The sequence below is a fragment of the Prunus persica genome, chromosome G6 (assembly GCF_000346465.2).
Source record: "Prunus persica cultivar Lovell chromosome G6, Prunus_persica_NCBIv2, whole genome shotgun sequence".
In the NCBI taxonomy this organism is placed as follows: Eukaryota; Viridiplantae; Streptophyta; class Magnoliopsida; order Rosales; family Rosaceae; genus Prunus; species Prunus persica.
The window spans coordinates 26,567,123-26,637,259 of record NC_034014.1 but is presented as its reverse complement, the minus strand read 5'-3'; the positions used below and the strand labels follow the sequence as shown (position 1 = coordinate 26,637,259).

General features: G+C 36.5%; 9 protein-coding genes across 9 annotated transcripts; 4 read left to right on the top strand and 5 right to left on the bottom strand.

The window, feature by feature from the left end:
- LOC18774912 (regulatory-associated protein of TOR 1) lies at nt 2,111–14,040 on the top strand. Its single transcript, XM_007208329.2, has 23 exons — nt 2,111–2,868; nt 4,798–4,900; nt 5,761–5,843; nt 5,931–6,089; nt 6,180–6,296; nt 6,417–6,574; nt 6,940–7,094; nt 7,209–7,353; nt 7,435–7,513; nt 7,693–7,794; nt 8,289–8,372; nt 8,489–8,599; nt 8,901–9,254; nt 9,366–9,555; nt 9,780–10,340; nt 10,563–10,889; nt 10,999–11,122; nt 11,779–11,912; nt 12,016–12,161; nt 12,285–12,386; nt 12,611–12,696; nt 12,927–13,011; nt 13,132–14,040. Exons 1-23 carry the CDS (start codon nt 2,572–2,574, stop codon nt 13,468–13,470), a joined length of 4,041 nt encoding a protein of 1,346 aa, XP_007208391.1. The 5' UTR covers nt 2,111–2,571; the 3' UTR covers nt 13,471–14,040.
- On the bottom strand, nt 14,441–19,760 carry LOC18773927 (TOM1-like protein 2). The gene is made up of 9 exons (XM_020566281.1): nt 19,238–19,760; nt 18,433–18,511; nt 18,201–18,299; nt 17,257–17,370; nt 16,780–16,943; nt 16,545–16,626; nt 16,378–16,463; nt 15,888–16,184; nt 14,441–15,603 (listed from the first exon to the last, which is right to left on the bottom strand). Exons 1-9 carry the CDS (start codon nt 19,369–19,371, stop codon nt 14,688–14,690), a joined length of 1,971 nt encoding a protein of 656 aa, XP_020421870.1. The 5' UTR covers nt 19,372–19,760; the 3' UTR covers nt 14,441–14,687.
- Nucleotides 23,904–24,777, top strand: LOC18773315 (protein LURP-one-related 15). Its single transcript, XM_020565890.1, has 3 exons — nt 23,904–24,083; nt 24,186–24,413; nt 24,535–24,777. Exons 1-3 carry the CDS (start codon nt 23,904–23,906, stop codon nt 24,667–24,669), a joined length of 543 nt encoding a protein of 180 aa, XP_020421479.1. The 3' UTR covers nt 24,670–24,777.
- Nucleotides 24,907–26,158, bottom strand: LOC18773384 (protein LURP-one-related 15). The gene is made up of 3 exons (XM_007206338.2): nt 25,659–26,158; nt 25,334–25,558; nt 24,907–25,220 (listed from the first exon to the last, which is right to left on the bottom strand). The coding sequence occupies exons 1-3, from the start codon at nt 25,926–25,928 to the stop codon at nt 25,074–25,076; spliced, it is 642 nt and encodes a 213-aa protein (XP_007206400.1). The 5' UTR covers nt 25,929–26,158; the 3' UTR covers nt 24,907–25,073.
- On the top strand, nt 39,015–40,289 carry LOC18772840 (F-box protein CPR30). The gene has a single exon (XM_007206407.1). The coding sequence runs from the start codon at nt 39,015–39,017 to the stop codon at nt 40,287–40,289; it is 1,275 nt and encodes a 424-aa protein (XP_007206469.1).
- Nucleotides 47,862–49,114, bottom strand: LOC18772797 (protein LURP-one-related 15). The gene is made up of 3 exons (XM_007205836.2): nt 48,752–49,114; nt 48,303–48,527; nt 47,862–48,215 (listed from the first exon to the last, which is right to left on the bottom strand). The coding sequence occupies exons 1-3, from the start codon at nt 49,019–49,021 to the stop codon at nt 48,069–48,071; spliced, it is 642 nt and encodes a 213-aa protein (XP_007205898.1). The 5' UTR covers nt 49,022–49,114; the 3' UTR covers nt 47,862–48,068.
- On the bottom strand, nt 50,341–51,718 carry LOC18773599 (protein LURP-one-related 10). The gene is made up of 3 exons (XM_007205793.2): nt 51,287–51,718; nt 50,796–51,023; nt 50,341–50,680 (listed from the first exon to the last, which is right to left on the bottom strand). The coding sequence occupies exons 1-3, from the start codon at nt 51,593–51,595 to the stop codon at nt 50,549–50,551; spliced, it is 669 nt and encodes a 222-aa protein (XP_007205855.1). The 5' UTR covers nt 51,596–51,718; the 3' UTR covers nt 50,341–50,548.
- LOC18772618 (protein LURP-one-related 15) lies at nt 53,306–54,564 on the bottom strand. Its single transcript, XM_020566581.1, has 3 exons — nt 54,264–54,564; nt 53,831–54,058; nt 53,306–53,710 (listed from the first exon to the last, which is right to left on the bottom strand). The coding sequence occupies exons 1-3, from the start codon at nt 54,498–54,500 to the stop codon at nt 53,558–53,560; spliced, it is 618 nt and encodes a 205-aa protein (XP_020422170.1). The 5' UTR covers nt 54,501–54,564; the 3' UTR covers nt 53,306–53,557.
- On the top strand, nt 57,575–62,497 carry LOC18774734 (pentatricopeptide repeat-containing protein At2g38420, mitochondrial). The gene has a single exon (XM_020567057.1). It carries the CDS (start codon nt 58,020–58,022, stop codon nt 59,490–59,492), a length of 1,473 nt encoding a protein of 490 aa, XP_020422646.1. The 5' UTR covers nt 57,575–58,019; the 3' UTR covers nt 59,493–62,497.

Below are 70,137 nucleotides of genomic sequence, written 5' to 3'. Positions count from 1 at the left end.
TAGGCTAGATTTTTGCTAAGTAAGCTTTGTACCCGTAATATTCTTTTAACCAGAGGATAACACTACCCTTTCACTTTCAACGCATGTTTCTAGTGCCTTTACTTGGCATTGGCAACAAGCTGATGTTTTTGACTTTACACATAATCCCTCTCTGACATTTGCAAAATTAAAATCCTCTGAATGTGATCAACAAGAAGTCTTAATCAGAACAAAACATGAGTTATTATATTAATGTCGTGTTTTGCATAAATTTGCAATCAAATCGGAAGAATTTGGCATGTCTTTTAACCCCATTTGCCAGTCCTCTCTGAACATCATCAACCACGAGAGTCCATAGGGTAGACATTGGATGAGACAGCAAGCAACACGTGGACGACCTGCTTATTGCTTAAGCATGCGTAAAAGTATATAATCTTAAATTAATTTTGAAATCAAGTGCTTAATCATTTAGCTTACCTTTGTTTGCACAATTGATTGGGACACAATGAGGTCAGTACACATGCGTCACGGGATATACTTTATATTAATCTCGAGCTTATCACTACTAGCCTTTCATTTTCATTATAATAATGGAGAATTTTCTCTTATACAAAATATGTTTTATTTTTATTTTTTTTATTGGTTTTGGGTTACAATTTATATTAGAAATATGATTAACGTAAATTTTAAACACAATCGAAATATACAAATTATAAGCCGTTGCGATATTAAAAAAGATAATATTTGTGACACTCGATATTAAATAATAAATATTCTTAACCACCCTATTCTTATCGTGTTATGATAAAAACCACCAAATATATGTGAAATAAGAATATGCTTTGAAATGGCATATGAGTTGAGTTTGTGCATGTTAAAGGCAATTATGGTAGTGATGAGATTGGAATTAAGTGCTTAAATTGAATGGAAGACAACCAAACATGTGTTTGACGATCAAATCATGAAAATGGGACAGGACACGAGGTTCCTAGGAGGGGTAACATGGTCAACTTGCGACATAGACCAACGTGGCTACAGAAACAAAAATGGACGCTCCCCACAAGTATATAATTCCTTCTTTGAATGTAAGCAAGCATATTCAATAACACCACAACATACTCGTGTACAATTTTTTTGCTGAGGTGTCTGTGGCCAAATCGATATTCATTTAGTCAATCCCTTCATTACTATTTTTATTTCAATAATTTTTTTGTTGGATTTATATAAACGAAAAATTGGTTTCTTTACTATTTATTGTTGTACAAACCCAATTTTAACCTTCTTTAAGATATGCCTTTATCAATAAGGATAATAACTTGTCACTTTGTCTCATGTTCATTATGACTAAGAATGAGGTTACCATTAAGGTCCCCAATCACAAAAACAACATTAACTATATATGTAAGGTTTTATTTCATAAAAAATAGCCGTGTGCTTATTATGTGTTTATGAATTATCAAAACAAATCATTAAACGGATTGCTAATAAGTGCAAATGATGGACAATGAGTCTATAGTTCAGTCATCTCATATTCAAACTTTAATAGCACATCTCCCCTGCCTATCAAATTTTGACAAAAAAATTAGGACAAATGTTGATAAGCATATTTTTTATACACATTTTCACAAACACAAAATATATGAATATTTAAACTCTTATGGTATATGTGTAGAAAGTTATCACGATAATAATATGAAAATTATTTAAAAGAAAATACCACTTACCACTGAATTGTATGAAGATAGTCCAATTGGATTTGTTCTCTTTTTTTATTTCCTTAAAAGGATTTAAAAGTTTGGCTCAAAGCAATCAATTACATAGACTGGTTATTGATTTGTACTATGAAAAGTTGAAGCCTCCTTCCTACAAAAACAGTACATGGTACCAACCAATACCCCCGGCAGTTAAGGAAAATACAAAGGAAGAGTGAGAGAAATATAGTCGTTTTCTTGTTGTTTGTGCAAAACCCATAAGAGGTAAAAAAGCGTAGATTTTTGCTTGGCCGGCAGGTAAAAAAACGTAGTTTAAAATAGCAAAAAAAAACGACCCGGACCCGGACCCGGAAAAAAACTCAGTGGAGGGTGGGCTGTGGGGGAGATAATCGGAAAGAAAGAAAAACAAAATTTCACGAACAAACGCACACTTGACACACATACAAACACACACACACTCTCTCTCTCTCTCTCTCTCTCTCTCCTATTGCGCTGTTGAAGAAAGAAATCCATATTTTTGTTGCTGAGTTTTTATTTTTTATTTTTCCCGTTGTGCCGCCACTGTTTTATGCGCCTCCATCATCCTCTTCGTCACCTAGGGTTTCTAGGGTTTTCAGACCCGTTTCTGGGATTTTCTGGGGCTTTCCGAGCTGGATTCTCTTTCTTTCATCAGGCGAATCTCCATGCGCCGCTGGTTCAGCGGCTTCGTTGATTAGCCCCATCACACCACACTCCCCATCTCGCTCCTCCGCTCTCCAGCTTTCTCGATCCCAATAATACCTAGGGTGTGACTGCTTCCATTGCTTTTTAGGGCATGGTTTTTCAATTAGTACGAACATTGATTGCTCTTTTGCTTGTGTTCTGAGGGTTTTCGATTTGAATGGCATTGGGGGATTTGATGGCCTCCCGGTTTTCGCAATCCTCCGTGGTCGTGGTCCCAAACCACTTGGACGACTGCGCCTCCAGTCACGAAGACGGCGATTTGAGCTCGCAGAGAAGGGAATCCGAGACTGCTAGTAGTAGTTATGGAAATGCCACGGCCACCACTGCCACAAGCATGGCCTACTTGCCCCAAACCATTGTATTGTGTGAACTTCGGCACGACGCCTTCGAGGCTTGCGTGCCACTAGGTCCATCTGATAGTGGTCTGGTCTCCAAATGGCGGCCTAAAGATCGAGTAAGCTCTTCTTTTCAGTACATGCTCTTCATTTTTCTCATTGTTCCTGTTGAGATTATTGTAGTACCAATAATTGTTAATCTTATGATCATTGACATGAGATTCCTTATCACAGTTCTATTATTAAGCTAATTTGGTAGGAAATGATGGCTCATTTTCACTTCAATATGTTAGTAGATTACTTATTGCAGAAAATGAAAGCTGTAGTTAAAGCACCATTAATTCAATATTTTTAATGTTATGAAAAGTAGTTTTTTTTCCTTCTTCTTTCTCATGGATTATCAGCATCAATTTTCTTGAGAGTTTGGAAATTAGGCATTTGGTACTGTGGCTAGGAAGTTTTAACATTCCCTTTCAAATTTTATGTCGTTGAAGTCATAATTCTAGTTTGATAGGCGAGAAACCTTGCCCTTTTCTGATATTTAGGATCAATAGCTCATTAGCAGATAAAATCCAAGTCTTCCACTCCTCCTCGATAAAGTTAACAGATTACCAGAGTGAATAAGTCATGAGATCCCAAATAAGCGCTGAACTGAACCTTTCTTGGCAACAAGGATTAATCACTCCAGAAGCCACCTTGTTCACAATTCAGTTGCCAGTGATATCCTTTCTGAAACTCCTTATTGTAAGCAAACATTTTCTTTTTCTTAAAGGCGAAGGTTGCTTTCAGTTTGTAACGAGGGTTAATTTTTGGTTTATGGCCTTGGTGATCCGTTAAAACCTCCCACCGTGATGTGATATTTCTTTTATCGATTAGTTTCAGAAGGATGTGGGTATATCCTGGGAGAATTTCAATCAACCATTACATGTATCATATGACAAGTAGAATTAGTATAATGGTTGGTGAACTTCAATCTGGGACAAAAGGTTAGTTTCAATACCACATTATTCACTTTCAATACTTGAGACCAAGAAAGGACACAACTTCTGCTTTTATTGGGGATTTTCAAAGCATCATTGCTTGAACTGTTACAAATTCTGAAGGCTTCCACTCATGGAGGGTAGATCTGAGGGAGTTAGGTGCAGTAATGGGTCTGAGTCACAGAGAATGCCTAGGTTCCCAACCTCGCAGTGTAGCCTGTAAGTGAAGTTTCATGGCAGTGCCAATGTTGGTTGGAATATGTTATCTGTTAAAACCCTGTTTTTTGTTTATATTTCTAAGTACTGACACATCTGTGCATTTTCTCAGTCGGCAAGTTGAGACTCATAAGTAAAATCGTCGTTTCTTGTAACGTGGGAAAATTGCCCAACCTCCCCATCCTATAAAGTAGGCCACAACTATAATTCATCTGGCATGGTGTTTAACATATGAGATGAAGCTGATTCAAGAAAAGTGAACTTGTAGAAGTCATGTTCATTGCTTTAATATGAAAAAAGGAAATCCTGATAATATGTAAAACTTTCTGCATTTTTTCAGTTGTCAACGGAGTTGTAAAAGTATTTTTCTATAGAAAATTTTGGAGCCATAAATTCACCCTTACTAGAGAGTTGTTAATTTCTCTGTGTCTTGGGGGTGTTTTGTGAGATTGGCAACTTGATGTTGTTTTGTTATGGTTAAACCTGTGGTCATGTAATCATGTTGTAGCGCTAAAGTTTGTCATCTTTGAAGAATTTCACAGATGCATCTTTTGCAATTTGAAATTTTACTGCAGTGTGATTTGGCTTCTTGAATTACACTCTCTCCATTCATTAACTTTCCTATATGTTGCTTAAAAGAAAATTGGGAGTGTGGCGACGGAAGTCTAGAACTGCAAATTTTTGTTTTATGTTTATGTTATGAACTTTAATCCCTATTCTTCAAATAAATCCTAATTAGAGCCTTTCCCTATGTTAAGCTTAGTTCCTTGTTTAAGTTCTGATTGAAGATTCTCACATTATTGTAGTTGTTACTATGTGATTGCTTTGGTTTAACTTTCAACTTCTTTGCAGATGAAGACGGGATGTGTAGCTCTAGTATTATGTTTAAACATTAGCGTTGATCCGCCCGATGTAATTAAGATATCTCCCTGTGCCCGAATGGAGTGCTGGATAGGTGCTTTTACACTGCTGATTCTTACTGCTGCTTTAGTTTGTTGGTTGTGTATTGGTTATTAATTTTTTTTCTTTTGCCCTTTGGGTTGGCATATTGAGTTTTTACTACTAGTTGGATCAGAGGGGGTGACTTCGAGATCCTCTGGTCCATTTCTTAATAACCAAAGCACCTTGGAATTGCTATGGCTAATAATTTACTGTGAATAAAATTAGAGACTGGTTTAATTTCTTCACCTAATATGTAAGGAAGTTTGAATTGTTTTTGTTAATATCTTATTGTACCCGTTATAATTAAATGAGTAAATGCATGTTGCAATTTGTTTGAGTTAAGTATCTTATCTCATCCACAGACTCATGCAGTTTAACTAAATCATCTCTTGAGAAACTCCGTTTTTAAAAATCTTTCTGAATTGTTTGATTGTGGTGAAAAAAGGAAATGTGGCTTCATCCTTGATGCATCCGTACTATGTTAAACCAGTCAGTCTCCCATTTAATCAGATTTGGTTGTTTGCCACCTTTCGTGTTTGGTTCCTTTGTTTCATGGTATTTGACCCTATACTTTTTATAATTATCTCTAGGACTCCCTTGGAGACTCCTAAGATACTCATTGAGGCCGTTTTCTATTTATGCATGTTGCTGTTATATATATATAAATAAATATTTTGCATATTCCTTGCTTGGTTGCCAAGAGGGGTGCTTGAATTTGGGGTCTACACAACCATTACAACTCAAACAAATTCAGATTATCCCTTTCGTTTATCATCCCCTTCGCAACCAAATATAAAAAAATGACAATTGGAATGTTTCTATTTTGTTTCTTTTTGAATTTACCATTTGATTAATCTTTTCTTGTGTCTTCAGATCCATTTTCTATGGCTCCACAAAAAGCTCTTGAAAAAATTGGTAAAACCTTGAGTGAACAGTATGAGAGGTGGCAACCAAAGGTGAGAAACCATTTTTTTGGGGCGTGCATTCTGTTATCTTTATTGTTTCAAATTGATATTTAATGTGGGCTGACAATGTTTTTTCAGGCACGCTACAAGGTTCAGCTTGATCCTACAGTTGAGGAAGTGAAGAAACTTTGTAATACATGTCGCAAATATGCCAAGTCGGAGAGAGTTCTTTTCCATTATAATGGACATGGTGTACCGAAGCCAACTGCTAATGGTGAAATTTGGCTCTTTAATAAGGTTTTTACTAATTTGAAGCCTGCTGTGCCATTCTGTTGCAATCTTTAAATAAAGTGCTCCTTGGTTCTCACTGTTTTTTTTCTTGTGCAGAGTTATACACAGTATATCCCCTTGCCAATAAGTGACCTTGATTCCTGGTTGAAGACACCTTCAATATATGTGTTTGATTGTTCTGCTGCTGGGATGATTATTAATTCATTCATTGAGGTATCCTACAATGCAGTTATGAATGTTTGTTTTAATTGATAATTTAAGTTTCCATGATTTCAGAATTGATATCATTTATTGTATAGTCTAGACTTTAATGTAATGGTTGGATTTTGTTAGCTTCATGATTGGGGGGGTTCTAGCTCATCTGGATCTACAAGGGATTGTATCCTGCTTGCGGCTTGTGAAGCACACGAGACTCTTCCACAAAGTGCTGAATTTCCTGCTGATGTGTTTACTTCTTGCCTCACAACTCCCATCAAGATGGCATTAAGATGGTGAAATATAATATCCCATGCTTTCAACATTTGTTTATATCGTAGTTATGTTCTGGTGTGCTATATCATTTTACCTTTAACTTGAATGTGCATGTGTTACATTATTTATTGACGAGAAAAGCCATAATAGGCATTATAATATTATTTTTAATCAATTATAGTTATTCAATAAGTTCGTATTACGATTATGTCCCTGAAATTTTTGTAATCCCCCACCACTTCACAACTCCCTGAATTTTTTTTCATCAGCTGGTTTCATTGCACTTCGCCTTTTGTATTGATTTTATAACTTGCCTTCTGTTATTTCACAAAATCCAGGTTTTAATAGTGCTTCCTAAGTCTTTGACTGTTATGTACTCTCTCAGGTTCTGCACAAGATCATTACTTCATGAGTCTCTTGATTATTCGCTAATAGATAAAATCCCTGGCCGCCAAAATGACCGGAGAACCCTCTTGGGGGAGTTGAATTGGATTTTTACGGCTGTCACTGATACAATTGCATGGAATGTTCTCCCTCATGGTAGGTTTTTTAATTTACTGATGTGATGTATCATAATTAGTATCTTTGATCTGGATGTTCATTTATGGCTTCTTTGGTGGTGGGACATCTATCCAATAATAAGTTGTGTTGCAGATCTTTTCCAGAGACTGTTCAGACAAGACCTGTTAGTTGCCAGCCTTTTTCGAAATTTTCTACTTGCTGAGCGAATTATGCGATCGGCAAATTGCTCTCCAATCTCTCACCCAATGTTGCCTCCAACCCATCAGCATCACATGTGGTACTAAACGAGATATTTCCCAAGTTATGCTTTATATGTTAACTAAATCAATTGCCACTCTTCTGATTATGCACTCTGCAGGGATGCATGGGACATGGCTGCTGAGATATGCCTTTCTCAGCTTCCATTATTGGTGGAGGATCCTAATGCAGGGTTCCAGGTGTGCTTGTTTTTCAAGTTCTATATCCATTGTTGCATTTTGTATGTAATACAGTTTAGATCATATAGACAATGGCTTTATGCAGAATTAAATATTGTATGAGTTTCCTGTTTTGTATTTTGCATGCTTTGCCTACGTTTTGACTTGGACTTTGATCATTCTCTTTTTCTTTGTTTCAGCAAAGTCCATTTTTCACTGAGCAGTTGACTGCTTTTGAGGTATGGCTTGACCATGGATCCGAACACAAGAAACCACCAGAGCAGTTGCCTATTGTTCTTCAGGTGTGGTGCTACACCTCTCACTTTTTGGTTTTGGGTCAACCAAAAGCTTTTCTTGGATATAGATTTGATATATGCATTTTTCAGATAATGTCTTATTGGTTTTGGTTGTTGACATGGGTTGACAACAGCCAATTCCAGTCTGGTTGATATCAAGGAGCTAGTATCCAATATGAGGCATTTGACAGAAACTTTGCTTAATTGTGTGCATTTGGTAATGGTACATGATTAGGTAAATCCAGCTTTGAAGTTAACTGGGAAAAATTGGCATGTTAGTCCAGGGTAGTATTGGGTTAAGATCATTTTCAATGAAGTTTAGCATGGTCGTTAACTTGTGCTGGTGTGTTGGCTTGAAAGGAACTACTTTTCTTCGAATATGTTGATTCGGCTTGTGATTTTGTGATGTTGTTTATGATCATGTATTAGTGTATTAAGTTCAATCTCTGCCTGGTTTTCTATTCTGTACATAACCTGACAGAATATCATCTTTATTTTAGGTCTTACTTAGTCAATGCCACCGATTTCGAGCTCTGGTTCTTCTTGGAAGATTCCTTGATATGGGACCCTGGGCTGTAGATCTGGTATGCGCTGTGGGATATTTCCATATATTCTGAAGCTGTTCTTTTTTGTTTGAATCCCTTTGTTCTTTGAGAGTAATATTTGGATTTTCTTTTTTAATCACATTTCTTTCTTATAGGCATTGTCTGTTGGGATATTTCCGTATGTTCTGAAGCTGTTGCAAACGATGACGCCTGAACTACGACAAATTCTTGTATTTATTTGGACAAAAATTCTTGCCCTTGATAAGGTATATATAGATAACTTCAACACATTCCATGTCTAGGTATCTATAATTGGTTTGGTGACTTGTACTGTAATGCCCTCACTGCTTTATACCTTCTTCCAATCTCAGGCATCAATGTCTTCATATCCAAAATCTTATTATCATTGATGTGCAAAGATGTGCTCTTTGCTTTATTGATGATCAGCCATTTTTAATTTTAATTTCAATCCCTTTTTACTAGATAAGTTCCTTCCATGTGCCGTATACCTGCCCCTTTCAGTTTCAGTTACTATATTAGTAATTGTGCTCTGTTTTGCGGAATCAGTCATGTCAGGTTGATCTTGTGAAGGATGGGGGACATACATATTTCATCAGGTTTCTTGATAGCATGGAAGCATATCCAGAACAGCGTGCAATGGCTGCTTTCGTTTTGGCAGTGATTGTTGATACACATAGACGTGGTCAGGAAGCTTGTATTGAAGCAGGTCTGATCCATGTTTGCTTGAAGCACCTTCAGGGTCCAACTCCAAATGATACACAGACTGAACCCCTTTTTCTTCAGTGGCTTTGCCTCTGTCTGGGAAAGCTGTGGGAGGATTTTACAGAGGCCCAAATATTTGGTTTGCAGGCAGATGCCCCTGCAATATGTGCTCCTCTACTTTCCGAGCCCCAACCAGAGGTTTACCCTTTTACCATATTGCTTGTTTTTACATATTATGATTTATCCAACGACAACTTTAGGATTCTGCAATAGATTCTGTAACTCAATCATGAGGTTGTTCTATTTCAGGTTAGGGCTTCTGCTGTTTTTGCACTGGGTACCCTGCTTGATGTGGGTTCGGGTTCATGTAGAGATGGCGTTGGAGGAGATGAAGAATATGACGATGATGAAAAGATTAGAGCTGAAATTAGTATTGTTAGAAGCCTATTAAGTGTTGCTTCAGATGGAAGCCCTCTGGTCAGGGCCGAAGTTGCTGTTGGTATGTGATTAATCTTCTGATACATATTCATATGGTTGGACGTTTATTGCTTATTGGTAATATATACACATTAGATTTCCAGTCACCAGTACATGGCTAAGTGTTCTCCCTTCTGATTCTGAAAATCAGCATTATTCTTTTATGGTGCCCTGAACTTTAAATAGTAATAAAGAAATTTCAAGTAGGAATTATAGTTGAGTATGGTTTCCTCTTCATCTTGTCAGCTCTGGGACGCTTTGCCTTTGGCCACAACAAGCACCTCAAGTCAATTGCTGCTGCATATTGGAAACCACAATCCAGTTCTCTTCTGAACTCCTTGCCCTCTTTGTCTCATATTAAAGGTAGTGTTGTTTCATCTCAAATTGGTCCACTTTTGAGAGTGACCAATGATAACTCATTGGTTGTTCGAGATGGAAGAGTCTCCACCAGCAGCCCCCTTGCGAGTTCTGGAATTATGCATGGATCTCCATTGTCTGACGATTCATCTCAGCATTCTGATTCTGGAATATTAAATGATGGTGTGAGCAATGGTGGTGTCAACCTTTCACCACCAAAACCCCTGGACAATGCAATGTATTCTCAGTGTGTATTGGCTATGTGTACCTTAGCGAAGGACCCATCTCCACGCATTGCAAGCCTTGGTCGACAGGTATTGGCCATTATAGGAATTGAACAAGTGGTGGCAAAACCTTTAAAGTCCAGTAATAACAGTGTTCGACCTGGTGAATCCATTACAGCATCTCCTGGATTAGCTCGATCTTCTTCGTGGTTTGATATGAATGGAGGTAACGATATTCTGATGAAAACTATGCGGGAATCACTTGCTATCATTCATTGCCCTTTTTCTATTAATTGCAGGGACCAGTTAATAAGCTGAATGCTGCTAGTTATATTTTTGCTTGACATTTAGCTCCATTTGATGTTTCAATGCATGCTATTATTTTGTCAATTTAAACTATTTTTGCACTTCCAGTTTTAGTTCTTTAGTTGAGCACTGTTATTGACAGGTCATTTGCCTTTAACATTCCGAACTCCTCCTGTCAGCCCTCCTCGGCCAAATTACTTGACTGGAATGCGGAGAGTTTATTCTTTAGAGTTCAGGCCTCATCTAATGAGTCCAGATTCTGGATTAGCCGATCCGCTTTTAGGTTCTGGGGGAACTTCTGGCGCCTCAGAACGCAGTGTTCCTCCACAATCAACAATCTACAATTGGAGTTGTGGGCACTTCTCCAAGCCACTTCTCATTGCTGCAGATGACAGTAAAGAAATATTAACCAGAAGAGAGGAGAGAGAAAAATTTGCCTTGGAGCACATTGCTAAATGCCAGCACTCGTGTTTGTTTTCTTCTCTAATTCTCCTTTTGTTTTTTCACCTATTATTTTCATTAAATTCTGTGTTAGCCTTTGTTTATGGAATTAATGAATCTTCCATGTTCTTGACCAGCTGTTAGCAAACTTAACAATCAAATTGCTAGCTGGGACACAAAATTTGAGACGGGTACGAAAACAATCTTGCTGGAACCATTTTCTCCTATTGTAATCGCGGCAGACGAGAATGAACGAATCAGGTGTGTAGGTTCTCACTTGGTCAAATTTTCAGCAGCTTTAAATGTTTGTGATGTATGGCTTGATTTTGTCAGATAGTGTGCATTGGTGTGTTTGTGAAATAGTAAGGCTTACTTTTTTCTTGGTTCTTCCTGATACACTAGCACAAACAAATACAACTGTGCTGGTTTGTATGATACTGAGTGCCCATTGAGTACAATGGTACTTTCTTTCTGGTTTGTATATTATATAATAGACGTTTTTCCTGCATTTTGCCTTTCTATGTGATAAAAGAAGAGATTTCTTTATAACTTGGGATGTCTAGCAATCTCTTCCTTGGTTGAATAGTGTATCACACTATCAATATTTTCCTTAGTTGTATAGTGTGTCACTCTTGCACCCTTCTGGTTCTGGCATTTTAATTTTCCATGACATATGGAGGATTCCTATCTCATTTGAAAAAAGAAATGGCCTATTATTGTTTCTTTCTTTCAAACCATGAGGTTATGTTTGGGTTTAGGGTAATTCTTGCTTGAAAATGGGTTCATGCATGTGTGAATTTGGTTCATGTTGCTTAATTTGCAAAGCTTTCTTTGCTAGAATTTATTGATTACTCTCAGTCCAGAGTCCAGTATAAATCTGATGATGTATTAACATTTTGGTGTTTATTTATTTATAGGGTATGGAATTACCAAGAGGCTAAGGAGGCTACCCTTCTCAACAGCTTTGATAACCATGATTTTCCTGACAAAGGAATCTCCAAGCTCTGCCTTGTGAATGAGCTTGATGACAGCTTGCTTCTTGCTGCTTCAAGTAATATTCTATACTACAGAAATCTTTGTTGCTTGTTAGTCAGGTTGGGCTATTATTGAATTTTTCTGATTTATTTGCACCTTTTCTGCGGTCATATAATTAGGTGATGGAAACATTCGAATTTGGAAAGATTATACTTTGAAGGGTAGACAGAAGCTTGTTACTGCATTTTCTTCAATTCAAGGTCATAAACCTGGCGTGCGAAGTTTGAATGCTGTTGTAGATTGGCAACAGCAATCAGGATATCTGGTACTTGCTTTCTTTAAGATGCAATCAGTCAGGGCTGTAGGACACGTTTGTTTTGGTTTGCTTATTCTTTTTTGTTGTTGTAAATAATTGTTTCTATTACTTTGCCATTGTTATGTTTGCTAGTATGCTTCTGGTGAGATATCGTCCATTATGGTTTGGGATCTGGATAAAGAGCAGCTTGTGAATTCTATTCCTTCTTCATCAGATTGTAGCATCTCAGCGCTGGTGAGTTTTTACCCCCTCTTCTTACTTCTGATTTTTATTTACAACTGTAGTTGTATCACTTCTGCTTAATGAGAATTATATCCATATCTCGTAGTCCATACAGGGGATTTGTAATTGATTCTTTGATTAAATTAGGAACGCTTTTGACGTTATTGATTTTGTTAGTTATGTAATATGTTGGATGCAGAAAATGAATAATGTAATAATTACTGTATCTTGTGTAGTCTGCTTCTCAAGTTCATGGGGGACAACTTGCAGCTGGTTTTGTAGACGGTTCTGTTAGACTCTATGATGTGCGAACTCCTGAAATGTAAGCTCTTGATATCTTCTTCTGGCAAGATGCAAATATTAGTCATGGAATTCTGCCTGATGTTTAAATTATACTCGCTATGATGTTTATGAAAACACTACAACTACTAGCAAATGAATAATAATATGCTGCAGGGTTTGAGCTTTAGCTCTTGATTTTTCTTTCTTGTCTTGATGTGATAACGATTTGCATAAGAGACTGCTTTAATCTTGTGCGTTTGTAAATGTTAGGCTTGTCTGTGCAACGCGACCACACACTCAGAAGGTTGAAAGAGTTGTGGGGATTGGCTTTCAGCCTGGGCTTGATCCTGCTAAGGTAAGTGGAGACCCTTGTTTTTCATTTTGAAGTTAATCCTAGATCATCCATTTACTATTGCAGCTCTTACATTCATTCTTGTGAAAGTGAAACTTACATGACATTCTCGTCTTCATTCAGATTGTAAGTGCGTCTCAGGCAGGTGACATTCAGTTCCTTGATATCAGAAATGACAGGGAGGCCTACCTGACAATTGAAGCTCACAGGGGTTCACTGACAGCTTTAGCTGTTCATAGACATGCCCCCATCATTGCCAGTGGATCAGCCAAACAACTCATAAAAGTCTTTAGTTTGGAGGGTGAACAATTAGGTACCATAAGATACTACCCTTCCTTCATGGCCCAAAAGATCGGTCCTGTCAGTTGCTTAGCCTTCCATCCCTATGAAGTGCTGCTTGCTGCTGGTGCTGCAGATGCTTGCGCATCCATCTATGCTGACGACAACTCTCAAGCTAGATGAGAATGCTAGTTCTTTCCTCATTGATTCGAATAGGGTTTCTTTCATATTGGAAGGCAGTGCAAGTGGATGGACTTCAAATGCAATCTTGCCATTGCAGATCTTTCGGTGCATCTGCTCCATTGTGTGATAATATATTCCGCCGCCCAATTCCTCTTAGGCGTCAATGGGCGGGTGGGTCTGGAAGCTTTGGTAGGGTGCTGTCTACCGATGATGCTGTATGCTATGATATTCATTAGCCTCAGGTGTAGATGGTCACAATTGTGGGGAATAATTTCCTGCATATTTATTCGGGGCTCTGGAAAATAATCGGTTATATAGGGTAAATGCGTGTAAATAAACTTCCCTTTTTCTATATAGTTCCTCATTTTGGTGTGTTCATTTTTATTCCCATCCCTTCAATTTGTAAGAGCAACACAGTTTAATGATCATAATCCTAGTGTTGCATGACGTGGGGATTAAACAAACTAGCGTTTGCGCATCTTGTAATCTGTTGAATTTGTGAGTCGCTTTGCCGTTAATTAACCATCATGTAACTTGTAATTAATTCATCCATTTGTTTGAGTTGGCGTCTCCTCTTCTCCCTCGTCTTTTTACCAGCCTTTATCGAATCTGGCTTCTGGGTTTTCTGTATTTCAGCCATTGATTAAGACCGTCTTTAATTGTTGTAAATAAAGAGAGCAACTATAAGATCATCTTACTTTGCGTTGTGGTATAAAGCTTTGAATCATGTGGCATTCAATGCCATGGTGTTTAAAGTAATAAAAGTAAAAAATGAAGTGAACAATCGAAATGCTCCAAATATAGCTTAACTCTCGCACAGCCATGGTGTGTGTCGATGGTTCAGCCACCACGACTTGATTCTGAACGACATTGCCCTCAGAAAAGTTTCCAACTATGGACTGATTTTCTCATCAGATTCAGATTGATCAGAACTCGTAAACATTCTGCGGGATTAATTAAGGCTTCAGAGTTCACTTCGCAATAATGAAAATCCACGGATTATGAAGCAAAATGCTACAAAGTCTTTAAGAGGCAATGATTCTTCTGAAGCCCTACACACATAATTGGTGATCAATGACAACTGATAAGCTACGAGCGTATCAATCTAAACCAACTTCGAGTACATCCCAAACTGGAAGAAGATGCAGATACTGATATACAAAGATATACACATATATAGCTATTATATCCCGGTTTGAAACTCGTAGGCCAGTACTTCACTTCCTCCCACCCACCATACCTTGGCCGGCAGTCCCAGACAAGCTAGACGACGTGTTGCTGTTTGTCATCTTAAACTTTCCATCTGCATTGCCAAACACATTCAGATCTTCAAATAATCGGTATGAGGGAACAAAGGGCTTTTGTCCTGCTGCAGGGGCAGGGCTCCTAGGACCAGGGATCACTGGGAAACCTCCATTGTTATCTGACCCATTGATTCCCCTCGCAGGAAACGAATTAAAATGCTGCAGAGGTCTAGCTCCTTGTGCCGGCATATAAGATGTGGTTGCATTGGCCCGAGGAGTTGAAAACATATTATTGGCGGACAAATGGTTCTGGTTGTTAGAATAACCAGGTGTAGCTGCCCATGGTGGAGGGGGGTAGCCAGATGAGTATTGAGGTTGAAATTGTGACTGGAATTGAGGCTGTGTTTGAGGTTGAAATTGTGACTGGAATTGAGGCTGTGTTTGAGGTTGTAATTGTGGCCGGAACTGTTGTTGGAGTTGGGGTTGAGGTTGTGCCCACGGAACAACATAGCTGTTTTGGGACGCCATCCCAAGATTTCCAGGATAAGGTTGTGAAGGATAGGGATTCCCTTGTACACTGGGGGAAACAGGTACCTGATGCATGTTGCCGTTGGATGGAGCAGCCTGAGGGTTAGATGCTGGGGCATGAGGGGTGGTGTCAGGGGAGGCAGCTGTTGTTGATAAAGTGATACTTAATAGGTCGATCATATCCTGCTCTTTTGTAGTCTTAACTTGTGCTGGTGGATCAGGCAGAGCTAATGCGTTGCTTGGGACAGATGTAGCTGTTGTGGAAGATGGATTTATTGTGCTGCTGGTGCTCACCAGCGCTAAACCATCATCACTGCCACTAGATGTGTTCTGAGGAGGTATTGCGCGTGGTTTAATATGCCTGCATCCATAAAACACGTGCAACACCTATGAATGAACTTTTTCACCAAATTATGAGCTTAAGCCAGATACTGGGTATACCATAAGTGCTTTTATGCAACATCCAATGGTAATGCCAGTTATCCGTAAATCACAAACTGGTAATTACTAATTAATTAAAATCGGCCGGGAGATGAAACTGCACCCCACTGGGCAGTTGTGGAAAGCGCTGGCATAAGAAATGCATTTTTATGACCTATGAATAAGAAAATAGAAAACAAAGAAAGATGGCCAGTCATACGCAACCTTCGAGCTAGCTGTGCAAATTCATCTTCCTCTTCTTCATCTTCATAAATCTGGACCTTTGTCATGGTACCAACTGGTGCAGACGGATTAGTATTAGGTTTTGGACTAGAGTCACTTGCACTGGAGTCTTTTACTTCAGTCTGCTTGGAACTGGACAGAGACTTTTCAGTTGGCTGGGGACTGACATTTGTAGCTTGAGTTGGCACAGGCAAACCAGAAACAATGGCATCATGTTTTGCAAGCAAACTTTGCAGACCATCATTTAAATCGAGACCTCGAGCAAGAAGTTCTTCATCTCTGCACGTTACCAAAAAAGGTAATGTTAAATATTTACCACTCGTGCGCTTGCACACATACTCACTTCTACATAAAAAATATATAGGAGTAACAGCACATGAAACGTAACACTTGAGTGAGTAATGATCTTCATCATATGAAGAACACACAAAACCACTGGGTTCTGCCAAAAGGATGTTTGCGGGAGACTAACCCAGTTGTAGTTAGCATCTGCATCAGTTTTTTCTGGTTGGCACGACATCGGTTGACAAGATCGACTATCACCTCATCTTTTATGGCCTAAAAACACAGAAACGAAAGGTAAATATCTTACCCATCAATTGAGAGGAAAAAATTGAAAATATTAATAGCTCCTCATACCATACGGTCACTAGGGTTCACAGCTTGCAGCATGTCACTTAAAAGCTCCATAACATTCCTCATAGAATCCAGGCTTGACAAACTAAGATTATTAAAAGGAAAAAAAAAAAATCAGACTGAGGAATGAACAGAAGATGGATGTTTAAAAGCAATCCTAAACAAGAGCTCTAAGAAATGAAGAACCGGATAAACAGTAGAAACCAGTAGGGAATCGACAACAGAGTCCAACTCTCACCTTAAATTCTCCATTTCTGTAGCCATCGTTTCATCAAGCCTTCTTGAGGAATTGCTAGGCATTCCATATCCTGCTTGAGCATGTCTCAATGTTGTCTGTGTAACAGGCGGTGTAAAAATTGCAGGTGCTTCTAATGAATGCTTGGGAAATTCTACTCCAGAACGCTGTCATTCATGCAGTGCATGGTTATTAAATAACATCTCTTCAGCTAGTCAAATACAGAAGAATTTTCATTTTTTTTAATTATCATGCTCTTTCATACAAAACAGAAATAACTGCAGAAAGACGGAGTGCATCCATCAAAGACATCTCTGAGATTGCACTTAAGAGGTTCTAATACATTGGGGTACTGCACTACATATGTCCCTGATTATATTCACTATCTTGATTTGGTATTGCCCCTTAATTGTCAATGTCAAACTTGGAAGCACATTATCATTAAACATAAAAAGCTGAACCAGATAGCTAAACTTATACCCTTAGTTCTTCGCATGCCCAGTAGTACTGAGGATGTTTTCCTCCAGGTCCACCAAATGCCTCTTGCCAACAGTCCAGCAATATTAAGATTTTTTCCCTTACCTGCATATCTGCCTGATATTCCATCCATATATACGTTTTAAAGTGAGATGGAAGGGAAATACTGAACAGGAAAGAAAAACTAACAAGACGGATTAGAGGCAAATAGTCAGAGTAATGAAAAGAATATGCTCATCACTTAGGAAATGAAGGTTCTGCGACCAATAATGCTGAACAAAGAGAAGAGGCTTTGATGTATCCCACATACAAACAGTACCCAAAAAAGAAAAAAAAAAGATACAGTACAAAAGTCATGCATAGAACAAGTGTCAAAAAAGCATGACTAGAGTACATTAGGACATTGCAAACACGTCATCAAACTCCTTTGTGTTTAAATTCACAACACCCAAATTTATCTAAGACATAGGGAGGCCTTGAAAACCACTATGAACAGGCCACTTGAGCCTAATCATACTAATACCAAACACACACACCCTAAATAAAAGTACTTACAAGACTATACAGAATCACACACTCAAAGAAACCGTACAGGTCAGAGTCCAAGGTTTAAAAGAATCAGCAGGTCAACAAATTTCATCAAAGAACGCCATCATGAAAGGAAGTGTGAATGAAACAGAGTCCTTAGAACCATTTAAAGCCCATCTGTCTTGCTAATAGATATTCTAGAGACGTTTCAGACTTCCAGTACACTATATTTTAATACATGACCTGGTCACCATAGAGTCAAGCTATCTATCATTGATGAAAAGAAATGAAAAAACAGCTCCAGCGATGGATGAAAATAAAACTAACCTAAACACTGAGCTTTAAAAAAATTAAAACAGAACCAAAATGGGTTTATAGTTCACAAAACTCTGCCAGACAACTACATCTTCAAGACTTACCTTCTTTCTGACAATTTTGACCATCTCGCCTAGTATATTTCTCTCTGCGATTTGAACATGGACATAATCACCACAGTTCTTCACCATTGTCTCCAAAAGCTACGAAAGTATAGCACACAATTAACCGAAAGTAAAGAAACGTTTCCAGATCTGACATTTAAATATAAAAAAAGCATGCAGATGGTTCAAATTGGAAGGTGAAGAAGATAAAAGGATTTCAGTACAAAATTACCGTCAAGGCTAGAAATTGAACTTTGGAGCTCTTATGCTGCAAACGTCTCTTTACAGCTTTAACGACATCTTTTGCCTGCCTGATAAATTTAACACGTCCACATCAATGAACAATCACAAACAAATTCTTTTAGAATGAAAAGAAAAGGACAGCGCAAAACACACTATAACTGTAATACAACAAAATACCACATAACACAGCTCTTAAGAACAGAAAGAAAAATTAATACATAAATCTGCCTACGTTTCAGGTACCAAAAGGGGAAAAATCCAGAAACAGGGGAGGAAATTAGAACAGGGCAAAGTGTTAATTTAATCTTTCCACCAGAAATCTACATATCTATAGAAATATTCTCGTTTTGAAAGAGTGTTATCCGCTACTTCTAAATCCTCATCTGTTTCTGGAATTAATTAATCAATCCAAAAAGTTGACATACTCGAGATATTTCAATCCAATACATGCTCCAGAAATTTCAAATTGTATAAAGAAGCCATATAAAAGAATTCAACAATAATATATGTATATCATTAGAAAATCATTTACTTCACTCACTCTTCTCTCTCTCAGGCATACACACATGCATACATACAAATCCAACCGAAAAACAAAAGGAAAAAAAAACAACGACAACTGATACTGGTATTAGGCAGATAATATCAAGCTGATAATTGTCAAAAGCAAATAAATTTCCAGTCAATCAGAAACCCTAAGCTGACGGAAAATCAAAAGTCAACTCAAAAAACCAAAACAAAAAGAAAAAAACAAAACCAAGATAAAGCAAAAAGCTTTGAAGCACATATATTACCAATGATGAGAATTGACGGAATCACAGATATCTATGTTCATAGTCCAATCAGGGCTTATCAGAAGATCGCTCGTCGCCTTGTCGACAGCCACAGTAGCTGAAGACGACGATGATGACGACGACGCTACTATCATATTTCTCTCTCTCTCTCTCTCTCTCTCTCTCTCTCTCTCTCTCTCTCTCTCTCTCTCTCTACGACTTTCTGGTGCAGCAGAAACTTTCCCTCGGTCTAAAAATGAAACAGAATCGCAACTAAAAAGATAACCCACAACAACTCACTTTCCCGGAAAATTCCCCGCCATGCTTTTCTTGTTTGGATAGGTGGAAACTTCGAAACCCTAATAAGCTTTTGGGAAATTTGCAGTCTTTTACAGGAAAGAAATTGGATTTTGGATTTTTCTTTCCTTCTTTTATCTCTTGCTTTACCAAAATGCTTTCATTTCAATTTCCTCTTCGCTCTCCCTTTATATTTTTTTGTTCAATCTCTCTCTCTCTCTCTCTCTCTCTCTCTCTCTCTCTCTACGCCTATCCTAAGCTGTCGCCAAGTTTAGTATGCTTTTCCCGAACTAGTTGAATTTCAACAGCTCACGCGCCACGTGGATAAAACGCGCGAAGAGCTTCCGCCTAACCGCAGCTCTTTATACGGTCACTATACTGTATTTGTGTACACGTCAGACCATGGGAAAATGTCTTTTTACTTTTCTTTTTTGGTAATTTTTATTTTTTAATTTTGGTCATATTATTTTATATTATATTTATTCTTATGAGTGATCCTAAATTCATAGTGAAGGTAGGTTGGGGTGGTCACTTAGTCAGTGGTGCTGATAATAAGCATAGAAAAGTCATAATGGAAATTGAATAATGGGGACTTCTGTGGATAAGAAAGCCAAGTATTGTATGTCTCGATCGGGGCCGGCCTTGTCCCTCTTTTATGTGTTCCACTTTTCATGGATATAAACCAAGCTTTCCACCAAGAGTTACTTGTATTTCTTCTTCAATTACTTAATTTTTTTAATACCATAAAAATATTATTTTGAAATTTAGTTTTATTTATTATTTATTCAAGAGTTGTGTATGTCTAAAAATAGGGTACCGTAAATTCGTGCTTTTTCAATTCGTTTTCACGTTCTGTGTCAACGTGCATATATCACGTGTATTTTTTCTCTAGGTGTTTTTTTTGGACACTTCTACACTTCTCACTGCACAAGTGTAGGAGTGTGTAAGGGTAAAACGTGAATAGCTCCATTCTAAAATTAGTGTAAGTAATGTGATAAGATTTCATAAATATGAGCTATTTTATCCTAACAACATCTACATGTAATTTTTAGGGAGATTTTGGAAAAGCCCAAAGGAGAGAGAAAATTTTTAAAAGAAGCAAAAATGGACAAAATTGCCCTTATTTATTTTTTGATTTCCTAATAAATCCTTTACATTTGCATGTCTTTGGTTTGAAAGTTGAGAGGTTATTCCGTCTTTTTTCAAAAAAGCTTTGGCTTTTTCCAAAAGTGAAAGTTTTTTTATGAGTAAAACCTAAATTTACTTAATTTTTATGACATGATTATTTGATTAACTATATGGCAGTAATCTAACCTAGTGACTTTTTCTTGCCTACAAGAACCTCCTAGCTAGGCGGGTGGTGTTGCTACTTTTAGTTTTCTTTGGTAGTTTTTAGAACTTTAGAAGTAGTTTCATATATGAATAGAATTAAAATTAAAACTAGAAATGTTTTCTTCTGTGGAGGCACAAATCAAATTAAAACTAGTAGTTTATTAGAGTTTAACCTTCAAGTTTGTTTTTGGGGTCAATGACTTTCAAGTTAAGTATGGTCCAATAAGACATACTACGGAATCAAAAAAGAGAAAATTTTCATACTACAAGAGCCTGAGGTTATTCTTCTTTTATTTTGGATTATAATGTCATAAGATCCTTTTGTTTAATTTATATTTCCATCTAATGGGGATCATTTTTTAACCCAAATTAAAAAAACAAACAAAAAACATTGAGATCGTCATCCCTTTCAAAATTTTGCGGGTGGATTTTCCTTAGCTATGTTTGCTTCTATACATAAAAACACAGCAACGCAAAGAACTCACTAGTAGTGTAGTGTTTTAGAACAATTGTTCTTCCAAGAAAGGTCTTGGGTTCTAGTTACAGTATCTGTGTAATGTGTGTGAGTTTAATATACTATCGTCCCTCTCAACATAAATGATCCTAAATTAAACACACACAACAACAAATACTCATATGATCCTATTAAGGATAATATTAAAGAGATCATAATGGGATGATGGTTATGTTTCTGTAGACCTTTGACTTCAGCAGTGTGATAATTAAAGACCAATTAATAAATCTGTCACACCTCATCCATGTCTAATCCACAACCATTTCAAATGATTAAATTTAAATCCTCCACGCCTAAAAGAAGCACACTAGGAACATTTGATACCATGCCCAAATTGCATGAGAGAGGAGTGGAATTAAACTTTCCTCGCGACCCCTTTCATTAGGTTAAAGGGATCCAATTTTTATTGACCCCAAAAGAAAAAAGGGATCCAATTTTTAATGCAAAGTGGTAGGTAAGAGCTAAAAGGGAATTTCCATATTAATAGAGGGCAGTTTACTTCACAGGCCAAAGCTTGTAAAAGAAAAACATTCCATGGATGTTTGTCTGTCAAAAATGCCCAGCTAAATTTAATATAGAATTCCAACAGAACTGCATGCTGGTCAAAGCTGCTGCTTCTTCTTTTTAATTTATTTTTATAAATGTATTTATTTAATTTAATTTTGATAGGCCCGTGAGTGCTGGTTTGGTAGCTCCAAACCGTGAGTGCTAGACATGAAAATAATGATGAAGCCATGTTTGATGTTTGTGCAAAGTAATGTTATATACAATCAGCCTCCATTTACTGCACAACCCCAAGATCTTCAAAACCATATGATTTTCCTCGATATATCCTCTCAATCTTGACGTTGACCACCCACATTTATACCAGACAATTTGGTTGACTGGTCTTCCCATCTCTTTCGGCTTACAAGTCTCTCAATTGTGCGACCACATGCACCACTCATTGTTAATCCACACAGTTAAGCACAATAATTAAATTGGCTGCTTTTTCTTCTTTATCTTTCTTATATATAGATACTTTGGTTTCCAGCAGGTTTTGAATAATATGGTTTTGAATAAACATTCGATAGTAAGAAATACCTAAACAAGAATTCTTGAACATTGAACAACCAGAATTATTACTCACTACAACAAAAAATTTTCATTAAAAAAAATATAAATCAAAATTCTATAACTGATCATATAATATGATAATTTATATATATTGTCGTATTAATTAATGTCGTTGATTATAGATATGCAAATTTCCATAATTTCTTTGTGAATTAAACTTTATTCGTGTCACAAACTACATTATACATGTAATCACTCAGTTGTTTTGACAATTGCTTGAATTTTAGATCAAATTCAACTAGAACATATCCCTTTCATTTACCCTTGTCCAATAGTTTCCTTTCAATGTTTTCCAAGAAAGAAAAACAACAGCTCATCATTTCCGTCCAACAAAACAGCGGCCCATAATTTCCTTCCAAGAAAATAACAACATCACATCATCACGTAAATTATGAGTTAACTTCCAACTTTGGACCATAGCGTTTTGTCAAACATATAATTAATATAGAAAGGAGGAAAGAGCCAAACCTATTCACATAGAATTTTTAGAATAAGAATTCATCAATTCTCATGTCCTAGTAGTCAACGATGACTCTGAAAGAAACATTACATTTCACGTACATATGATTATGACGTGGCCTTATCTGTAAATACAACAAGGAAACCTTATTATTAACATAAATCAAGGGCTTGATCACACATTAATCTCTCTTAATTATCATAATGATGATGCTAACACGAAGTGTACTATTCCCTAACTTTGTTCCCATCACCAGCCGTCGGTACTGTAGCCCCACCATTTTGTTGATATTAGAGCATCCACAGTGGGGAGATGTAAATTCAGAGGTGTAAAGTCACTTTTACATCTCTGTTACACCTCCGAGAGATGCAAATGTTATTTTTTGCTCAAATGAGTTGGATGCAAATTCAAAGATGTAAATCCAATTTTCTTGTATTAATTTATTTTTTATGTTAAATTTTTTTATGTTGATTTTGTGTGTGTTAGGTTTAATTATTTTTTCTAAACAAATCGACCTAAATTTTTTTAAATTTCGATAAGATATAATTTCATTCAATATGATGTAAATAAAATTAATCTGAACCATCGACTTTGATATGAATTTATTTTTCACCATTAATTAGTTTTATATTTCAATTTGAATGAAATCTGACCATACATTAGAGAGTTGTTAGAGAAGAACTTTGTACATTTGCATCATTTTAATAACTTCCCCATTTTAATAAATCTTAGCCATGTCTTGGACCCACTATTTTAATAAGTTCCCCATCTTTTAGGCAGTTTTCCTCTCATTTCTCTCGACTTTTTTGTTACGGGACCCACTTGAATGGGTGTAAAATTAGATGTACATTTGCATATTTTTTCCCATCTCATGACTGTGATCTATATTTACAGCCGTATACACCTCCCTATTGCAAGACATTAGAATTTAGGATTTAGACATGCATCTCTATATACACCTCGCCACTATGAATGCTATTAGAATTGTAAGAAAAGGCATGCTCTCCTTCACTGTAGGCAACCTTGTAGTCACTCGCATCGATGTCAATATCATCTTCAAAGTGGAACATAAACACTCTCACTCCATCGGGCGTCGACTCTTAATTGACCCTGCTGGAAATCCCATTCTCACTCTACCTCGATGTAACGTTTGTTAATTAATTAAGAACTGTCGTCTATGAGATTTGAATTAACATCCTCATTTCATGCGATAGTCTTGTTGATTTGTGTATATGTGCATATATACGTAGTTAATGAGTTTCGACGATAGATGGCAAGTGTTTAGGGGCGATAGCAAAGAATCAAGGGATTTGATTTTTAGTGCTAAGCGCTCTTCAGGGTTCCAATTGAAGACCACATTGCATGTTTTCTTAGCAAATAACACCACTGAGAATGCACGTGACTTCAAAATCAAAGGAAGTTGGCTCCAACGATCTTGCGTCATATATGCTGGGAAGTCTTCTACCATCATTGCCCAAGTTAAGATCGATATATTTCCTTAATTTGTTGATAAACTACTTGTTATAGTGATTTCATTTGTTTACTTCTTTTCTATATGGAAAAATATAATGACTCAGAATGTTGTAGGAAATATTGCAGATGCATAAGAAGCAGACTGCTAACTTGTTTGCCAATGATACTTTCATAGTGACAATTTCTCCTGGTATTGATTATGCATTCATAGTTGCGCTTATTGTGATTCTTGATGCAATTAACCTTGATAATGGCGATTAATATCAAGGATTGAGTTGATCAAGTCCAATCAATTCGATCTATTATGTTTGTGCATGCCCCTTGCCTTTGTGGTTAATCTTGCCCCGGGCCCTTCTTTTCTTTTTTCGCTTGTTTTTTTTTAATCCCCTCAATATGCTAATAACTTGAGTTCTACCACTCAAAGTATTGTATCCGATTTCCTCTTCTTCCAATATCGCTTAAATTGATAAATTGCAAAGTAAACATGCCCCGATAGAAATTAAATATACTAAAATGTAAAAGTTTTTCATAGTTTAAGTTACACAACAAGGTCTTGATTGGTTTGAAATGACATTAGTATAATTAAGGAAATCATTTTATTCAATTCATATGATGAAAATTCAAGTAGCAGCTAACTTATTACAAATGAATTATGATCAGCTTCGCTAATCTTCCCCCTTTCGATCCTGATTAATCTCATGAAGAATCACCACAACAGCAACTATAAATCCGAAATCAACCTGAGGGTACACTGTCACTGAAAACGCATCTTGTCCTAACACACGATTTTTAACACCACCTTGCTTATGCATCTGTAACATAAATATAAATATCACCACTCATCCATTTCTATCATTTACCTTAAAAAAATTAAATAAAATAAATAAAATCAATGGAACGAATTTAACTATATGATTGATCTTACTTGTGCAATGATGGTGTTCTCTTTAGTATATATGGTGCATGATCTTTCCTTAAAACTGCCTTTGACCTTGAAATCATGGGTGTCTTCTTTTGTGTTAGAAGCCAAGAACACATCCAATTCAGTCTTTAGTTGAATAATCCCCGACTTCTTGGCACTAAAAAGTAGCTCTTTGCTGTCTGAGCTATCTCCTCTGTATACTTGCCATCTCCTATGCGCTGTCAATATCTAATGCTCAAAATTTAAGAAAAAAACATAACAATTTAGAACAAGCAGTATTATTAATTGGCACATACAAATTACAATGTGATTTAATTTTTGTATGTACCTTTTGTCGAAATGTGACGATTGGAGCACCGGCGCTGTCAACCAACACACGATGATCATGAAGGCTGAGAACAGAACCTTTAACGTTGAACATGACGTTGCCGTTAACATCGGAGATAGAAAATGAGCCCTCCTTAATGGTCATGAGCTTCTCGCTAATGACTAGATCCACAGGGTAGGATGATAGGAACTGTGAGTTGACCACGACCACGGGGTTTGACAGAGGCGGAGCGCTTGGTCCAGCTGAAGGGACAGGCACCGCAAACGACATCGTATTCTATTGTATTGTCACACAATAGCTGAGGGCACAAGAGAGGCATATCAAAGATCGAAATTAGCTCGCAGTTGCAGAATTTATTGAGTTCCTTGACTTGTTCAAAGTTGAATGGTTCTTATTAAATCTTGAGGTTGTGAATTTTAACTCACACTTACAAATTACAATCATATAGCTTCTTATATTTAGTCTTTTGTAATTGTAGTCCTAATAACAACACCACCAACACCCCCCCACCTATAAATATTTATTTAAAAGGTATTCTACTAAGGTGGAATTTTATAGTTAGGGTCTTATCTAAGGCCCTTAGATAAAACTCTATCTCTTAATCGTTACATTAAATTAGTTAATTTGATCAAACGGTTAAAAAATAAGCCCTCATCTAAAAGTCGCTTACATTGAAATTAAAAGACGTCAAGAAGACTATAAACTAACAAAAGAATATTTGTTGGGGGCCGGAACTTGTAACGGGCTCATATGCCTCCATGATCAGCGCATTACCACATTAATTTGGAACCCGTGTATTAGAAAGTTTTTGTTTTTGCCTCTGCCTCGTGTTACCCTATTCGGGCATATGCATTTGGCTATGATTCGCGTACAGACGACTATAAGGTTTTGAGAATTGTAAAGCATGTCTGCTATGAACATGAAGTTGAGATTCGTCTGTGGCCAGGGGATCCTGGAAGATTCTTAGTGTTTTTTTTTTGGTCGAAGTTGCAAGTCATTGCAAACCCTCAAGGGGGTAGAGAACAGTACAAAAAAAGCCGAGTAAAAGCACCGACCATAAAACTAACAGAAAACAAACACAAACAAATCTAGCTAAAACTAGTACAGTATAGCATGAAGATCATGTTCCCGAGCCAAAAACTAAAATGTCATAAGCCAACAAAAAGGCATTTAGCCCACATAAAGGCATTTAGCCCACATAAAGGCATATAGCCCACAAAGAGGCATTACGCCCACATTCAGCATAAAGCCCACAGTAAATATAAAATACATAAAATAAAGCACAGGAAACCTAGCCGCCACAACCAAAGAGAAACTCCAAGCCGCCACCACCAGTAAAGAGAAACTCCACGACTGTAGATGGACAAACCACCAATCATCACCATGAAGAACCAAACATCCGTAAGTCAGCAAACCAAGCCAAACATCCCTCAAAACATAGCCCACCCGAGATTCACTAACATATCCAGAATTAACCAAACTAATACATCTAAAAGACAGCAGCCAACAAAAAAAGAATGAGAAAACCCATTCCACAGTCAGGAGGAAAAGAACCAAGAACCTGGAAGGAGGTGGTGCAAACACCCGAGCTAGAGCTCTACACACCTTCCAATAAATACGGGCCAAAATGCTTTTAAAATTTGTAGCTGCAAACCAAGGATGAGGCCAGATCAAAGGGGAGGTGAAGGAATCTAGATGAACCATGGATTTGGGGTCAGTATGAAGCATTACCAAGGTAAAGATGGTGGTGATAGGGGAAATCATGCCCATGGTCTTCATCCCACCAGATTGGAAAAAGGGGAGAATAAGGGAAGTGTGATTCAAGGAGGAAGAAGGAGGAAGAGGAGGGGAGGGGAGGAGGGGTAGACCACCTCCCCCCCAAGATGCGGCGCTGAAGGGGTAGGGGGTTTGTTTTTCTGCTAGAGAGATATATATATATATATATATATACGGCTCTAAGATTCGTAGTGTTGCTTTTCTGGTGTTCCTGCAAACTTCCTACCTGGAGGGCCTACCGATGATAATAAACATGCTTTTGTTAATGGTGCTCTGCATTGGATGTGGTAGTCTGTTATACACGAGGACGATAAGCTAATCGTGTCTAGGGGTGTGCACGGTTTGATTCGGCCGGTTTTTGCCTCAGATTGGAACCAAAACTGGTATTATTTATTCGGTTCAGCTTGGTCTAGTTTTAACAAAAAAATTTATAAAATTGTCCAATTCAGGTTGAACTAGTTTCGATCCGGTTCTGGCCTGGTTCGGTTTTGAACCTGATTATTATTATTTCAAATGATTTTTTTATACAAATTTCAACTGAAATTTTATTTTTTGGCTTGAAAATTAACAAATTATCCAATTTCATACAAACATAAATATTGAGGCTAGAAAAGAGAGATGTTGTGAAATTGAACTTGGGTAAATATTAGTTATGAGATTAAAAATATAGCATTAGATATAAATAAATATTAAAATTATATATTTTTTAATTTGGCATGTTCGGTTCAGTCCAGTTCAGTTTGTTGGGGTATAAAACTGGAACGGGAATCGATTGGAGACGGTTTGGTTCGGTTTTTTGAATTAGGTTTGATTTTTTGGTCAACATGTTTTTTTTTTTTAAATGTTCTTCGGTCCAGTTTAATTCGGTTATTCGGTTTTGATGCCCACCCCTAATCGTGTCATTTGATTTGTCCGCTGAATTATTTGGCAAGATCCTGTTGCTCAAAGCCACTCTGCGGAGACGCAGAAGAATGGGTGTGGGAACATATTTTTGCTTTGTTTATTTTAAGATACAGCGAATCGCTTGCTTTCTTTGAGCAACATGAAAAGCGGCGGTCCGATGGAAGTGTTTATGTTTCTTGTTTTCACTTGCGGGTGATGAAAGAGTATAGTGTTGCAGAATCATGGGCTAAATTCTTCACTATACGCCCGCAAGAAATTGGGCTGCTTGGCTGTGAAGGAATGTTGGTGAAGCCGTTTGGTTTTAGGAAGGGTGGTGAAGTTGTGTTCGTATCGTACTCGTAGGGATGTTGGGTGATCTAAAGTTGGAATAGATGGCACAGTAGCTAGTACCGGTTTATGGATTCTTTTATTAACCATGTGTATGGTATGGTTTTGTTTGGAAATTATATGTCTATGTCTACGGTATAGTAATATGCAGTTGGCAGTGACACAACATGAGTAGAATTCAATAGTTTAATTAAAAACAATAACATGCAACATTATATAAATTAGGGGTGGGGATCTTATCCGAATTATCTGCGTAACGATCGTACTGTATTGACAGTTTGATTTAGTTTGGTTAAATAATTATTTTTTAATTTTAATTATTTCGATCTGATTCGATCCGTATCGAAATGTTTGGTTTGGTTTGGTTAACAGAAACAATATTCCTAACCGGACGGAAACCCATATCGATCTGATATTTATACTTATTTTATTATTTAAATACAAAACAAGAAACCAAAGGTAAATACAATCAACATTTTGTATCACTGCTGTATCACTTTTTTATCACCATTGTATCATTGCTTTATCATTATTGTATCCCAAGCATTGTAGCACTTTTTGGTGAGAGAGGAATTTATGAACTTCCTATGTTTTCCAGTTTCGACCTTTGTCTCCTTTATTTACCTGTAACTTTCCAATCTTTAATCCAAATTTTATGTTCTTTATATGGTTGGATTCAGCATGAAAACTAAAAAACCCAACGTGGAACAAATGTCAAAATTATTTACATAAATGTAGAGAATTCAGTAAAAAGAACACTCAAAGGTTCAAATAACAAACACAAGTGGCTCCCAGTACATCTTGAGTATATATTGAATGATATAGTGACTAAGTTATTTGATTTCATACTTCGATGAATTAGACTATTGGATTTTTATATTTTACAAGGATAATTTGGTGTATTTGTTCAAGAACTTATGTTATGTGAAAGTTTTATAAATTGTATTTTTATAGTATGTTTTTTATTACAGTACTATCGGAGTACCGAACCAATCTGAATCAAATATTAGGTTAACTGATCTGAAGTCTTTGGTTTGGTTGGAAGAACCTTCTACCATTCCAAATCGATCCGTGCCCAGACCTAATATAAACCATGTTTTATGGAGCAATATTTTGTAATGGGAAAGTATCTTAATTATTCCAGTGTTGAAAAAGAGATCACATTTTTCATTAACTGTTTGACTTGAATCCATGCCTGGAAGTTAAATTGTGTGTTAAAAACACATGGGTAGAATTTAAACTGGCTTGTAACGGAAGGGTGCCTATAAGCTCTTAAACCACTCTATGATATTCTATTTTTCAAATGTGGGATCAATGACTCGATATCATCTTAATTAAGCTTAATGGTCGCTTGGGCCTAGTTGCATGGTGCTAGGCTCTGATACCAAATGTTAAGAACCCATGTGTAGAACTTGCCCATATCTGACAAAAAAAAAAAAAAAACTTGCCCCTAAAAACTGGCTTGTAAGGGAAGGATGCCTATGAGCTCTCAAACCACTTTGTATAATTAAGCATGTATTATCCAACAACGGATCAACACTCCATCCCAGTCCTGATTTAGTAAATAAGCTTAAAGGTGCAGGCAGACTTATGAATTTTAGAAACCAGCCTATCACTTTATATAAAAAGAAGGCTACCCACTTAGTCATCTTTAACCCCACACATAAGGAGTGGATAAGGAATCCACTAAGCCCAAAAAAAATAGAAGAAAATAATAGGACAAAAGCCTCCAACCATTTGACCAAAAAAAAAAAAAAAAAAAAACAAGCCTCCAACCAGGAAGCAAGCCAAGCCAAACAAACAAATTTGCCTAAAAGCACGAGAGAACCAAAGAAGAAGTGGCTATCTTCCTCTCCAAAATTGTATCGACATATCTTTAGTGGGTTCTTTAATCTTGTTAAGTTTCTCTCTTTATTTTTATTTTATTTTCAATTTTAATTGTTATTGTTAAGTTTTTATGATTTAGGGTTTGTTTGTTAAATTTTGAGTCGCACTACTCATGTGATAGGAAATTGTTTTTGAAAAATTGTAAGTTGCACTACACACACGTGATGGGAAAAAAGTCTCCCGCACTCGCGGCAAGGATGCCAATTGCTTTAAAGAAAAAAAAAAATTAGTCCACCTTAGTAAAATTCCTGAATCCACCTTGGTATTATCTAAATCGGGGTGTGTGGGTTGTATTAGTTAGTTAGGTAAGGAGAATATTAAAAGTCCAACCCGTTTAAAATAGTCATGTAATTAAATAATATAAGTTGACACCAAATACTTGACATGAACTATTTACTCATATTCAGAGTCTAATACAGTGTACAAAACGAGCTCTCTATGATATGTTCTTTTTCCAATATGGGATCTTGAGTCCTAACACTGTGTTAGCTGGTGTTGAGGCCCAAAAAATCTAAGTTTGGGCCCAAATATATTTTTGGCCCAATACAACACTTAACTAGGAAAGAAGCCTGACTTGGGTATGCAAGAACTTGTCGTATGCGCTTACGCAAGTTATGGTCCACATGCCACGCCAAGCAAACACACCATGCAGAGAGGCCGTAACGAGCCTGTAAAATATATTGGTTCTATGAACCAGCGTTTACTGTCCTGTCAAGCATCGTTTAGCCCGGCTATAGCCCACTGCAATACGGGAAAGCTCGAGCACAAACACGCCAAGCAACGTGCAACGCCAAATTAAAACATTATTTTGGCATCAAGCTATGCTACAAGCTTAAGTGGGCTGAAGTTACTCGAATGCCTGGGGATTGTTGAGCGGGTTGTGGTATGAATGGTTACGAGTATTCATGAGGCCCACTGAAGGTTCAAGGAATGAAAGTTTTGGGCTGCTTGGGAGCACCTAAACTCAAGTCCATTTCTTGAGCCCAAACATATGAGTAAGCATGAGAGAGAGAAAAGTGACCCAATATTTTTGGAGAATATCCAATGGTCTGCAACATTTAGAAAAATCCTACATCAGCTAAGACATCCAACACCTTGTAAAAAACAAAGCAAATAAGCTACTTTCAGCAGCTTGACCAAACCAAACTCACAGGCAGCTGGATATAGAATGTCAATGACCCAATACCTTAGAAAAAAGCACAGCTCAGTACCTTATAAAATATCTAGCATCGTATCTAGCATTGTCAAAAGCCTCAGAACCAAGTCAAATGGTAAGCCACTGCAAAAACTAAAGGAAATTCATATGCGTAGGAGGAATACCCATTACACTAATGCATCTACCCATGTTCCTTTCTTCTGCAAGCTCAAATAGGAAAACCAGAGAGAAAAGTGGTGGGCGCCTCACCCACATAAAGAAATCCAGCTGTGTGAAGATCTTGGAACCCCAAAAAGGCTTCGTGCCTAAGTGCGCACACTGGGGAAGTTTCACTAAATGAGGTTGAAATGGAAGAAAGTGAAGAGAAATGGAGATAGATGCCTGATAAAATTGAGGGTTCCAGCGCCTATAAAAAGAGGCACCTTCTACCCAGCAAAGACACAATCCAGGAGCGCGACCAATCTTTGTCAAGCAGTTGGAAATTTACTCAAGACACTCCATTCTCTATTTCCATCTCTCACTCTCTTCCTTAGTCAAAATCCCCCCAGATTTCTTTCTACCCCTTGCTCTAAACCTTCGTTTCCATAAGAAATTCAAGCTCTTTCTCTCTACTTTTAAACTCGTGAAAGCTTAGCTCCCATGCTACAAGCTTCTCATGCCAAGCCATAATATTGATCTGTAACAATTTTCTATCTTGTTGGTGAGAAGAACCAAAGTATTTTCTAAGGCTCCACAAGTTTTTCGAAGCACTCTTGGGGCCTGGTTCTTAAACTCAAGAAGAAGGGCAAGCATACTTCCCCGCTGCTGGAAGCACCAGATTCAAGCTTTGGTTCTTCCATCTTATCATTATATATATATATATATCCTTTTCTCCATCGTATCTCTTTCCCACTCTCTCTCTATCTCTCTCTCTCTCTCTCTCTCTCTCTCTCTCTCTCTCTCTCTCTCTCTCTCTCCAAAAATCCTATTCCAGATCTGAAACAATTATTTTCTGAAGCCGAGTTGAAATCATGGGCATCACCTTTTTGGTGAGAAATCCAAAGGTGCGACCAAGCATTCGTCAAGCTGCCGGAAGCCCAGTCAAACAAGTAGCAGCTGCTGGAACACCTGTTCCACTATGTTTCAAGCAAACCCCGCATCATCTGCTCTACCTCTATCATTAAGCAATAGCTTCACAGTAGCTGATGTACCTTTCTCATCAAAACTTTCAATGTACTGAAGAGCCATTGAAGAAGACCAAAGCACTCCCTAAGGTTTCAACTCTTTCAAGGTGTTTTGGGACCTGGTGCCGCAAACTCGGATAGGGGCGCAAGAGAGCTCGATCTACTTTGCAGTAGTCCAACAAGCCCATTGTAGCTCTCAACAAAAGCCCCCAACAGTTGGATAAGACAAAATATGTGTTTTTCTTTCAGTCTTTTGTAATTCTATATTATTATTATTATTACTGGCCCACCTATTGAAAAATTCATCGGTCCACCCTTTGATGTTAGTGTAAATAACTCTTTGTGAAATCAACATTTTATAAAGGGTTTTTCTATTTAAACCCCGCATGTCTCTTTGTTCACCCAACTTCGAATTCAAAATTTCACAATTTTTTAGAAAAACCCATTATGTTCCTAAACTACCCCTAAATACACACCTAACATAAGAAAAAAAAAAAAAAAAATTCCCCATCAACCTCACACCTTACACCCTACACCCTGCTATCTTGCTCCTTACCACAAATGAATAAATGACTATGGTTGTGTGAATTTGGTTTTGTTGATTTGGCTGAATTTTGACCTTGTATAGATAAGAAGTTATATAAATTTTTGCAGTTTGATCCAGCTGTTCATATGTGCATTGTTGTGTTGTTCACTGAAATTCCTAATTCAAATGTTCCAAGGCACCAAGGTTTTGCCTGTACTAGTGCAATTGCAACAATTGGTGCATGAGACTTATGCTGATTTTGATTTCTTTGCTAGTTGGAGTGAAACAGTTTCGTTCCCAACTCTTTCCTAGTCTGCTGTTGTAATTCAAGTATAGCAGAAGACTGATTTAGCTAGCCGCATTGAGAATATTAACAATTAGAACTTCAGCATGTTGGCAATTACAAGTTTTAGCCCTTGGCTTGGTCATATCAGTTTATCTTCGCAGGTCTTTATCTTTTAGTTTTTTTTTCACTAGAAGCAGTTGGGTTGTTATTGTTCATAGTCTTGGCACTTGATGAAGGGAAAACTGAATATATGAACTCAAACTAAATGCTTAGTTATTTATTGTCACTGCCTTGAAATTCTGTTTCATTTAGATACATAGATTCTAATGGAATTAAAGTGGACTTTTACCAACCCTGCTAGTTGTCTATAGAGATAAATTAAGTCTAATCTTGTTGTATTCCCTAGGCCATGTTTTTAGGAACAAAATCTCACTCCACATCTGCTAGTACTTTCTCAAGCAATAAGGGGTAGAAAGGTAGGGATCGTCATTTAATCCATGGGCTCATAGGTCAATGGGGGCCCGTCTGCCCCGGCTCATTTTATCATTGTTATGGACCATGGGCCAGCCCGACTCGGCCCGTTAGTGGGCTGAGCTTGGGCTTAAGTGCTAAAAGCCCAGCCTGTCTTGTTTGAGCCCAAAAAGCCCAACCCGGCCATCCCATCAAAGCCCAGCATGTAGGCCCAAATTTAATTATATTATATATATATGTAACTTATTATATTGGGTTAATTATATTTTATATATATATATATATAACTTATTATATTTTCTTATCTCTTGCTAAAACATGAAAGGAAATGAAGACACACATTAGGGCACTTTCATCACACTCCCACACCTTATCCACCATGCTACAGACAACTTTATTATTATATGCTACATCATTTGGTATTTGTATATGCTACAGATACATCCCATCAAGTAAAGGCACATCGGATTCTCTCTATGTTATTATTCTTATTTTAATTTTTAATTTTTTGTCTTTTCCATCGAGCGATACGTGTCCATTTTTTAATTAATACTCGCACAAACCCCAACAGGCCCCTGCAAATCCCAGGTGATAGGTCTAAGATCAATCCCCTCAAATCCAGTAATAATCTCCGTAACATATAAGAGAGAGAAGAGGGAACCCAATGCCATTATTAATCATTATTAAGGAAAATATGTGCGACAGTTCTCTCTTCCTCTTTCTTCTTGCAGCCATGTTTGGTTCTGATATCCCATGTGAAGCCTACAAATATTTGAGAAGAAATTGTGTGAGTGGCTGCATTTATGCACCATATTCCAGCAACGAAGATGCTAATGCCCATTTTGCACCCGCGCACATGGTTTTTGGCGCATCCAGTATATCCAAGCTTTTATCTAATCTTTTCACCAGCGAACGTTGAGGAGTTGCGATGACGATAGCTTATGAAGCTTACGTCGAGCTTGAAGATTCTACATATGGATGCGTTTCACAAATTTTTGCTCTCCAACAACAGGTTAATATCGAGTTATATTCAAACTGTATATATAAACTTAATTAGGTGTTCATATCAGTGGTGGATCCAAGATTTGATAATAGATCGGGCAAAACTTACACACTAAACTCAATTATACGAATGAACAGAGCCGATCATAATTTTCAAAGGCCCAAGGCCAAATTCTAAATTGTGGCCCCTTATGTACATGCACTCAACATTAAATATGTAATTTTTTTAAAAGAAAATGAAGACCACTTTTGGGCTTAAAAAATATCATACATTCATTTGAACCTTAATAAACCATTTTGACCCAAAAAAAAAAAAATCCTTTTGGGCTTAAAAGAACATATTATATAATTTCTCCAACTTTGAGGAACTTAATTCACAATTCAAAGCTCTTATTTCACATGCCCCAATTCAATTCAGAAATCCTAATTCGACAAGCTTTAAATTCAATTTATCATAACAAACTCAAATTCTACAATAAAGACACATCAAAGAAAAAAGAGAGAATCATGAAGAAGATGACTGGAGAAAGATAGCGAGGAGAAAGAGAAAAAGAGAAAATGTTCATTGTTCAAAGGAAAGTTTCAGTCTATAAGAAAAGCATGATGGGAAAAATTTCAGTAGGACAAGTGAAGCGTACTTTGTAGTACAATGAAGATAGAAATAGGGTTTATTTATTTATTTTGGCTGGGTAGATATAAATAGGATTTCAACCTTTCTTTTGGGCTAGGATAAACATATCTAGCTATTTGTCTTTTTGAAAATTTTGGGCTCGGCAGAAGCCCACCCTGCCCTGTGGGTAAAACCGCCCATGGCACAGATTTTCATTAATAATGATTAATAATGGCATTGGTTTCCCTCTTCTTTCTCATGTCTATTACGGAGATTGTTGGATTTGCGGGGATTTGTCTTAGACATGTCACCCAGGATTTGCGGGGGCCATTTGGAGTTTGTGCAAGTATTAATTAAAAAATGGACATGCATCGCTTGATAGAAAAGATAAAAAAATAAAAAATTACAAAGAGAAGATCTGATGTGCCTTTACTCGATGAGATGTGTCTGTAGCATATATAAATATCAAATGGTGTAGCATATAATCATAAAGTTTTATGTAGCCTAGTGAATAAGGTGTGGGAGTAGGATAAAAATGGTAGGGGTTTGAATTGAAACCCCTTGTGTATGTCTCTATTTCATTTCATTCTTTAGCAACAGAGAAGGAAATATAATAAGTTGTATATATATAATATAATATAATATAATAAACCCAATATATTAAGTTATATATATATAATATAATTAAATCTTGACCTACGGGCCTAGCTTTGATGAGTGGGACGAGTTGGACCTTTGTGGGCTCAAACGGGCCTGGGTCTATGAGTTGGACTAAACTTTAAGCACCTAAGCCCAAACCCAACTCACTAACTAATAGGTCGGGCTGAGCTTTTTCTCAATTGGCATGGCAGACCCCCATCGGCCATGAGCCCATGGGACAAATGGCAATCCTAAGTTGGACTCAATTGAATTTGTGGAGTAAATAAATATGTTAGGAAAACACTGATTATAAGCTAATATGCAGCCACAAGAGAGACGTGAAGAACAATGCATTTTATTCTTTTTTTGTCAGACACTGTAGCTTATTCTATGTAATGGAAATGGGCTTTCTTAACTTGTATATAAACGACTTTACTATCTGGGTATAAAATGGGGCATCTTGCCAAAATTGGAAATTCTTTAATGATTTTTTTTTTTCCTGTTATAGTGTTCAATGAGGGTTGGGGATGGTATTCTAATACCAAACCCAAACCCGCCCTGTTTAGAATATATAAAATTTATTTTATATATATATATATATTATTAAGATCAGTGATGGTGGTTCTAACTTTATAATGATAATGTTTTGGACATATAGTTTTGATATGTATCAATTATTTTTTAAGCAGTCTAAATTTTAGTTAATAAAAATTGAATCAAGGGAGATTCACTATTATACCAAATATAGGAGCCCAAATTATTTATAAAAAAACCAAAAGTCACTTTTGGTCCTTGTAATTTGGCACTTCAACCACTTTTGTTCATGTAGTTTCAATTCCGTCAATTTTGTAACATCCCATATTGACCAACGAAGAGGGGGTAATATGCCGTATATGTACATGCCCGCCTCCATCTAGCACGAGGCCTTTTGAGAGCTCACTAGCTTCGGAGTCATGAAAACTTCAAAGTTAAGCGAGTTGGGGCAAGAGCAATCCCAGAATGAGTGATCCACTGGGAAGTTGCTCGTGAATTCCTAGAAACAAAACCGTGAGGGCAGAGAGGGGGCCCAAAACGGACAATATTGTGCTACGGCGGAGTCGATCTCTGGATGTGACAAAATTTTCCATTGTAGTTAAGTATTTGTAGCAATTCAAGGACACGTTAGTATTCTTGTCAATTTCTTCAAAGATGCAATGGGTGATTTCGTCAACCCAAAACCTTTAGTGTAAAAGCCGGTTTGAAATTCTTCCAATTTTATATTAGGGCTCGAAATTCAACCACTAATCCCAATTTTTGAAGAACCCTAAATCCAAATGACCAATTTCAAGCCCTAATATGAAATTAGGGGAGTTACAGATGAGCTTTTATGCTCAAGGATTTTGGGTTGGCGAAATTGCCCATTGCATCGTCAATGAAATTGACAAGAATACTAACTTGTCCTTAAATTGCTACAAATATGAAACTACATGGTTAAAATTGACGGAATTGAAACTACAGGTCAAAAATGGTTGAAGTGCTAAACTACAGGTATCAAAAATGACATTTAACCTTTTAAAAAAAACCTCTATGGAATAGACTTTAGAAACACACCCAAAGCCCATTTATGATATAACAAAAAGGCTTTTAACTTCTTTTAAATTGCAAAACTGCCATAGATTTCTTAAAATAGACCCAACCCCAAAATCTCATAAAAAAATTCCAAAACACTCAATAAGGCATGAAAGTAATTTAATAATCAAAATTAAATTTAATAGGGCCAGCTTTCATTTTTTTGGTATTTTTTGGGTTTGTTTATAGAAATTTAATGGTGTAGAGTTTATCTATCTTATTAGTGCTAAGAATGAGTATATGACTAAATATCTCTTGAATTAATGGATATGCTGTGCTCATAATGTTTTTTTCTCGTTCAAAAAAGTAGGTTTTTGTTTTTATTTTATTTTTTCGCTATGGGAAGGATTGGGGAACTCATTCCCTAACGAAGGTGGTAATGAAGAATCCCCAATTTGAATATTGCATGAAGAGGATGTGAGAAAAATACTCAACGGAGATAAAGATGGGTATATATAATACTTAAGTCGGTCGAAACATCGGCATATAATCTCCTCAATCCCAAATCCCTACTTTTGTTGAGTTCCTGAAGGAACCAGGTTTCCAGGTTTATCTCTTTCTTTCTTTTTTTGGCTTGGTTTATCTAAATCCCAAATCCTTAAAAGAATGATGAGAGATAAAAGGGAACAAACATTCTAAACCCAGTTAAAGTAGAGAACGGATCTCTTCCAAACATTGTTACCTAGTTAAACTCAAATAGCATTGTTAGTGAACAAAATTCCGAAGAAACCACAGATTTATATTTTATATTTTTTAGTATTTATTTATTGCTATATTTCCTTTGTTGAATCGGATTTGTAGAAGGGTCGGTGGAAACGTCTATATATTCTCCCCAGCCCCATATTCAGAGCAAAAAGAAAACTTGAATTAGAGAGATTGTTAATCAGATCAATGGAAACAATCTCAGTGGGCAAGGTTCCTGAAGCAACCAAACCAAAAAAAAGAATTAGATGCACGGAAGCAATGACCAGGCCAAAAAAAAGAACTAGATGCACGGCAGGAATGACCAGGCGAAAAAAAAGAATTAGATGGACGGAAGCAGTGCCATCGGATAACAGAGTTAACGTTCCTGAAGATATCATCCACGACATCCTGCTGTTGTTGCCCATCAGATCTCTACTCACATGCACCGCAGTGTGCAAATCATGGAGGTCTCTAATCCAAAGCTCTGCCTTCATCCACACCCGCCTCAACCGCACAATCATTCAATCCAAGAAGCAAAACGACGATGGTCAGCTCCTACTGATTAACTATTACAGCGACAGAGAAAAAGCACGTATTTTCTCGCTGCATTGGGATAGTAGCCCTTCTTTCAGTGAGTATTCCAAGCTTCTAAATCCATTCGAAACTGCTTACAATCAAATTAAAGAAAGTCATAAAAAGAAATATTGCTGTGAAGAGGTGGTCGGAACATGTAACGGGCTCGTATGCCTGCATGGTTACACTTCCACATTAATTTGGAACCCTTGTATTAGGAAGTTTGTGATTTTGCCTCCGCCTAGTGTTGTTAACTTAACGGAAGTTAAGGTTACATGGAACCCAAATAAATATAAATCGAGCTATGCATTTGGATACGATTCACTTACCAACGACTATAAGGTTTTGAGAAGTGTTAGTAGTTATCTCGGCTTTAGGCGTGCAGTTGAGATTTGGTCCTTATCCAGCGGCTCCTGGAAGAGGCTTAGTGATGATGTTGTTCCTGCAAAATTCTCGCTTGGAGAATTTACTCAAAGGCACGCTGCTTTTCTTAATGGTGTTCTGCATTGGATTCATGGGGACGAGGAAAACAGTTTCATTGTGTCATTTGATTTGTCCACTGAATTATTTGGCAAGATCCTCATGCCCAAAACAGCTGTGAGAAGGAGTAAGAAGTCGTACGCCACCCATCTCGTATACGTGAGAAAAGAGGTTTCCGATCTTTCAAGATACCGGGACTCCCTTGCTTTTTTTGAGAGACGTCACAAAAATATGGATTGTGTTCGTGTTCACATGTGGGTGATGAAAGAGTATGGTGTTGCAGGATCCTGGGCTAAATTATTCACTATATCCCCGCAAGAAGTTGTGGTCGGGCCGCTTGGTTTCAGAAAGAGTGGCCAAGTAGTGCTCGCGTTGCATCGGGGTGGGCGTGATGGACAATTTTGTCGGTCGATGGACCCTAACACCAAACAATTCGAGGATTTTCGAGTGGAAGGGAGCTGCACCAAGTCCTACCTCTTCATGGATTCTTTTGTAGAGAGCATTGTTTTACTTGATCAACCCAATGCTATTTCATACTAGAACAGCTTGGGTTGGTTCCAACTAGCATTATTTGGGCTTTATTTTCTCTCTTTTTCTGAATTTTCCTCTTCCCATGGAACTCCCTCTTGAAACATTTCCAGAGACTCAGAGGCGGGAAATCCTTCTCTATACAAGTTCTCGGAAGAGGTTTTAGATTCACTCCAATATCCCGCCCTCTGAAAATTATCTGCGTTTATGTTTGGCTTTTCTTTTTTACTGTTGTTTCCTTTGCACTAAATATCTACGTTCGTGGTTGTTTATTTTTTATTTTTTATATTTTAATTAGTTCTTTTCTTTGGAACTTATGAGTAACATCTCACATCGACTAAAAGAGAGGGGTGATGTGCCTTGTATGTACATGCCTGCCTCCATCTAGCACGAGGCCTTTTGGGAGCTCACTGGCTTCGGAGTCATGGGAACTCCGAAGTTAAGCGAGTTTGGGCTAGAGCAATCCCAGGATAGGTGATCCACTGAGAAGTTGCTCGTGAGTTCCCAGAAACAAAACCGTGAGGGCAAAGAGGGGGGCCCAAAGCAGACAATATCGTGCTACGGCGGAGCTGATCCCGGGATGTGACATTATGTCTATTTGAAAGAAGGCTTATTTGTTGAAATGCTCAATCTGGTTTCCAAATAGTTGTAGTTTGCTCTTTGAAGTTCCAAATGACTCAATTTCCCCTTTAACTTCCATTCCATCACCAAGTTGCCCCATTCTATTAGTTTTCATATGAAAACCGTTAAATCAACTGACGTGGCACGAGTATTGTGATAAATTTAACTTTTCAAAATTCAAATTAAATATAAAAAAATGCTTTAAATTATTTAAAATAGGTTTAAAAAAATTATGATTAAAAAAATCCCATCTTTTTTTTTTCTCCCTCAATCGTTAGCCCTCACCACCTTTGGGGACTAACGATTACGAAGGAAAAAAAAAAGGAGATATTTTTATCTTTTTTTTTAATATACATATTTTAAATAATTTCAAGCATTTTTATATTTATTTTTTAATAGTTAAATTTACCAAAATACTCATGTCACTTCAGCTTATTTAATGATTTTATCTAAAACCTTGTTCACGGAATGAGGCAACCTTGGTCACGGAATGGAAGTTCAGGGGGAAAATTGAGTCATTTGAAATGCTAGGGCAAACTAAGACTATTTGGAAACCACAAAGGGCATTTCAACAAATAAGCCTTGAAAGAAAAAGTGCATGCTTCGATCTTAAGTATGCCCAACGTAACTTTCTATTACTATTTATACTGTAAAATTTCTCTAATAATGGTTTGTTTACTAATCAGGAATTTAATTTCACCTATGGAGGATTCCTGCGCTTAATGCATATCAAGGAATTGAAAAGTAAGTGAGGTCCACACAAAATTAGGAATTGAATTCCTGATTTTTGAGGAATTCAATTCTTGGATAGGAGGTGGTATTCTAATTCCTGAAGAACTAATCCATTAGGAATTTGATTTTTTTTAATCCATTATATCCTCACACAATTTTGAAATTTTTAAAATTTTCATGTACTTTAACTCAACAATAAGGACATTTTACTCATACCCCAATTTCATATGTTTTAGTAAACAATTTCAATAGAAATTCAGGATCTAATTTTTCTCAATCCAACTCCTCTTCATTTTAATTCCTCTTAATCCAATTACGGATTAGTGAATATATCATAGTTGTGTCCTAGCATTTTGTTGCACAATGGCTTCACGCAAATACTATTCGTTCATTTACACGAGTTTAACTAAAAAAGCATAATATAAGCTACGGATGTACCCGTGACTTGGCCCACAGTTTGGATGGCTGACATTGATTCTCACATAAAATTAATGGTTTTCACTAAAGCTTTGTGCATGGTACTGTTAACCAGTCCAAAGCCGAAAAAGTGGTCAAGCGAGATGGCACCCGGCCCACGAGCCGAGCACGAATAAAACAACTAACTCGGTCGATACATCATACACAGGCATGTATCCTCCTCAATCCCAAATCCCTAGTTCTGTTTCTTCGACGGAATCAGATAGATGGAAGCGTTGTCAGAGTTGCTGAAAGAATCAGGTTTCCAGGTTTATCTCTCACTTTTGTTTTGCTTGGTTTATCTCAATCCCGAATCCCTAACATTTGTTTCTTCCCTTGTAAAATAAAAAAGATGATGAAAAAGAAAAAGGAACAAACCTTCTAACCCAGTTAAAGTAGAGAACGGATCTCTTCCATACATTGTTATTACCCAGTTAACAAAGTTTCCTGGAGGAAGCAGGTTTATATTTTCTTTTTTCTTTTTTCTTTTTTGTTAGTGTTTATTTATTGCTATATATTGCCTTTGTTGAATTGGATTTCTAGGGGGTTGGTGGACCCAATGTTATTTCATACTAGAACAGGTTCTAATTAATTTGGAGCATTGTGTGGTCTTAATTTAGGTTAGATTGGTTCTAATTAGTATTGTGTGGTTTTAATTAGAAAGTTATCTATGTTTATGGCTTCTTTTTGTTTTTTGTTTTGTTTTACGCGTCTCTTGTATGATTATCCAAAGACCAAAGAATAGCACATTTTTCATTCGTAAGTATTCATTCAATTCAACTGTCTCGGGTTCAAAGCTTTGCTCTGCTTTGATCATCCAAATCCAATCCAACAACCAAAACCACGACATTCAACTCCTGCTGTTACACACTTCCGATCCAAAGTTTATACATCTATATTCGTAGCTAGCTTACAGTGAAATGGAATTTTGAATGATTTAGTACGGTTAGCTAATTACGGGTAGAAGTGAGAATATTGAGCAAGCGTACGTCTTTCCGGAATATCCAGACATCGGATTCTAGAATCTGCTTTTCATTGAAACCCCAACGAAGGGGAAGGGCAAGAAACAGCCCCAGAACAACAGTACATAAACCCAAATACACCAACACAAAGGGAAAGGTCAAACTAAGCTAACCAAGCCTAGAGCAGATTGCTTCCCCCCGAAAGGGAGATTCTCGTGACAAAACTTAAAATGAGTTACAAGTAGGACATGAATCTACTTTGCTGCATGTCCAACTCCAATCCAGTATCCTGCTAATCAGCCCCCTATGCAATTCCACCATCTGTTAATATGCAATACAATACACAATAAAATCATTATGCTATAATATAACCAGATAATTGCAAAACACTAATAAAAGCTATTTATAGCTACATACTTGACAACTTCTTAATATTCCATTTCTTCATTTGCCTTCTCTTCCACTTCTTCATTTTTGTTTTCACCCACTGCACCATTTGCAGTTTCTTCCAAGTCATCATCACCCTTATTTTCTTCCAATGAACCCTCATTTTCTTCCACTTCACTCTCATTTTCTTCCATTTCATTTTCATGGCCACAATTCCATCTTCGTCCCTTAACAATACAAACAAAAACAAAATCAATATTATTTTCCATTTCCATCACTTAACATTCAATGCACAATAAATCAATGTTATATAACTACATAATTGGAAAAACACCTGATATCATTATTTTCATCATCGTCTCCTTGCACATCACCATCATCATTTCGATCTCCATCCCTTAACAATACAAACCAAAAGTAAAATCAATATTATTTCCCATTTCCATCACTTGACATTCAATGCACAATAAATCAACATTGTATAACTATATAATTACCTAATTGGGTAGAGGTTTATCCATTTCAATTTGGCAAAGAATTGTGTGATATCTTGTGTTGGCACACAATTATCAGGTTCAAACCTTGTTGTGTAAGGTTCTTCAAGTCCTCCTCTTCTCGCACAAAATGATATTTGTGCTGAAAGTTCATCATAATTGGCGCAGGATTGATAAAAAAATCCAGCCCAAAAAGTTGAAATGGTCATCACGAACTTGTATACCTCCATCACGATGAAACCTGAAAAGTTAAATAAACAGCAAGTGATGAGATGTAAAGAAAATTAAAAGAACTGAAGACGTAAAAATTTATTAATATAGAATGTATTGTAAACCTTATACTATCTCTCACAACTCGGTTGTCATTCTGGTACCAATTCTCAGGCTCAGTATCAACGTTATTCCTGTAGCAATTTAAAAAGTACTAATTATTATATAAGCCATAGTATTGATCACTAATCAAACAAATATAAAAGAATTTACCTCCTATTAAAAAGGCATATTGATTCAAGTAACACTTCACTCAATCTCGCGATCCTCCTTCCGTCCAGTAGAGTCTCAGACCATATATAAAACATAACAGCAAAAGTTCCAGTCATAAAATTCAACGCGGCCAGGTTTCTCAATTCGAACTTGACACGGTTGTCATCTTCCAACAACCCTCTTTGGAAACTTCCAATAAAGCTACCTGCAACAATTGTCATTCGATATACTGGTATATAGCAAGACAGCTGCTCATCAGCAGATAAAAACCTAAAATAATTAATAACAAAATAAAGATGTTTAGCCATATATACATTTATAAGTGATAATTAATAACAAATAAACATGTAAAAAAAAAAAGAATGCTGGCCCACCTGTTGACTCCAATGTATATAGTTTTTCGAACATTTGGGTCACCACATGGAACAACCATATAATAGCCCTTTCTGGTGAGCTATCCAGCGGAGCCTCTGGTTCATTTGGTATTTCTGAAAAAATGAATAAGTAAGTACAAAATTAAAGAAATATTAAAGATATTAAATTTACAACCTTTTATGATAAGTAAAAAATAAAAATAAATAAATATTTAATCAACCTTCAAAATCCACCATTATTAACGCTTCCTGCAAAAATCATATTAAAAAATTAATAAACTATATATTATTAAGAAAACCCATAGATAATCAAGAGCACCCGTATAGTATAAAGAAACACAAATATAATCAAGAACCTATATTTTATGCATAACCCAGATATAATCAAGAGCACCCGTATAGTATAAAGAAACACAAATATAATCAAGAACCTATATTTTATGCATAACCCAGATATAATCAAGAGCACCCGTTTAGTATAAAGAAACACAAATATAATCAAGAACCTATATTTTATGCATAACCCAGATATAATCAAGAGCACCCGTTTAGTATAAAGAAACACAAATATAATCAAGAACCCATATTTTATGCATAACCCATATATAATCAAGAGCACCCGTATGGTTTAAAGGAACACGAATATCCATATTTTATGCATAACTATGAAATTTTGGAACGAGAGATGGAGGGAGAGATGGAGGGAGAGGGTGTATGAACGTTATGAAACTATGAAACTATGAAATGTGTATGAAAATTATGAAACTAGGAAATGTATATGAAAATTATGAACCTATATGAAAATTACAAATGGAAATATTTGAAACATTGAAAAGAAAGATGGAGGGAGAGGTAAATTGTCTGAAATGGAACCTGTATAGAATCTTGAGGAGCAATGAGAGAAGCACGAAGAACAAGGTTCTATTATCTCAGAAATGGTACTGCAGTGTGATTGAGAATGCCTTAACAAAGTGGCACTAGTATAGAATCTTGAGGAGCAATGAGAGAAGCGTGAAGAACAAGGTTCTATTATCTCAGAAATGGTACTGCTGTGTGATTGAGAATGCCTTAACAAAGTGGCACTAGTATTAACGCCTTAACAAAGAGGCACACTAGTGCCACGTGATAGTGTGAACGCGCAAACAATATCTTACTGCCTCTAACAAACTCCTTGGACCAAAATGGGCGAGTACTAGACCGGATTGTGTATATATAATTCTTGAGGGAGGGAATGGAGAGCTAACTAGACCGGATTTTTGTGTATATATATTTACAAATTTCAACTAAATTGTATTCATTGAGCTTCAAAATTCATAAATGACCCAATTTCTTGTAAAAGAGAGGTGCTTTAAAGTTGGGTTTGGAGAGATATATTAATTATGGTATTAGAAATTTAGCATTGGATTTGAATAATTTAAAATATAAAATATAAAAAATACAAAGCCGGTCCAGTTCAGTTCGGTGCCTGTTTGTTGACACGATTTTTTTTTTCATGTTTTTCCATCCGGTGCAGCTTGGTGTTCCCGTTTTTCGGTCTCAATTCCCACACCTAACTAATTATGAGAGAGAGAGAGGATTTGATTATTTGAATTTTAGAGGAATGTGAGAGACTCAATTTCAAGTGCAAGAATGATGTTTAAAACTCCCCAATTGCCCATAATTAGATACGCATGTATAAAAATTGAGTCAATGAAACATGAATGGAAACATAACCTTCATTAGGGGTGAATATGTATGCCGAACAAATCGAATATTGACTGTACTAGATCGAATATCTAATTTGATATAGGTATTATTTATTTAATTTTAAAATTGATAAGAAAACCGAACCAAAGCCAAGTATTACAATTTAACTCAAAGCAGACCTTCGATTGAGTATGGTCAGTATTCGATTTGTTCGCCATTAATATGTAAGGATATTAGACTTTTTTGTTTTAGCAATGGACTGCAAAATGAAAATCACCCTACACTTGGATTAAAGCATGTCAAGATTACTAGCTAGCCTTGGATTTGGAACGCAATGGACGAACGTTGTATACCGAATCTGATGAGTCCGAGAATATTCATGCTGTTCTTGTGGAAGATGCCGCACTCCACAAGCTGGCATCCTTGAATACTGAATCTGATCCCACAATAAATACGGTGCAGCCTACACAACAGAAATGTGGTAAGAAGAAATTTGTTGTTAACGGTGTTTGCAATCCCCCTTCAAAAAAGAAAAAAATTTCTTCCGTCGCTTAGCCCAGGTTGCTCTCTAAAACTTAATAGAGGAATCTTGTGGGTTAGAGCTGGTGCTAAAGGGGGGCTTAGACGGGCACAAGGCTCCACTGGTGTTGCTCAGTCTGCAATCAATGATTCAATGCTTTGTCAGGTGGTGGTGAGTCCATGAAAAGAGTTGACAGGTGAAATTAGAAGAGGGATACGGCCACTTGTAGTACTCAGAGTGCACCCGATAAAACAAAGCTGTGTGAGGTGGTGGTTAGCCCATCCAAAGAGTTGGAAATCCTTGAACTTAGGGCTAAGAATGGTAAGGTTGACGGCGGTGGTGGCTGGCCTTTGACAGCCAAAGGGTTCCTTGATACTACCATTCTGGGATTGTCATGGTAGGGGCGTTTTCATTCTTCATAAAAATGTGCTTTCATGCTCCATAAGCCCCTTTACACTCTGCCTCTGTCTTCTCGACAGTGGTGTCGATAGTTTTTTTTTGGTGCTGATATTTTTGCTTTTCCTTAATATGCTTTTTCTCTATCGATTCCTTGGGGCTTTGTCTCGGTGTCTGATTTTCTCAAGAGGGAGGAGGAAATTGATTGGGGTAGACGAAGAGTGGTGGAGGAGGACGCAAGAATATGAGAAGTCTACAAAATTTATTATTATAATAATTATTAAATATATTAACTGAAATGAATGAAAATAAGATAATTTAAAATGAAATTAAATGAGATGGCATGTCCAAATAAGATGTCACATTATGTGGTATGAAAATGTGATAAGAATAGCATTACTCATACTAAAATATTAATCTGCCTTTTTCTTTGGGTAACAAATCATGTTTAAGCTCAAGTCAACGAGAAATTATAAAGCGGTGCCACTCAAAATTTCTCCAGAAGCAGAGGCACACAAACATTCATTTATTCATTTGAAAGATTCCAGAAATCACAATAGAAGTAGTCTTGGAAATTCCTATAGGGTTAAGTGACATTACAAGTGAAAATCACTAATTTATTCATCATAATTATAATTTTATTGTAATTAAGAAGCAGCATCACGATTCACATCACAGCTTCAGTCTTCCCCGCCTCTATCCATATTAATCTCGTGAAGAATGACCACAACAGCAACTATAAAGGCGTAATCAACATGAGGGTACACAGTAACTCCAAATGCATCTCTTCCAAACAAAACACTTTTAACATCATGCTTCTTGTGCATCTGCATTCACATTAATACATTATATATGTATGTTATATCATCATCATGCATCATAATGAAACTGATGGATGATATGCTAAATCTTACTTGAGCAATGATGGTGTTGTCTCCAGTGTATATGGTGCATGATCTCTCCCCCCAACTTCCTTTGACCTTGAAATCATATTGCTCTTCTTTTGTATTAGCAGCCAAGAACACATCTAATTCAGTCTTTAACTGGAAAAACGATGACTTCTTCGCAGTGAAAAGTAAATCTTTGGCCTCTGAGCTCTCTCCTCTATATACGTGCCATCTCCTATGCGCTGTCAATATCTAAATCAACCCAAATAAGAGCACTATGATCAAACTAGATCAAAGCAGAAACATGGGGTGTAATTTTTTAGTGCTTTAGAGCTGTTTTGATTTGACCTTATATGAGATCAACATGGGGGTGTAAATTGTAGTTAACAAATTTAACTTAATTACTGCGATTCACAATAACTATATCAGTACGTACACGTGTCGCCAACCCATGTAACACAAATACAGGTGGGTACCTTTTGTCGAAAAGAGAGGATCGGAGTGTCGGCGCCGTCGACCAAAACGCGGCGGTCGTGAAGGCTGAACAGGGAGCCTTTGATCTTGAACATGAGATTGCCGTTGACATCGGAGACTGTGAATGTACCTTCCTTGAGGCTCATCATCTTCTCGGTGATCACCAGATCCACTGGGTACGTTGCGTGGAACTGTGGGCTGACCACGGTCACTGGGTTCGCCAGTGGCTGAGCGCTCGGACCAGCTGCAGGCACCGGCACCGTATACGACATGTCGTTAGTTTCTCACCCACACTTGCAGAGCTTGATTGTTTTTGGTGTGTGATCTCTGATCAGATAGTTTGGGTATTATTTATTGAAGGATGAGAATAGAGAAAAGAGATAAGAGTTGACCGAGCTGGGCATTGTCCGTTTGCATTGACGTGTTCACATAGTGGGAGGGAATCTTTCGGCGTGTCTGAATCCGACTGAGTAACAATTGCAATTGCCTGAAGTGGCGGAGCCCTCTTGTTCACGCATGGATGTAGTGCGTGGGGACATGTTCTCGAATAAATCCCATATCCATTAATGACATGGATGAAAGACAAATATTTCATTTCCAATTTTGTTATTTGAAAATTATTTATTTTAAATGTTATTGACTCAGTTATTTCTGTGTAAATAAGAATAATGTATTCTTTACATGTGTATGTAACAAGGGAGAAAGCAAAAAAATTAAAAGAACAAAAAGCAAGAGCTAGATGTGATTTTGAATATTTAGGTGCATAATTAAAGTTCTATTATTAGGAATATTTGTTGCACCAATTACTTGTAATTACCTTATGTCGCAGAGTGAGGGTCAAAAACTTGATTTATGGAAACACAATCGTGGTGAGTTTGCTATAATCTTAATATTTGTTGTATTATTATTTTTAACTAGCCCCTTGACACATGCTCACGCATGTGCCAATTGGTTTTCTTTTTCTTTTTTATTTTATTTTTAGAATTAATAAAAGATAACAGGTAGTTATGTTCCATAAAAGTAGGACCTATTATCTTATTTTGTTTTTAATTTTAATTTTTTTAATATTAAAAAATATGAATTTACCATATTATCCTCATTTAATTAATAATTTCAATTCTTAATGTTTGAATTAGCAAAGGGCATTTTCTGGTATTTTGAATGTTTCACCATTCTCTGCCTTTTGCTTTATATATATTTTTAATAATTGATACGTGTTCATAGGCATAATTATGATTAATTTTTAACTTTGTTTTATGTAACTATGATTATATTTATAGACACGTGTCCAGCGTTGAGAAATGTTATGAGCATATACCTTAGGTTAAAGTATGGTGAGCAAAAATACTATCTTACGTAAATCTCATTTTATATACAAGATCATGGGAAATAAGTTTTCTAGAGCAAATCATACGTGTTTAGTATATTAGAGGCTTTTCTGATTAATTGCAAAATTTGGGAAATTTGAGACAGAAAGAAACCAATACAAAGTAGAGGACGTGGAGAAAGATATGAACATGAGGGCAACAAAGGTTGAAAATTTAGAAGAAGAAAAGATATGTGAGGAATGAGAGATTTTAGCCACAAATGTCAAATCAATATGAGTGCATGCATCATCACATTCATATGTCATTTATCAAATGAAAATTATAATCGAGCAACATATACTAAAATAAATCTTAATATTTATGAATATTTACAAAGGAAAAGGCCAAAGGGATAGCAACAAAGATGTACCGTTTCCTCATTAGAGTAACAAAGTAGATCCAAACTAATCTACTCAATCCTTGGTATTAATTTTAATTTTCATTAATCTCATCAAGAATCACAATAAGCGCGATGATGAATGCATAGTCAATGCCTGGGTACACTGTCACCATGAAATTGTCCTTTCCAAACAACACGCTTTGAACTGTCCGCTTCTTATGCATCTGCAATATTTTCCCCATAAAGATATTATATCGCAGTCAGTACCAGTACACAGTTGATGCAGTAATTAATTAATATTAATGTAGTTGATTAGAAGATTAATTAAAGTAATCTTACTTGGGCAACGATGGTGGAAGAGTTCCCACCATATATGACACAAGATCGTTCAAACCAACTTCCTTTGATCCTGAAGTCAGGTGCTTTCTCGGCTATGTTATTTGCTAAGAAAATATCCAATTTGGTCTTAAATTGGAACATCGAGGACCTCTTAGCACTAAAAATCAGATCCCTTGTTTCTGTGCTATCCCCTCTAAAAACTTGCCATCTATCATGTGCACTTACGAACTGCACATAAATATACATATGAGTACATACAAGAAAATTAGTATAAACTCTCGTAAATGTTCTCTTGCTAGACTGTGTGTCAATTTATAATCAGACTACGAATTCAAACTATTATGTTTTACCAAATTCACAATCTAAAAATATTAGGCTCTTACCCTATAAACCTAAACGTTCACAAACAAGGGTTAAATAAAGTGCAAAAGCTACATAAAAACCCTATACATGGTTTTTTTCATGTGTTATGTTAACTAACAAAGTTTTACCTTCTTTCTTAGAGTGATGATGGGATAACCAGCTGTGTCAAGTAAGATCCTGTGGTCACGAAAGCTTAAATGAGCTCCCTTGACTTTAAAAATGACGTTGCCATTGATATCAGAGACCACAAAGTTGCCATCGGTTATGGTCAAAACTTTTCTAACAATTGCAAGATCTACAGGTTGGGGGCTGCAGAAGTGAGGGCTGACGATCGCAACGGCGGGATGAGCATAGGCTATTGTCCCGGGATCAGCGTACTCTAATGATGCCGGATTAGCGTAGGCTATCGATGGTGCGCTAGCTTCTGGTTGTTTCATGGTAAGAGAAATGGCGGATACCGATGAGCGCACCTGTATTTTGATTTGGTTTAGGATAGAAAGAACGGCAACAATGTTTGGTGAATGGTGAGATTGATCTTTTATGAAATGAGGACATGCCAAAACGTGTTTCCTGTATTGACCGTTTCCGTTTAAAACAAAGCAAGTCAAGCCAATGCGTAGAATTTGAAATTGTCGACTTTTAAACAAATACTATAGAGGGTTCTGGAAAGGTGGCTTGGTTTATTCCTCTCAATTTAATCCTCTTATTAAAAAATTTAGACCAACTTTTTGGTTCAAAGTTTGAAGTTGGAAGTTTATCTCATAATTTATATGAGACGAAGTCATGGCGACAAGCCTGTGCTAATTCATATTAAAATATCTGAGACTGAAATCAATTATACGTTTGGATTGTGTAGGCATGGTGAAGACAATTTTGTTTGAAAGTGTTATTATATCCCAGCAAAAAATAAAGTGTTATTTTATTTAGTAAATTGAGATTAGATCTATAAAATTTATTTTTAATCACCTACAACTATTACACACCAAAAAAAAAAAAAAGTGTCAACAGTCACCAAATAAAACCCGATCACTAGGATTGAAGAATATTAGGTAAATATATATAATTGGAGGGTGTAGGTATAAAAAAATTCATTTATTCGACCTATAGGAGGTTAAGAGGGAGTATTTGAATAAATTTGATTGTAGGCCATTATTACAGGAGTACAAATATAAATGTGTAGTGAGAGGTATAATTCATTTGCATAAAATGAGGGGATGAAAAACTGTCAGCCACCAAATAAAGATCTAGTGGCAGAATTTATAAATAAATCAACTTACATGGACATATTGTCATCCAATTTTAAAATTAGATTTTACTTAAACATTATATTATTATTGGTGGGTTATCGTCTATGATATTTGAGTTACAAAGGCCTATTTTAGCATGACCCTTTTATTCTCTCTTTTTCAAACAAAAATTATGGGTTGGTTCATGGGCCGGTTAATTTTTTCCGTAGAATCGTAATCCAAACTCGCTGCAGATAATGAAATTTAAACTCAAATACATAGTGGGGAGTACATTCACTCTAACCAACTTAAGTCATATGTTTTAATTGTGGGATATAAGTTGTTGAGGCCAAATCGTTTTCCAATATACTAAATGAAGAATTACCTAATTTGCATGAAATTTAAGAAATCTGAAAGAGTAATAAACCAATATATATGGAAATTAGAGAGCCAATTAACGAGGAGCACTTGTGGAGGAGAAACATGTGAACATGAGGAGCAGCAAACGTGGAGAAATATATGTGAACATGAGAAGCACATCGCACTGATCACGATTAGAGTCAAATAAACTCATTATGCACCAAACTAAAGGCTGTCCTGTTTGTAACTTTCAAGTTCGTCATCATCCTCGTCAATTGCCCATCACATGGCACTAAACAAAGGAAGATTATACTGGAATTTGGCAACATAATGACATTCATTGGGCACATTCGTCAAGGGTCAATGATTAATTTACATATTTCACACATTTATTCAATCTAGACACACATCAAGCATGCAATATTCTAAACCCTTTCAATAGTTGCTATAGTCATACACGCACAAACCAACAAACAAACAAAATCTTATTAAGAGGTCGTGTGAATTTTAAAAAATTGTCACATAAACTTTGAAACATAACATAATTACACAACTTCGTGATTCTTAAAACATCTTCGTACTGATACGGAGATGATAGTAATTATATTATACACAACGTTCAACATCACAAAAACAATATTATTTTTATTGTTGTAACAAAACTTCTTTAAAGAAAAAAATCCAACATGTTTACAATGCCCATCATGAGTATGAATGAATAAATTAGGCCAAAGGGACAAACATGCGTCGTTTCCTAATTAAAGTAAGAAGTGGATCTAAACTAATCAATTCATGATCCTAATCCTTGATACATTAGGTTGGAACAGTAGGAGTACTAGCAGTGTTAATCTCATCAAGAATCACAATAAGCGCGACGATGAATGCATAATCAATCCCAGGATTCACTGTCACCATGAAATGGTCCTTTCCAAGCAACTCACTTTTAACTGTGCGCTTCTTATGCATCTGCAATGTTTTCCCACAACATATTACATCCCAATCAGTCAGTACGCAGTAAATATGCTAGAAGTAATAAATGTTAATGTAGTTGATGATGATTCATAAACTTAATTAAAGTAATCTTACTTGGGCAACAATGGTGGAGTAGTCCCCAGCATATATGACGCAGGATTTTTCAGACCAACTTCCTTTGACCTTGAAGTCAGGTACCTTCTCTGTTGTGTTATGTGCTAAGAAAACATCTAATTTGGTGTAAAATTGGACCATTGAAGATCTCTTAGTACTAAAAATCAGATCCCTGGATTTTGTGCTTTTCCCCCTAAAAACTTGCCATCTCTCATGTGCAGACATCAACTACATAAAAAGATACGAATAAGTCAGTTAACTACAACTGAAATACGTAGTATAAACTACGATAAATATTATCTGACTTGACAGTGTGACAACTTATATTGTTGTCAAACTACGAATTTGGATGTCCACAGACAAGCAGCTGGCTTAAAGTGCAAAAGCTACATAAATAGATACCATGGTGTTATGGTGATTAACAAGGCTTTACCTTCTGTCTTAGAGTGAGAATGGGATAACCAGCCGTGTCAAGTAAATGATCTCCTTTGACTTTCAAAATGATGTTGCCATTGACATCAGTGACTACAAAGCTGCCATGGGTTATGGTTAGAAGTTTTCTAACAATTGCAATATCCATGGGGTAGGGGCTGCAGAAGTGAGGGCTGACAACCGCAACAGCGGGATGAGCATATGCTACTGATGGTGCGCTAGCTTCTGGTTGTGTCATGGTATGAAATATGTCGCCGATGAGCACCTGTATTTTGATTTAGGTTTGGGAAAGAAAGACAATAGTGTTTGGTGAATGGTGAGAGTGCGTATGCTTTTATGGGGGGGGGAATAATCAGTTTACTTTGGGTCCAAGCGAAAACGTGTTTCGTACGTTGACTGTTTTCGTTTACAACAAAGCAAGTCCAACCAATACGTAGACTTTTAAGCAGCATTCTAAATCTAAAGGGGTCTTAAATGAAGGCTTGGTTTATTTGCCGTAGAGCTGCAACCCATAATTTAGGCCATGGGTCTTTTCATCAAACAAAAACATTAAGAATGACATGTCGTTCCATGATGTACGACCCTAATGTTTGACTTGGCTTCTATTAATTAATCAATATTCTTGTAGCATATGATTCCGGAAACAGAGCATGTCGTGTGTACGTAAGGTCCCGTTATATGAACATTTGGGCTCAAAATGTGTCAGCTTCCCTTGCCACACTCACGTGCTACGGACGGTGCTATCGCTTTGGAAAATTGAGGCCATTTAAGTAATTCACTCCCAACTATGCAGGGGCCTGGCATGAAACTGATGAAACTGATGAAGCCTACATTCATCTAATGCCAATGAACTAGCTGATGAAACACATGTACAGTGTGTCAATATATTCTAAATTAAGCTATAAATAAATTTATCTAAGTTTCAAATTTGTGGTGTGTTGGTTTAGTATATTATCTAAGGTATAAATAAACTTATCTAAATTTCAAATTTAAAAGCTCACCTGATGAGATCTTTCTGTGACTTATTTTCATCTTCAAACCATCCATCCTCTGGATCAACGTCCTTTGTATTATAAAATGTCTCAATACATTCAATCAGATATATATGTTAGACTGCCAATGAGCTTAGAGGTCTACAAACCAATATATATGTGATGGTGTCATCTTCTTTCCAAATCTTCAACTTGACCTCAAACCTCCCAAGAATGCCATTATCTTTTGATTTATATAGCACCCAATTATAATCAAACAACAAATCTCTATCCAGAAGATTACACCTGCTCATCTATATTCGTTCGTAGACCCCTAAGCTCATTGGCAGTGGAAGGTATATATCTGACTAAATATTTTAACACATTTTATAATCCAGAGGATGGGTGGTTCGAAGATGATAATAGGCCCGACAAGGACATCATTAGGTGAGCTTTTAAATTTGAAACTAAGATCAGTTTATTTATAACTTAATTTCACCTGATTAGAATTTATATATTAATTAATGTAGAAAAAAAATAAAACCATCTAGAATTGAGGTTATCTTCATGTGCAACCATTGTTACCATCTAGAATTGAGGTTATCTTCATGTGCAACCATTGTTATCCTTACTCGCTTCAATAATTGATTAGGGCATTAAAATACAGAATTATGGGTTAGTCATGAGTGAGGGTGAAAAAAGCTTGTAAACTCTCTCAACAATTCAGCTTGAAATTTATGTTGTATTAGAGCATCTATAATAATACTCCTTATTTTTTAGTTAAAATTTAGCTAAAAACACTAGAAAGTTATTTTAGGAGCTCCTTGAAAATTCCAACTCCAACCATGCTCCCTAGTTCAGGAAATCATAAATGATTTATTTCTTTTTTTAATTTAGCATAAATCCTCCCTCTTCATATAAAAAAAAAAAGTAAGCATTAAATAAATGAACACTTAAAATAGCATTAAAGTAAAGCATCATTTAATTATAGGGAGCCATTATGAGTCATTTCTCTATCTTCAGATTTAGGAGCTCCTAGAGGTTTTCCTATTTTAGGAGTTAGATAGGGAGCATGGATGAAGGTGAGTTTTCTCACTTCTTCCCTAAATTTTATCTAAGGAGATGGTTTAAGAAGTCCAATCCAAAGAGGAACACGAGGAGAGGAAGAAAAAAAAAAGAAAAGGAGTATATATCCAATTTGAAGCGTTGAAATCATCCCACAATCAAAAATAGAATTCCGTAACCAATTCGCATTGATGGACTCCGTAATGGAGAAGCTCCATATATAAATATATAGGGTATTGTAAGAAAGATATTCCTAATATATAGTTAGTACAATGAATATTGGTGGGCTTCAAAAGATGCTCCAATATGAAGTTCGAACAAACACCCGCAATCCTAACGATCCTGCTCACAGAAATAAATAAAAAACATTAGATAAAAGCCCGTGGATTTGCCTTGTGAACTTAAAACAGAAGCGTACCTTCAATTCAAATTCAACGTGTGAAGCCTGCCTTCAATCCTTGTCAGCATCTCTAGCTACAGAAAAGAGAGAAAATCACTTAATACTGCACATCTCAGTTGGAATTTAGGTGGTGTGTAATAAACTTGTACGCATAGAAAAATATATGCTAATGCCAAGAAAAATACCTCTCTCCTTTGCAACACCAAAAGTTTGCTGACATGCTGATAGATATGTCTCAAGCTACAAACTTAAGTTATATGATAAGGCATATGGGTGCTAAACCTGCAGTTCGAGAGCATTGCTGGCCCTCAGTTCAGCCTTCAGTCTTTCCAACTCTCTTTCCCCAGCAGCAGCCACATTCTAATCAATAATAAAAATTCAGTGCATAGATTAAAAGACTGAGTACATAAGCAAAAGCTGAACTTTGATGCCTAATTTAGAGAATTTATGCAAAGAACACCCATGAAGAGCATCGTTAACATGAGATAGATCATTGTATTATATTTTGACTCAAAATTCTAACATTGACCACAACCACTATTGGTGTACAGAAAAGAAGCCAGAGTGCCCCTCTATGATAAATCAAGCCTTCCATATATGTTTCCAATCGTGAAACCGAATATACCCAAATTGTGATAGACATTACATGGACAGCCCTTGACCACATGACCCAAATGGTCATTTATTTGTTAAAAAACAAAAAGGGTATATCGACCAATATCTTGTATAATTTTCCGCTAGTGATGCCTGTGTTAAACAATGCAATACCATTTGGCATACTTTTTTTTATTTTTTAAGAAACAAAATTATTCAATAAAGAATAAAACACCAACAATGTACGAGAGATGGCCAAGGAGGCCACCACACAAACAGAAAGGTGAAACTTACACTACAAAGCTACGGCTTTCCAATCTAGATGGATGAGCTGAAAACTAATCTCCCAAACTCTGCTGAAACAGAAGCCCAAAGTGAGGCCCAGACTCTTAGTGAAAGGGTGGAATTGACAGGAGAGGGCTTAAGTCGGAGGATAGGTGGGATGTGTGGGGGCATGGTGAACTGAAGACGCCATAAGTTTTATGATACATTTCAGAAAAAAGTTTCATGGGCCGAGCTCATTTACCGTAGAACGAGAGATTCTGTTTTTTTTTGGGAGCAGAACGAGAGATTTGTTTGACATGGCTTTTATTGTCTGCTCCCACCATTTTCGTTCGCTTTCAAGCTGAAGGAGTTAAGAAATTGCAGAAATGGGAAGAGCCCCATGAGACCTTCAGTTGAAACAAGTAGATGATCCGCAATAATCTGAATTTCGAATTTTTCAAAAATGGTGAGAGCCTCTGCTCTAAAACCCAGCAGCAAATTTTTCCTGAGAAAACACAGGAAGTGGCCAGTCTCACCCCACAACACCAAATGGCACCAAACCTTCAATCAAAACCAGGCCTTTCAAAGCCTCAAAAAATCATCACCGCCTCAAAACCAACCCCAACATCTTCTCTCCACACTCATTTACTCCTTCAACAGCTACAACTGTGAACCAAACCCTGAAGCGTACAACTTTGTCATCAAAACCCTGACCAAAACCTCCCAATTCAAAGACATCGCTTCAGTTCTTGACCGCCTTGAATTCGTCGAGAAATTCAACACACCCGAATACATTTTCGCCCATCTCATTAGTTTTTATGGCCAAGCTAAGAGAACCCAGGACGCCATTGATCTTTTTTGCAGGATTCCAAAGTTCAGGTGCGTCCCTTCTGCTCACTCGCTCAACTCCTTGCTGTATGTGCTTTGTGGGTCTAGGGAAGGTCTTAAAATGGTGCCTGAGATTTTGCTGAGGAGCCATATTATGAGCATCCGGCTCGAAGAATCGAGTTTTCAGATTTTAGTCAATTCTCTGTGTGGAATTGGGAAGGTTGGATATGCTATTGAGATAATGAATTGTATGATCAGTTATGGGTATGGTTTGAATGTAAAGATGTGCTCTTTGATATTGTCATCACTTTGTGAACAAAAGGATTCATCTGGTTTTGAGGTGCTGGGTTTTGTAGAAGAAATGAAGAAACTTGGGTTTTGTCCTGGTATGATGGACTATTCAAATGTGATTAGGTATATGGTGAAACAGGGGAGGGGTTTGGATGCTTTGAATGTTTTGGTTAAGATGAAAGTGGAGGGAATTAAGCCTGACATTGTTTGCTATACCATGGTCTTACATGGTGTCATTGCAGAAGGGGATTACAAGAACGCCGATGAGCTGTTTGATGAATTGCTTCTGTTGGGTTTGGTTCCTGATGTTTATACTTACAATGTGTATGTAAATGGATTGTGTAAGCAAAATAAGGTGAAAGATGGATTAAAGATGATTTCTTCCATGGAAGAGTTGGGGTGCAAGCCTAATTTGATTACTTATAACATTTTATTGAAGGGTTTATGCAATACTGGTGAGCTTAGTAGGGCCAGAGAGCTTGTGAGTGAGATGACATTAAAGGGTATTGGGGTTAACTTGCAGACACATAGGATAATGCTGGATGGTCTGTTTGGCCAAGGAGATATTGATGAAGCTTGCATCTTTATGGACGAAATGTTAGATAAGTTTCTCTGTCGTTTTTGTTCCAGCTTTGATGAGGTAATTTATGGGTTGTGCCGAAAGGGTTTGGTTTGTAAAGCAATGGACTTACTGAAGAAAATGGTGGATAAGAATGTTGCGCCCGGAGCAAAGGCTTGGGAAGCACTACTTCTTAGCTCAGGATCTGAACCCGGTTTTGCTGAGACTACCTGGACTGATTTGGTGAACCCAAGTTAAGCTGCTGAAGCATTGACTTGCATGTAGCATTTGTTACATTGTGATGTACAGAATCAACAGCTACAGTTGATTGACTTTACCTACCACAATGCAAAGCTGAAGCAGAAATTGCTGCATCCATGTGCATCAGATTCGTTTTCGTCTAGTCTTTTGTTGAAGAGAGGCAATTTATTTTGACTCAGCATACTGTACTTGTGCCGGCCATTTGTCCGTTTGTTCGTCCTATTATGTTTGGCAGAAAATTGTATGTACCAACCTAGTATCTTCTGTCTTACTTGCTATGCTGATGCTCGTGATCCCTTCTTGTTGGCATTTTCTTTACCAGAACCACTGCTTCAAATTCGATAGCTTCGCTTGAACATATTAGTTGATGAAAATTTCACCAAAAAACAACAATCTCATTGTCTGTTGCGTTCGATACAGTTGAAAGGAGCATGTGGTCTTAAGCTCTTCAGAATTAGCTATACTGTAAATTGTGTTCCAATTTGTATTTTTTGATCCAGAGCTTGAACTGCTGGACAGCATGCTCTGTGTTACGTTTCTAAGACAGACCAACTATAAAAAACATAAACTAAGAACACGCAGTTATATGAGTATTGATTTATCATAAAGTGGTACTTCTTGTTCTTAAAGCCCAAGTGATTTTTAGTAGTGTTTATTATGTGCCTGTAATAAGTTATAGATAAGGAGTTCCCCGCCATTGTTGACAATTGCTCATATGGAAGCAAACCACCTATTTGCTTTCAACTCAATGTGAGGTTTGAAGTCAAGATATTGAAAACTGTTGAGAGAAAAAGAAATAAAGTGCGCTATTGATTTGCACACTTCTCTCTATCCTAATCTTGTGTGGGCAAAATAGCACTATTTACCGAAAAAGTTAAAACCAACAAATAATACAAAGAAACGAATTTGCTGGCTTTACACTTTTCCTGTGAAATCATTGAGGCATCCAAAGATCGCTGTTTGTATCCTTTTCAAAACATTAAAGTTTTGTCCGTGTGAAAAGGGCTGCTCCTTTGCAAGGGATAGCAAAATTTTCTACATTCACTATCATAAACTAATAAATCTGAAGTTAATCAGCTATTAAGCTCGCTGAAAAGCTCATTAAGAAAGAGTTACCAATAATCCATGACATAAAAAATTACAAAAGTATCTTCCATAAATTAAGTTGCTTTTGCAAGTTAAAAGTTTACATCTACCCTGTCCGAACAGTAGGCTCTTGATTATGGTGGAAGATTAAAGAGAAGTTAATTACGCAATTGGATAATTAATCGGATAAGAAACAGATTAAGGAGCTGTGGATGTACATGAGTTGCTTATCGTTGTCCTTCAGACGTGGATGAGAAGGAAGTGTCAGCAAGGAGGGAAAAGAGAGATTTTTTATGTCTCCTTGGTGGTGGTCGTACCAAGTTGCCAATTCAATGTAAATGACCTTAGCATTCACCCATAACTCTTCTCACAAAACCATGCAGCATCTGCAGAAGCATCTCTTTGTTTTCTGACAACAAGAACAATATGAAGGTTCCCAGATTTTTATTTCTATTTTTTAAGAAAAGAAGAAAAATATTACAGAAAACAAGTAGAGGAAAAGGTAAAGTTAGATTAGTGAGAACTGAGAAGGGTTAAAAGTATTAGTAGTCACACAGTTAATGTTGGTGAACTATCATTGTTATATAAATGATGTTCATAGCAATTATAGTGAGACCTTGGAAGGGTTGCTTTCTTTTCAAAAGCATTATGTATTTCCACAATAGGAAAGCTAAGTTCCTCATACTGGGGGGACAGATGAAAACTTAAAAAGCAGTTCCCCCTTTCGTCTATGCAACTTTGAACGACTTACAGAAAAAGGAGATAAAAAAAAAAGAGAGATCATGCTTATAGAATAAAGAGTACACAATACAATGAGATTAATTACTGCATCATGGTTGAAATTTAATATTCTTTAGTGTTAGAACTTAAATATATAACAAGTTGCTAATCCTTCAAAAAAAGAAAGAAAGATGCTGATCTTATGATCATAAGATAATGGTTATCTGCCATGAATTTTGTTGAAAAACTATTGTGGCTCTATTTCAAAAGCTACAAATTCTGCAAAAACATATTAACTTTGCTTGATCTTTCTCCTTAACAATTAATCATCTTAGGGCCCGTTTGATAACCATTTCAATTTTAGTTTTTAGGGAGAATGGAAGTGAGAATGAGAGCGAAGATTAAATTGAGAGGAAGTTGAGGGGGAAGGATAGGAGGAATGAGTAACAAAAGTGGAAACAAAAACTAAAAACTGAAATCTATTTGAAATTGTTTTCACTTTCAAGTTTTTGCTTCTCTTTTATTACTCTTCCTTCCCATTCTTCCCTCTCATCCACACTCCCATTCTCACTCTCATTTTCCTCTATACTCTAGCACAAAAAATAAAAACTAAAAACTAAAATTGACGAACCCATAATATTTTAATTTCTCTATCCCCATGTGTTGAATGAAATCCCATTTTATTAAAATAGGAAAATATCAAGGCTGCAGCTATATTTATCTACTCAAACTAATGCTCAGAAAACAATTATGAATCATGACCTACCTGAGCTGGAGCAAACTCCCAGCATTTTGATCTGAACAAAATTCAATTTATCTGCATGGTTCTGATCTATAAGCAATCTTCTTGGTATATTTTTCCAGAGGTAACAAATAAGGTGTAGTGGTCATGATGGGGAAGAGGGGCACATGAATAACTAACTCATCACTGGATATGAGATATAGAAAGAAAAGCTTTCAGAGACTTGATTGATAGGCAGGTGAACTATTGAGAGTAATAATATATCTCTGTATATGCGCATGAGTTAGAAATGCACGTGCCCTGCTTCTCCATCTTGCTCAACACAAACCTTCAGTTTTCATATATGCCATAGCTAAGACTGTAGGAGCTAGAGCTCTACTCTCCTCACAAGAAGCTTAAACTAGAGAGAGAGAGAGAGAGAGAGAGAGAGAGAGAGAGAGAGAGAGAGAGAGAGGTAGAACAATGGTATACTGAGGAGAATGTGAGAAAGGGATCTTAAAACGGTGAGTTTGAGACACTCATCTGCACTTCCCAGTCCTGCTAGGCCACTCATTTATAACAAAACAGGCAAGTGAGTCGTGTTAAAGGTGGGCATGGAGAAATAAATTTAAAATTTTATTTTAAATAAAAAGATTATAAATAAATAAAAAATAAAAAAACTGTGCTCCTGCAAGCTAGGTTTTAGTTGGGTGTGGGCCCGATGATGAGTTTGGAGTCCAAACAACTTGTGACACTTGCAACAACAGGAGGACCACCCCCACTATATATCATGATCACTTAACAAATATCAGATACTACAATTTTAGTGTGGCATTAACAATTTGTCTAAATTATATTTATATGCTGATTATACCCACCTGAACTGTATTTATCACCGGTGCATTTCCTTGGCAGTACCCGGTATTGTATCTTTTCCTTTTTGCCCTGTGACAAATTTCTTAATGGGATGATCCCTACTGTCCATAAAACCTTCCATAATATTTATTTTTGTTTAATTAAAGAAAGATTTTGGAGTGTGTTTCTGTATCTCAACTAGCTAAAATAAATATATATCAGAGAAAAGCCCAAGTGAGAAAGTGTGTTTCTGTATCTCAACTAGCTCACTTCAGTCTTAATTGAATGAAACGGATGTCCAATTAGAAGAGAAACTATTATATTATTTTGAAGATCATGCATGTAGATATATATTGGCTGGTTGCATTAATAACAGCAAATCTGCCTGCCACACTTATAAGGTTATTACACCATACCAGATCCATGAACAGTAGTTGTTGTTGCTGCACAATGTGTTGCATGTTACGGGGATAGCGTTGTTCTACTATTTTCAATCAATTACATTCCCTCCTGCATAGTAATAATTCTACATGACATAACGTGATTGGATAGAAATAGCAAAACAGTGTTATCTCCCTTGTGTTGAGTTCAAGCTTCAAGCTTGGCCGTAGAGAGGCTGCAGTGAGTGCACACATATCACATGCATCTTGCCTTTCATTCAACTACCACAGACAGGTCCACATCTGTCCCAATCTTGTATAGTCTTAATCAACTCCTTCAACTTCCAACACAAGCTCTCTGATTAATTGTTCATCTGCTAATTAATTAGTTAGTTAGTTGAAGTACTGAAAATTAATTAGTGCTTAAATCCAGGAAGAATATTATGGAATTAGATAGAGGCATAGATAGTGAGAAATGGACTTGAAATGTTACCATCCTCAGACCTACACCTACCCTACCATGGCCTTCACGAGGTGATTTGCAACAGCTAGTGTTGTTTTATTTTCAAGTCCATCTCCCTGGCAGCTTGCTGCTTGCCACAGAACATGCGTGTGTCTTATTCGTCTTCAACATCAATATTTGTATCTGTCTCAAATTCTGAGACAAATTCGCTTCCAATAGAACCAATACAAGATGCAGAACATGAAGATGGTATGAACAGGATCCTCTGCTCAATCTGAATGGCCCATTTTATTTATGAAAATCTGAAGGACCCTTTTCATTTCTTTCTTGCTGTCAAAGTAGGTCGAGATTAATGTATAAAAACTTCATGATTGCACTTATTGTCGATTTTACTAGACCCACTTCAACTTCCCATCAAGTTTGCTCCCAAGTCTCTTTCCAAGTGCACTTCCCTATGCTAAGTAAGCTAGATGCTTCTCAAGTCTTAAAACAGACGGACAGATAATTAATAGTTTTCTTCTTTTTTTCTGGGATTAAGCTACAAAATAATCCTTGGCTTAATAACTTCAAACCCTCCACACTGTTACAAAACCAGGCACTGCACTGCCCCATCTGCAGCTTTCTTTTTTTTCCCCTTTGTTTTCTGCTTAATTACGATACTCTTGCCATAACGTGGACCATATGTGTGGGGGTAAGGATTATGACTCTGCGAGAGAGAGAGAGAGAGAGATTCGTGAGTAGACATCCATGTTCACTTCACAGGATTGTGGAAATCTTGAGCAACCTATAAGAAAACAAACAAAACTAATACCCAATCTGTATACCAAAGCATGGTCCAAGTAAAAAGGCAATGCCTAAATAGGTATACAAAACTTATTCACATTTCTCTGCTTTTCATTGCTAGCTAGCTAGCACCCAAATAATTGTTTGGTTTTACATAATTTTTTTGGGTGAGATTTCTTGTAGACCGTGATCAAGGAAAAGAGAAAAGTGGAAAAGAATTGATGAAGATGGGCTAGCACAATGTACTATATCAAGTTTGAAAACAGATGACGAAACGCACATACATGATTGTTAGTCGTCGATGTATTTGTATAATGTATTTCACAAAGCTGTTTAAACCAAACATGGTAAGACATGTAGCAAGTGAATGTGCGTCAGCCTGCATGCAAACATTGAAAATACTGTTATGTATAACAAATGCTGGTGAATGTTGGCATTATATTAATTGATCACATTGTTATGCTTAACAAAAACGATTAATTAAGCATATTGTTATTGGTCTAACCATATAGCAATTACTTTATCGATGGATGATAGTTGGTTGCCTAACAGTATTCTGGATCTTTTGAATCAAAACAAGAAGTTAATAATATTTTTGGATCTTATCAACACAAAAATATGAATAAACAAATGTTGGATGCGTCCCATTGACCTGGCATTCCACTCCACTTAAGCATTGATAGAGATGTGAGTAGTAGAGACAAATCTAAACAAATAAAAATAAGATTTAAAGAAAATGGAAAAGGCTGAGGTGGTAAGATACATTTTGGAATGTCTTTTGGGAATTTGGGATTATAAAATCTCAGAGATGTCAATTCTGTAAGCTATACTTGACATCACATGCCAAAAGAAATATTAATTTATGATTAACAAGTGTAAATTAAGTTTTTGAGTTAGTGGTAGTGAGGTGGCTCTCAGCGAAAGGTAGGAGACAAGTATGGAAGTAGGTAAAGGCTGCCATTTCACACTAGTCATGTAATGGACATATCACTTAAAACCACTGGCACACTATCCCTTACAGTGGACAAAAATTAATATTAATTCTTTGTTTTACTTAATCAAAAAAAAATTATCAAAAAATATTGGAGGTTAATAAACATAGTTTGTTGTGAGACCTAACATCATATATATATATATATATATATATATATACACATCTAGAAGATGTACTTAATATTTATTTCTTTACAACTATTATTTATATTTAAAATCATGTCATTTACTTACATACTCCAAATTAGAGTTCCATTGCCTACCTGTTTAAATTTTCATTTACCAACTGGTTAATTAATAATTAGTTTCTCTTTGTCAATGGGAGTTAGTTGAGTTGCTAAGAATCATTCTCTTCTCTATCAAGGTCTAGGTTTGAGTTCCACTACCGACAATCCATCTTAGTAGATAATTTGTAAAAACTAAAAAAGAGGTTAAGACCCCCTCTATAAGTCCTCAAAAAAGCCTAGTATGTATGCCCTAGCCCTGTTATGGGTAACCGCCCTTCCCCTAAATATTTTTTAACCAAAAAATAATTAGTGTCTCTTTAGCATTTTCTTATATTTATATGTTTTAGTGTGTGCATAATTATTTGTCTTTGTCTCACAACTTGGCCAGTCAACATTCAACAGGTGATGGAGCATCATAATAATCAAAGATTTAGGGTTAGTTTGACATTGCTGTGCTGTGAAAATAATCGATGTCAGATTTTCCATAAGAGAAATCAGCTGTAAGATAAAGCAATTTGGCGTTTGGTAAACTTTTTGTTAAAAGTGTTGTTGGTACTGATTCCTGCATAATCAGAAAATAATTTCTGCATAGTCATTAAACTCAGTGCCTCTTCGAAACTGATTCTCGCTTAATCAGAAAATGAAAGCACCTCATCAACTGCTTTCCCTTATAGTTTTCTCTCACAACAATTTTTAACAATAAGTGATTTTCTCATAGTTTACCAAACGGGTTGTGCTTCCTAAATTTTTTTAAAAATCACTTATCTCCCAAAATAAGCAATGCCAAAATTTTAAAAAAATCACTTATCACTTACAAACTTTCATCTATTGTTTTTCTTTTTGAGATGTAGTAAATTTTTATTTAAAATTGTCAAAGTTATAGACTCAAGTGAACAAACTCATTATTTTGAAACTAATTGAAGAAGCTAACTTGATTATGCACACAAAATATGTCTTGGACCAAAAGAAGATATTAAAAATTGTCTTGGTCGTGTGGCAATTTTTACCATGAGTTAGTTATATACTACCAAAAATATGTACACAAAGAACACACCCTTAATTAATATGTTGTTAAATGATTAAGAATTATCCTTGCGCCAAAAGAAGATATTAAAAATTGTAATTGGAGACTGGGCCATTCGTGTTATCAGCCCTAAATCTGCACATAACTTTATTGACTCTCCAAGATTGCATAAGGCATCGTCATGGTGGCGCAACGTCTACGCATTAACTCTTTTAGTATCATTATGGCTAATTTTCAGCCGTTGGTGTATATAAAACTCTACAACTCGAGCTACATTCATGTATGCACACAGAGGATTGTTGGTTTGAATCTTTCTGGGTTAAAAGTTTGACGAGAAGCGCCATTAATTCAATTGTGAGTGACAAGCATGATATGATGACTATATTTGTCTAATCAAGTGGAAAAGCATTATCCATGATCTTCTTTTTTGGTGGGTACAAATGGGTCTTCACTCAAATGATCTAGGATTTGTCACGTAATTATGTAATAGATGACCTCATTTTGAAGCCTATTATTGTATTATTTTACCACGTAAACTTGAGGGCGTTTTTCATAATTATCACCAAAATTAATTCTCACACCCCAATAGGATAAACATCTCACCAACCCCTTTTTTTTCTCAAACAATGATAGCTAATCCTATGACATCTGTCCTTTCTCTCAAATTGTTGATGTAAATCAATCCAATTAGCAGAGGTTTAGGGATGGGAACCGTTCACGTTTCAAACTTTATTTTTTAGGGCTCTTCAATCCAGTCAATTATCTCATATGCTCTAAAAGTTCAATATTGTGATTACGCATGATTTTCAGCCGTTGATGTCGTTGAGAAAACTAAATTGTTATGTGTTAGTTTTCTTAGTTTTATGCATATGAAAAATGATGTTTCTGTGTAAATGTAATAAAAGGAGAATCAAGAATTCAAACTTAGGGTTTTTTTTCTTCCCAAACAGAACAAATACATATCACTAAGTCAAAAGTTAGTTGATTTCTTCACATTCTTTGAACACATGTGATGCAAGAAGAAATCGAGGGTGTGTGGATTCGAAGAATGTGAAGCAACCAACTACACCAAATAAGAGGCAAGAAATTACACTTAGAGAGAGCATCTCTCACACTTTTTAACTGTTTTTGGAAGGTGCACAAGACCAAAATAGAGATGATAGGAAAACGAGTTAAGAAAAATCCACTTACATCAAAGAAGAACCCTAAGACCAAATGAGGGTGAGACCAAAATAAGGGTCGATGAAGAAAAGTTATTAGCTTACACGAAAGAAGAAACATGGGAGGACCAACCAAAAGCAGTCACTTTCCAAACCCCTTCAAATGCCCACGTTTGATATCTTTCATAAAAAGCTAGCTAGCCTTGTATGACTAGGATATATCGAATAATTTGCAAAGAGAATTAACCTAAACAACAACAACAACAACAACAAAAAGCATGCAAATTGGCCGTCAATGTAGTCATACAAAGTGGTCCCTTCGTCCTAAGATTTCCAAATAATTGAGGTTGTTAGAGAAGCAACATGCATGAGCTAGCTATCATATTTTTGTGGTAGCTTACAACTCAGAAGATTGAAGTGATATATCTGATAGTTACAGGGAAAACGAAAGCAGCCATGTTTGGTATAACGACAATGGAAATCCCAAATGCTAGCTAAAGATCGTTAATCAGGGTTTTAATTGGATATTGATGTTTCATAAAGACGTGCAGGGCCATACTTAATTGACAGGAAACTATTAGTACATTGTATATGAACTCCCACTTTGATGATATATGTCAATGCGCGATTCCTTTAAAAATGAAAGATTCATTTGTCTTTGAAATGGTGGTTACGGATATTCAACCAATCTGTTAAAAAAAAAAACCCTAGCACGAGGGGAGGTGGCCTCTGCCTCTCCTCCCTTAACTCTCCATCTCGCCTCTATCTTCCTCCTTTCTTTTTCCTCTCAATCTCTCTCTTTCTGTATCCCCTTTTTTTCTTCTCCTTTTTTCTTCCCATTTTTTTTTTTTTCCGTGGATCTTGGTTTTGTTTTTTGTTTTTTGTTTTTGTTGTTTCTGGCTGTAGATTTGGTTGCATTTTAATTTTTTTTTTGGTTTGGGTGTTTTTTGCTTGGCCGTAATAAGAGTTACAGGTGGTGTTATCTATTTCGGCAAAGGCGACAGCGTCGACGTCGATAGAGGTAGTAACTGTTGCTATTCGTATGTGATGTGGAAGCAAACACCATGAAACACCATTGTCACCATGATTTAGTTGCTGCTTTTGGCCTATATATACAGGATTTTGGCTCTAGTTCAACGTTTGGGGTTACAATAATGAAAGTTACCAGTTTGTGTGGATTGGGGTTTAGCCGGTGTGGTACTAAGGGTTTAGCCGGTATGGCTTTATGAATTTTTTTGGATGATGGAGAGGATGTGCACTGACGGACCTAGAAATTTTTCAAAAAATGTGCAATTTTTAAAGGCAGTAGACTTGATCGATGACTAAATTTTTATAAAGACTTGGAATTCTCTCCAAAACAAAAACAAAACAAACAAAAAAACAAAAAAAAGACCAGTGTGGACCAAAAAAAAAAAGGGCTATAAATATGATGTTTTATAAATACTTTTAAAAAAAAATTAGCTAAGATGTTTTGTAAAGAGTTGGATGAAGTTCTCTCTTAAAAAACAGAAAAAGACCTAGTGTGGTTGGGACGGAAAAAATCTCTCAAAATATCATATTTTTTTATAGCAGCAAGGGAGGTTTTTTCTTAACTTTCCTTTCTTCCGTGTCCAATAAGGACATCAACTTCATCTTCTCCAGTGGACATGCTCTTTCTTGGGTGGAACTTTCTCTGACCCCATTTTCCACGAATATAAGAAAAAATGCCAAGCAAAACCCTCCAAAACCCCACTCACACTCATCTTTCTTACCCTTCACTCTTCTTCACCAACTCACCATATCTCTCTTTGGCAGAGGCGAATCCATTAAGGCTCAAGGAGGTGCAGCTGCACCTCCCTTCGCCTAAAAAACCATTGTAGGTGCTTCAAACTACCCATTTGCTCAACTGGTGTACAGATTACTTTACTTTAATTTATTTTTATATTACTCAATTTACTTAAGTTTACAATGTAAATAAGGAAGTACCCCCCATTTGGATTCAAATAAAAATACTAGAAAATCAAATTCCTACCAAATCAAAATATGAAAAATCGATTTTAGTGCAAAATACGATTTAGGCTAAAAATGATGGCTCATTAAGTCAATATATACTTCATACTAAAATCCCATAAAATTAAATTTTCTTATTTGATGTGTAAGGAATAAAAGCCGCCAAAAATTATCTTGAGAAAATGATTATTCCGAAAAACCATTTTTCATACTTAATCAATTTTGCACCTCCGTTAAAAAA

Coding starts and splice junctions, on each gene's coding strand:
- LOC18774912 (XM_007208329.2), top strand. CDS start 2,572: ATGGCATTGGGGGATTTGATGGCCTCCCGGTTTTCGCAATCCTCCGTG. Junction 2,869..4,797: donor AATGGCGGCCTAAAGATCGA/GTAAGCTCTTCT, acceptor ACTTCTTTGCAG/ATGAAGACGGGATGTGTAGC. Junction 7,795..8,288: donor AGTTGCCTATTGTTCTTCAG/GTGTGGTGCTAC, acceptor TCTTTATTTTAG/GTCTTACTTAGTCAATGCCA.
- LOC18773927 (XM_020566281.1), bottom strand. CDS start 19,371: ATGATAGTAGCGTCGTCGTCATCATCGTCGTCTTCAGCTACTGTGGCT. Junction 17,371..18,200: donor TCAAAATTGTCAGAAAGAAG/GTAAGTCTTGAA, acceptor ATGGAATATCAG/GCAGATATGCAGGTAAGGGA. Junction 16,185..16,377: donor CAGATGCTAACTACAACTGG/GTTAGTCTCCCG, acceptor GGTAACGTGCAG/AGATGAAGAACTTCTTGCTC.
- LOC18773315 (XM_020565890.1), top strand. CDS start 23,904: ATGAATGCTATTAGAATTGTAAGAAAAGGCATGCTCTCCTTCACTGTA. Junction 24,084..24,185: donor TCACTCTACCTCGATGTAAC/GTTTGTTAATTA, acceptor ATATATACGTAG/TTAATGAGTTTCGACGATAG. Junction 24,414..24,534: donor CTTCTACCATCATTGCCCAA/GTTAAGATCGAT, acceptor GAAATATTGCAG/ATGCATAAGAAGCAGACTGC.
- LOC18773384 (XM_007206338.2), bottom strand. CDS start 25,928: ATGTCGTTTGCGGTGCCTGTCCCTTCAGCTGGACCAAGCGCTCCGCCT. Junction 25,559..25,658: donor TCGTCACATTTCGACAAAAG/GTACATACAAAA, acceptor TTTGAGCATTAG/ATATTGACAGCGCATAGGAG. Junction 25,221..25,333: donor AGAACACCATCATTGCACAA/GTAAGATCAATC, acceptor TTTATGTTACAG/ATGCATAAGCAAGGTGGTGT.
- LOC18772840 (XM_007206407.1), top strand. CDS start 39,015: ATGACCAGGCGAAAAAAAAGAATTAGATGGACGGAAGCAGTGCCATCG.
- LOC18772797 (XM_007205836.2), bottom strand. CDS start 49,021: ATGTCGTATACGGTGCCGGTGCCTGCAGCTGGTCCGAGCGCTCAGCCA. Junction 48,528..48,751: donor TCCTCTCTTTTCGACAAAAG/GTACCCACCTGT, acceptor GGGTTGATTTAG/ATATTGACAGCGCATAGGAG. Junction 48,216..48,302: donor ACAACACCATCATTGCTCAA/GTAAGATTTAGC, acceptor ATGTGAATGCAG/ATGCACAAGAAGCATGATGT.
- LOC18773599 (XM_007205793.2), bottom strand. CDS start 51,595: ATGAAACAACCAGAAGCTAGCGCACCATCGATAGCCTACGCTAATCCG. Junction 51,024..51,286: donor TCATCACTCTAAGAAAGAAG/GTAAAACTTTGT, acceptor ATTTATGTGCAG/TTCGTAAGTGCACATGATAG. Junction 50,681..50,795: donor CTTCCACCATCGTTGCCCAA/GTAAGATTACTT, acceptor AAAATATTGCAG/ATGCATAAGAAGCGGACAGT.
- LOC18772618 (XM_020566581.1), bottom strand. CDS start 54,500: ATGACACAACCAGAAGCTAGCGCACCATCAGTAGCATATGCTCATCCC. Junction 54,059..54,263: donor TTCTCACTCTAAGACAGAAG/GTAAAGCCTTGT, acceptor CTTTTTATGTAG/TTGATGTCTGCACATGAGAG. Junction 53,711..53,830: donor ACTCCACCATTGTTGCCCAA/GTAAGATTACTT, acceptor AAAACATTGCAG/ATGCATAAGAAGCGCACAGT.
- LOC18774734 (XM_020567057.1), top strand. CDS start 58,020: ATGGTGAGAGCCTCTGCTCTAAAACCCAGCAGCAAATTTTTCCTGAGA.